General features: G+C 34.5%; 1 protein-coding gene, 2 long non-coding RNA genes and 4 pseudogenes across 4 annotated transcripts; 4 read left to right on the top strand and 3 right to left on the bottom strand.

Annotated features, from left to right (window-relative positions):
* Nucleotides 1–3,282: 3,282 nt before the first annotated feature.
* On the top strand, nucleotides 3,283–3,855 carry LOC146916741 (uncharacterized). Its single transcript, XM_085721722.1, has one exon. It carries the CDS (start codon nucleotides 3,283–3,285, stop codon nucleotides 3,853–3,855), a length of 573 nt encoding a protein of 190 aa, XP_085577848.1.
* Nucleotides 3,856–18,730: 14,875 nt separating this feature from the next.
* On the top strand, nucleotides 18,731–28,459 carry LOC146916742 (receptor-like protein kinase THESEUS 1 pseudogene; annotated as a pseudogene).
* LOC146916743 (uncharacterized) lies at nucleotides 22,625–24,196 on the top strand. The gene is made up of 3 exons (XR_015015258.1): nucleotides 22,625–22,812; nucleotides 22,909–22,975; nucleotides 23,935–24,196. It is a non-coding gene; the product is annotated as an uncharacterized LOC146916743 (long non-coding RNA).
* Nucleotides 28,460–37,768: 9,309 nt separating the features above from the next.
* On the bottom strand, nucleotides 37,769–40,556 carry LOC146916744 (uncharacterized; annotated as a pseudogene).
* An 894-nt stretch (nucleotides 40,557–41,450) lies between these two features.
* LOC146916745 (F-box/kelch-repeat protein At3g06240-like) lies at nucleotides 41,451–42,562 on the top strand (annotated as a pseudogene).
* Nucleotides 42,563–43,420: 858 nt separating this feature from the next.
* Nucleotides 43,421–45,061, bottom strand: LOC146916746 (glutathione transferase GST 23-like; annotated as a pseudogene). The gene is made up of 2 exons (XR_015015259.1): nucleotides 44,516–45,061; nucleotides 43,421–43,980 (listed from the first exon to the last, which is right to left on the bottom strand). The product of XR_015015259.1 is annotated as a glutathione transferase GST 23-like (transcript).
* Nucleotides 45,062–49,338: 4,277 nt separating this feature from the next.
* On the bottom strand, nucleotides 49,339–50,629 carry LOC146916747 (uncharacterized). The gene is made up of 3 exons (XR_015014021.1): nucleotides 50,007–50,629; nucleotides 49,784–49,864; nucleotides 49,339–49,642 (listed from the first exon to the last, which is right to left on the bottom strand). It is a non-coding gene; the product is annotated as an uncharacterized LOC146916747 (long non-coding RNA).
* Between the last annotated feature and the right edge of the window lie 21,460 nt (nucleotides 50,630–72,089).

Here is a 72,089-nt window from a genome sequence, read left to right on the forward strand (position 1 = left end):
TCCTTATCCCCCGCTTGATCAAATTTCACCATATATAAGCAATTATCGTTATTCATAATTTTGGATCCCCCTTGAAGTTTCTAGACTTTATGGAGACGTTCTTTCATAATGTTGTAACCAAGGTTTTTTCAAAATAGTTTCATAACTAGGGCATCTTTCCAAAGGGTACACTGTTCTTGGAAGACTTTCGACTCTAAGTATAACTTTGGTAGAAGGCGATTACCATATTTGAGTTCAATACGGACACGTTTCTTCTTAATCATATCTTCTTTTGCACGGAGAGAGTCTTCATGGGAGGAACCCAAGATTTTTTCACGGAAGGACAGTTTGGAGGTTGAAGGCTTGTGTGGATTGGGAGGCTTTTTGTGTGTTGCATGTTAGGGTCACCATAGGCGAAGAAGACAATCTGAGAGCTCATGTTATGAACGAATTGAGTACTCATTTTGTAGTTTATTAAGCTCTCTTAATTTTTTTTGAAAGATAATAAAGCTCTCTTAATGTAATATAATTTTTACATTAAGATTTCTGAAATAATAGCTAATATAATTTTTATCATAGCGAGTCCATATATTTATTCAAAATATAAATTTCTATTACTTGAGATTTCTGAAGGAAAAAAAACTTAATATTTCCATATCTAATTGTAAAATTAGATATAGTGCTTTTTCAACAATCATTGTCTCAAAACCATGTTTTTGAGTTAGTGTTTTTGAAAAGAAAACATTATCTAATTAGTTGAATTATTATAACCTAGATTAAGTGTAGTAGATATTGCATCATGGTGAAATATAATTAGACTATAAAGCTTTTTAAAATTGTTTGGTTATAAACCATGAATAAACTGTTTTGCTTTTACAATCTGTATTTATTTTGCTAAAATTTGATTCAATTAACAAACAATCACACGTGTGGATCTTAATAGGACTCTAAGATTTAAGAATATATATAAGAAAATGAAGTGCAAGAATAATTGTGGTTAATTTGACAAATATTGTAAGGTGAGACACAAAACTAGTTTTTTTAGCCCATGTATGTTAGCTTAGTTGCTAAGGTGTTGACTCACACTCCACAAAGACATGAGTTCAAAATCCCCATTGATGACGTAAAAACTCCGTTGATGGATAATCTGTATGTATCTATATCAGTGATTTTTAAGCGTTAAGGTTTGAATTGGTTGGAATTTGATTCGATCACACTATTTTGGTGAAATTTATATGAAATTTAATCAATATAAGGAAGATTAATGAAAATAGAGGGCATATTAGAGATTCTCCTTTTTTAGTAAATGCTAGAGATTCTCTTGTTAGTATTTATCCTCATCCAAATTCCCCAAAAGAAAAATAGATATCCTTTCTTGGCTATTGCATCCAATATGAGGGTTCCAAACTTGAGCCAAATAAAAGGGTTCTAAAATTTGATAGAGAAGAGGTGCGATAAACGATTCAAGCGAGCATAGAATAACCAAGAGAGTATACACCTTGAAAGAGAAATATAAATAAAGTATGATGTGATAAATGTGATAGGTTGAAGATGCGATAAGAAGAAATATATATATATATATATATATATATATATATATATATATATATATATATATATATATATTGTTTAGTATTGCTTTGGCTTCGCCGTCCGTATCTTGCTGGCGCGGAAGCTGCCGCAAATAAAAAAAAAATGAATGAAGAAGGCATTAGCATTAAAAAGACTACAAAGGCATTCCAGGCCGACTACAATACAAGTCATGAGCGATAGCGAAGCCAAGCCGGATAGGGTTTTTTCTTTATGTCGAAAGCCCCAAAACTAGCTATCTTATATATATATATATATATAGATAGATAGATAGATAGAGAGAGGAAGCATTAAATGGATAAATGAAATTTAGAGGTCAAATATTCAAATATTATTGGCTATAAAAAATACATAGGCTTTTCAGTGGTCCTCCAACCTACTATGAAGGTTGAAAAGGTCTTCATTTATGCAATTAATAGATAATTACTATTTGAAGATTCTAACTATAGTAGTGACTAAAACCAAATCTTATCCAACTTTTAGCTAATTCAATACAAAAATACGTGACATTAGGGAAATGATAGATAAAATGACAAACTGTATTAAGAAAATTTCAACACAGTGTATTTGCTAACACCTTTGAATTTTTTTTTATGCCCTAGTTGAAACCAAAAAATAAAAAAATGCCCTAGTTGAAACAAAAATACCAAAACTGCCCTACTTTTTCAGAGTTGACTGGTATGTCACAAGTTGGACTTGCGACCTACCTATGTCACAGTTACAACTTGCGACATACCCCTCTATGTCACAAGAGGCAATGGCGACATATGGGTCTCTCAAATTTTGGAATTTTTTGTCCTTATTGTATATCACAAGTCCCACTTGTGACGTATTTATTTATTTACTTTTTCGTTTTTTCTATTAATTTAATAGAATTAGTTTTAAAAAATTTTAAAAAAATAATTGAAATAAATATTTATGATTATTTTTTTAAGGAAAATATTTATTATTTATTAATATGACACATTTAAAAGTACAATACATTTTTGACCAAAAAAAATACAATACATTTAATTATTTCTTCTTCGGGCATTAGGTGGTCGTGGTCCCGTTCCACACCATGGTGCACCACCATTTCTTGCTGTATTATGTCGCGTTGGAGCGGGAGGAATAATTTGACGCTGAGATCTTTGACGATGAATTGGTTGATCGTCAGTTTCGTCGTTGTGCACTTGACTACTTTGACCAAGCGTCAACGAAACATCGTCTTCCCTGCTAGGCCATGTTGTATTGAGAAATTGATTCTCTTCAATGGAATTCAATGATAAACGGCTCAATGACGATTGACCAAACTCGGCGTCATTTGCAGGAGAAATTGAAAAATTAAATTCGGCACCCGGTGTGAATTGGGGATATAGGTCAATTGGTGTTGGTGGGTAGTTGTAGTGTGGGTTGTTGTACATTTGGTTGTTGTAGTTTTGGTTGTTGGCTTGGGGGTTATTTGTGTAGGATGTTCCAGGTTGGTTTAGATCATTGTAAGCATATGTTGACATGTAATCATTCATGTAAGATGACCCAATGCTTGGTGGATAATGATCTCTAGGTGTCGTGTATGGTGGTGGTGCGATAATTTGGTGCAGTGGGGTGTTGAGATCAAGAAAGGCGAAGTCGGAAGTTTATGGTGCTAGTGTTGTTGGGTCGGTGGTTGTTTGGTAGTTGGATGGATCGGTAAATCGTTGATCAAGTCCTGAGAAGAAGCTCGGTGACTGTGATATGTTGTTGCTGTTCTCTGATAGACATGTGTCGATAAAGAGCGCTTACGATGATCCACAAAATGGATGGCACAATACTCTGGCAAGGGTAAATTCCGGGGAACCATTCTCAGAAAACATCATGAATTTTCTGAAGGAAGAGGTCATCAAATCCAACAGTCACAGTGTCACTCAGTTCGACCGAGATAGGTATACCTTCTCCGTCCGTGAAACTATCGACCATAGAGAAGGATTGCCGATGGGAGAATACAAGGTCGACCTGCGAAGTAAATGGTGCGACTGTGGAAAATTCAGGGCGTTACACCTACCATGCTCACATGTCATTGTAGCATGTTTTAGTTTTAGCTACGACTATAAAACATTTGTTGATCATAAATTTATGAACGAATGTGTATACTCTGTATACAATATCCATTTCGATGTGGTTCACCACCAACAGTATTGGCCAACTTATGTAGGCTCAAAGGTGGTTCCCGATTCAGCGATGCGTAGAGCTAAGAAAGGTCGTCCCGCAATTACTCGTATTAGTACCGAGATGGACGTTGTGGAAAATGAGGGGAGAAGGCATTTGTAGGATGACCGGTCATTCCCAAAAAAATTGCATTAATACTGAACATCAGTAGCAATCTATGCATATTTTTTAATTGCATTTGGTTTGTATTTTATTAAATTAAATATTAAATATTTATTCTTCGTTTAAATGTATTGTACCTTTAAATGTGTCATCTTAAATCATAAATATTTATTTCAATTATTTTTTTAAAATTTTTTAAAACTAATTCTATTAAATTAATAGAAAAAACGAAAAAGTAAATAAATAAATATGTCACAAGTGGGACTTGTGACATACAATAAGGACAAAAAATTTCAAAATTTGGGAGGGTCGCCATTGCCTCTTGTGACATGGGGGGTATGTCGCAAGTTGGAACTGGTGTTGGAATAAAATGTGTTTAACAATGAACCTTAAAGAGTTTTGATGATAACAAGGTATTAAAAAGTTAATATTTGTAAATTGGACTAGCTAATATTTGTTCAAGTGTACAGGACCATAATTAAAAAGTTACATCATTTATTGGTTCTGAATGAGCAAATAAAGAGCAAAGGAAACGACAAAATTGAAGCTTGGACGCTCATGAAGGCAACATGCTACTGAAGAGAAAAAACGCTCCTGAAGTAAAGCGCTTCTGAAGAAAGAATAGTGCTCTTGAAGATTAGTGCTACTGAAGACAAGAGGTCCAGAAGCCACATCATCAGAAGCTGCATCATCAGAAGCTGCATTATCAGAAGCTGCCTCATCAGAAGCCATTTCACCAGAAGCTGAAGATCAACTGGATTTGCAAAGATTCAAGGATTGAAGAATCATCACTGCAAAAGCTGTCTATTGGATTCAAAAACACAACAAAAGATTAGTGGAATTTTGCAACGGTCATTTCAAAGGTGTTTGAAGGCATGTGCTTGCAATTTTGGATGAAAGCGTTGACATTGTACTTTGTACGAACTGTACAACCACCTTCTCCACTACTCTGTTTTGTGTCCACGCTACAAGACAAGAAAACAGCTCCAGAATACGGTTTCGCCTGCATATATGTTCCTTTGGATAAGGAATGTATTTCAAATTGGTTCTTCATAGGACAACAACCAAATCAGGCAAAAGTTCATTGGTGAAAGATCAAGCTTCAACAACGACTCTTTGATGTGCTGGCAATTTCACAACGTCTCTTTCACACCTCTATATAAAGGAGTGAAGTCTTAGAGAATTAGCAATGTTGAACAACAAACTCTCAACATTTTTACAAGTGCCAAACCTCTGTTGAATTCTGCATTCACTTAGAATTTCTGTGTCTCAAATTCATATCTTAGAAATTCTTAAGTCATTGAGTCTGTATCTGATTTGTATTGTGAGCACCTCTGATTGTATATCAAGTGTTCAACCTTAAACAATTTTCTGTGTAATTTTGTTTAGTTAGAAGTCTCTTGCAGTTGTGCTTGAGCAGGAAGTCTCTTGATTGTGTTCTTGAGCATAGGAAGTCTCTTGCTTGTGTTCTTGAGCAAAGGAAGTCTCTTGCTTGTGTGCTTGAGCAATTGTAATCAGATATTACTCTTAGTGAAATCTCCTTGGAAGTGCAAGGGGGACTGGACTACTTCCGGATTGTGGAAGGAACCTATATAATTGCTTTGTGTCGTTCTTCTTCTTTCTCTCTGTTTTATTCCGCTGCATTTAGATTCTGATTATCACTTCAGAAGCTGTATCACTTAGCTTCTGACCAGTGTGTTCAGTTTTTAGGAGAAACGAAGAATTTTCCAAAACACAATTCAACCCCCCTTCTTGTGTTTTTCTCACCTTCAATTGGTATCAGAGCCTTGGTCTGTTGTGTAACACTTAACCGTGCAACAGTCAAAGATCTGAGAAAAACATGTCTACTCCTCCTCCTACTGGATCCGATGAAACTAGCTATAATAATGTCTCACATAATTATAGTGATAGTAAAAGATCCAGTGTTGGAAAAGTTCCAAAGTTCAATGGAGATGCTGAAGAATTTTCTTGGTGGAAAACCAACTTCTATAGTTATATCATGAGCTTAGATGAAGAACTTTGGGATATACTAGAAGATGGTGTTGGTGACTTGGTTCTTGATGAAGAAGGAGCTGCTGTCGATAGAAAGAAACATACTCCTGAGCTGAAGAAACTCTACAAGAAGCATCATGTTATCAGAGGAGCTCTTGTCACTGCTATTCCTAAAACAGAGTACATGAAGATGAGTGACAAATCCACTGCTAAAGCTATGTTTGCTTCTCTCTGTTTAAACTACGAAGGCAGCAAGAAGGTCAAAGAAGCAAAGGCTCTTTTGCTTGTACATCAGTATGAGCTATTCAAGATGAAGGATGATGAAACCATTGAGGAGATGTACTCAAGGTTTCAAACCTTAGTCTCTGGGCTACAAATCCTGAAGAAGAGTTATGTTGCTTCTGACCTGTGAGCAAGATACTCAGAAGCTTGCCTGCCAGATGGAGACCAAAGGTGACTGCCATTGAGGAGGCTAAAGATTTAAACACTTTAAGTGTCGAAGATTTTGTTAGTTCTCTCAAAGTTCATGAGTTAAGTCTTAATGAACATGAGTCTACTAAGAAGAGTAAATCAATAGCTCTTCCATCCAAAGGCAAGTCGTCAAAAGCTCTCAAAGTGGTTGAATCTGAAGAAGAAGAACAATCAAGTTCAGATTCTGAACCAGATACTGCTGAGATGGCTATGCTCTCAAGCAGACTTCAGTATCTGGCCAAGAAGAACATAAAGTTTCAAGCCAGAAGGGGTAACTCCAGAAGGTCAAGAAAAGAAGATCAGAAGGGATGCTTCAACTGTAAGAAGCCTGGACACTTCATTGTTGAATGCCCTGATCTTCATAAGGAGAAATCAAAGGACAAGTCAAAGAAATAAACTTTCAAACCAAGCAAATATAAGAAGCAGATTAAGCAGAGTTTAATGGCAACCTGGGATGATTTGGAAAGTGAATCTGGATCTGATAAAGAGGAAGCTGATGAAGATGCAAAGGTAGCTGTTGGGTTGGTAGCAACAACAACTTCAGAAGCTGGATCAGATTCAGACTCAGAAGATGAAAACGAGGTATATTCCAAAATTCCCAGAAATGAACTTGTTGAGTCACTTAAAGAACTTCTTACACATTTTGAAGTAAGAACCAATGAGTTGAAGGATTTAAAAGAAAAATATGCTGATTTGGTACAACAGCAAAAATCAACTCTATTGGATCTGAAAGCTTCTGAACAAGGACTTAGGGGCTTTGACTTAATGTGTAAAACGTATGAAGATCAGCTCAGGTTCTTATGTCAGAAGCTACAAGAAAAGTGTAATGAAAAACCTTTAAGTAACCATGAAATTGCTCTTGAAGATTTTATTATATCTGGCATTGACAGAAGCAGAGTGGCTTCTATGATTTATAGCATTTACAAGAACAATGGCAGAGGAATTGGTTTTCCAGAAGTGAAACTTGAGAAAACCAATCTAAAATCTTGTTGTGAATGCATCAAGGAAGGTCTGAAAACCTTCTTTATACCAGAAGGTGCTGAGTTGGAAACTGTTGTTCAATCAGAACCTGAAGCTTCTAGTTCTAAGGCTAAGATTACTTCAAAGCCAAAGAACTCTAAGTTAAAGGCTATGATCAAATCTGATTCCAAGACTTCAAAGGTTAGGATCCTGAAAAGATCAAAACCTATTCCTCAGAGTCTGGTGAAACCAAAATCCGAGGTTCTGAAGTCTAAGTTTCAGAAGAAGACAATTACTGCTTCTGAAGTACCAAAACCTAAGGTGATGGTTAATCAGAAGCAACCCAACTCACAGCACAAGGTACAAGAAGTGAAGAGTAAAGCCTTAAGTACTAACCTTCCAGGACCCAGAGGACAATGGGTACCTAAATCTGAAAATGTCAATGATGTAGGTATGTCTAAGAGCAGTGCCAAAGCAAAGATCATGGTACCTAGACAGTGGTTGCTCAAGACACATGACAGGAGAGAAGTCCATGTTCCTCAGTCTAACAATGAAAGTGGGAGGAAATGTGAAGTTTGGAGGCAATCAGTCAGGCAAGATCATAGGTACAGGAACTATTGGTAATTCCTCTGCCTCAATTAATAATGTATGGTTGGTAGATGGTCTTGAACATAACCTTTTGAGCATTAGTCAATTTTGTGACAATGGTTATGATGTGCTTTTTGAGAAAACCAACTGTACAATAATCAACAAGGAAGACAAATCCATTGTGTTCAAGGGAAAGAGAGTTGACAATGTCTACAAAATCAATTTTTCTGAACTGGCTGATCAGAAGGTGATTTGCCTTCTATCAGTGAATGATAAGAAGTGGATGTGGCACAGAAGGTTGGGACATGCTAACTGGAGATTAATCTCTAAGCTTAGTAAGTTACAACTTGTCAAAGGGCTACTAGACATTGACTGTCATTCAGATGCACTCTGTGGTGCATGTCAGAGAGGGAAAATTATAAAATCATCTTTTAAAACCAAAGACATTGTTTCAACCTCCAGACCCTTAGAACTACTCCATATTGATTTGTTTGGACCAGTTAGTACTGCATCCTTATATGGAAGTAAATATGGATTAGTCATTGTTGATGATTACAGCAGATGGACTTGGGTGAAATTCATAAAGAGTAAAGATGTTGCTTGTGATGTATTCAGTAGTTTCTACACTCAAATTCAATCTGAAAAAGAATCAAAGATTTTGAAAGTGAGAAGTGATCATGGTGGAGAAATTGAAAATGAGCCATTTGAAGCCTTTTGTGAAAAACATGGAATTGTCCATGAATTCTCTTCTCCTAGAACTCCACAACAAAATGAGGTTGTAGAGAGAAAGAATAGAACTTTACAAGAAATGGCCAGAACCATGATTCATGAAAACAATTTACCAAAACATTTTTGGGCAGAGGCAGTGAATACAACATGTTATGTTCAAAACAGGATCTATATTAGACCTATTTTGGAGAAAACAGCATATGAACTCTTTAACTCTTACTTTCATCAATTTGGATGTACATGTTACATTCTGAATAACAAGCTCTACCTAAAGAAATTTGATGCCAAGGCCCAAAGAGGAATCTTTATAGGTTACTCTGAAAGGTCAAAGGCATACAGAGTGTATAATTCAGAGACACTCTGTGTTGAAGAATCTATGCACGTTAGATTTGATGACAAAGAGCTTGAAGATAAAACTTCAAAGCAAGATGAAAGTTTTGCAGAGATACAGGTTCCTGAAGCTACTCCAGAACCTGATCAGATAGCTGAATCTGAAGAAAGTCCAGAATCTGAACCCACATCAGAAGCGCAAGATGAAGCTGCTTCTGATGAAGCCCAAGATGGCTCACATCAGGCAGATCCTCCCAGAAACACATTCAAGCACAAGTCTTCACATCCTGAGGAGCTAATCATTGGAAACAAAGATAGTCCAAGAAGAACAAGATCTTACTTTAGATAAGAAGAATCAATGATTGGACTAATCTCAATGATTGAACCTACAACAGTTGATGAAGCACTTTCAGATGATGGATGGATCTTAGCTATGCAAGAAGAGTTGAATCAATTTCAAAGAAATGATGTGTGGGATCTGATACCCAAACCTCAGCACAAGAACATTATTGGAACAAAATGGGTATTCAGAAACAGGTTGAATGAGCAAGGAGAAGTAACGAGAAACAAAGCCAGACTTGTTGCACAAGGGTATAGTCAACAAGAAGGCATTGATTACACTGAAACATTTGCTCCAGTTGCAAGATTGGAAGCAATCAGGTTACTTCTGTCTTATGCAGTTAATCATGGCATAATATTATATCAGATGGATGTCAAGAGTGCTTTTCTTAATGGTGTCATTGAAGAAGAAGTGTATGCTAAGCAACCTCCTGGATTTGAGGATATTAAATATCCTGACCATGTTTTTAAACTGAAGAAATCACTATATTGCTTGAAACAAGCTCCCAGAGCTTGGTATGATAGACTAAGTAATTTCTTAATCAAAAATGATTTTAAAAGAGGACAGGTTGATACAACACTCTTCAGAAGGACCCTTGGGAAAGATATTCTTGTTGTGCAAATATATGTTGATGATATAATATTTGGTTCTACTAATGCATCTCTTTGCAAGGAATTTTCTAAGTTGATGCAGGATGAATTTGAAATGAGCATGATGGGAGAGCTGAAGTTCTTCCTTGGCATTCAAATCAACCAATGCAAAGATAAAGTCTATGTTCATCAATCAAAGTATACAAAGGAGCTTCTGAAGAAGTTCAAGCTTGAAGATTGTAAAGTGATGAACACTCCAATGCACCCTACGTGCACCTTAAGCAAAGAAGATGAAGGAGCTAAAGTTGATCAGAAGCTGTACAGAGGTATGATTGGTTCTTTGTTATACCTCACTGCATCTAGGCCAGATATTTTATTCAGTGTATGCTTGTGTGCAAGATTCCAATCAGATCCTAGAGAATCTCATATGACTGCTGTCAAGAGAATCTTCAGGTATTTGAAGGGAACAACTAATCTTGGACTCCTCTATTGGAAATCCTCAGATTATAAGCTAATTGGATTATGCGATGCTGATTATGCTGGTGATAGGATTGAAAGAAAGTCAACCAGTGGCAATTGTCAATTTCTGGGTGATAATCTTATATCCTGGGCTAGCAAAAGACAAACAACTATTGCTATGTCTACAGCAGAAGCAGAATACATTTCAGCTGCAAGTTGTTGTACACAACTGCTTTGGATGAAACATCAGTTGGAAGACTATCAGATAATTGCTAACAGTATTCCCATTTATTGTGATAATACTGCTGCTATTTGTTTGTCTAAAAATCCAATTTTGCATTCAAGAGCTAAGCACATTGAAATCAAACACCATTTTATCAGAGATTATGTTCAAAAAGGAATTTTAGATATACAATTCATTGATACTGAGAATCAATGGGCTGATATATTAACTAAGCCTTTAACTGTTGAAAGATTTGATTTTATAAAGAAAAATTTGAACATGCACTACGTGTCTGATTAGAGTTTGCTTGCTCCTGAATAGGATTTTAGGTTCTGAAGTCAGTTCAGAAGTTGTAGTCCATCAGAAGCTCTTTATTGAGGTTCTGAGGAAAACTCGCTTCTGATGATGACGTCAGCATCTGAAGTCCAGAAGCTGGATTTTATGCTTCTGAATAGTAGAGTTAGTGGAAACGGTGGGAGTTACTTTTTATGGTAACTTCTGGCCCACTAACTTGGTAGTTACTCTGAGAGTTTCTGACGTGGCCTATCTGTATTGGTGTATAACTTAAAAGGGCAATGATGATTCACTAGCTTTGAAAGTATTTTCACGCGCCCCCAATTAGTCATTAATGTTATGTTTGTTTGTCTCTTTTGAATTGCAATCGTTTTACTCTTAACACTTTGTCAATTCACACATTACTCACTCACAACAAACACATTTGCTCTCAAACCTGTTATTGCGAAGTAAGCGCATTCTCTCAACCCTAGAACCCTAAAATCATCATCTTCTTCAAATCTTCTTCAATCATCATCTATGGCATCATCAAGCTCAAAAGTGTCAGAATCTACATCAACCATGCAAGGCGCATTAGAATCTGGGTACGTTTACAAAGAGAAGACTATGGATATTCCATGGGAATCCTTAATCGTTCAAATAAAATCACCAGTGGATTTCGCTTCACTTAAGAAGTACAAAGTGAACATGGAAGGTTTGGTAAATACTCAGAAGCTATCTGAGTACTTCAAGATGCTGAATGGGCCAACTTATGTAAACTTGGTCAAAGACTTCTGGCTAAGGGCTGAGGTGTACAATGAAAAGCCTGCGAAGGTCGTAGGTAAACAAGCTGGGTCAAAGAAAGGGAAGACGCCGGTGGAAATGAATCCCACTTCTTTTGATAGCTTAGAAATAAGGTCTGAAGTGATGGGCATTCCTATAACCATCACTGAGGATGTTATAGCTAAAGCCTGCAGAGTGGATGCTGAAGGCAGGTTCCAAGAGATAGTAAAGACGGAAGATGTTTTGCTGAAAAGCTACTACAACTTGCTTCTGGATGGAGACTCAAAGGGCAAGCCTGCAGAAATGGAGATTCACAACAGGATGTTGGTGAAATTCTGCACTTACTGCTTCATTCTAAGAGTAGGAGGGTCTGATCAACCAAATCACCAACAGAAGCTGGCAATCTACTTCATGGCCATGCTTGAGAAGATCAATTTCCCAAGATATGTTATGGATTATCTCTGTTGGGCTATTAATGAAAGCACTATCAGAGGAAGGAAACAAGTGCCCTGTGGAAGATTGTTATATGAGATCTTTTATCAAGGAAGAGTGCTGGATTTCTTGAAAAAGACAAGGGATGCTTCTGATAAATGCTTCGAAGTTTCTACTGCTGAAAGGACTATCAGTAGCAGGAGTTTATTCTCGATGAAGTTTATCAAGGAAGACCCTCAAGATGAAAAGTGGTTGGAGATGACCACAGAGGAAACTGAGATTATCAGGAACTTTCCTTCCATCTTTAAGGAAAGCAATCCTGAAATCTTAGCCAAATCAGTAGCTGAGTACGTCCTGGAGAAAGATGCTAGCCCTCAGGAGGAAGCTGCTCCTGGTAAAGGAAAGAAAGTCAAGGGAACTACTGCATCAGTAACTGCTACTGATAAGGGCAAGCAACAGAAGGTTGCTAAAAGGAAGAGAGGGAAACATGAAACTGTTTTCCATAAAGAAAGGTTGGAAGAAGCTCTGGATGAGCTAGAGAAAGAAGAGGCTGAGCCCAAGCTGAAAAGGAAAAAGGCTCCTCTTGACAAAAAAAGTTCCATGGTTGAAGTGACTCCAGCCATGAAGAGGATGGCTAAGGAACGTTCTGATGATTATCTAGCAAATTGGCGAGAAGCAAAAGCTTTGAAAGAATTTGCTGGTGCTGATAACGTAGAGCAAGAACAGATGGATCAGAATGAGAATCTTAGAACTCCAGAAGCTGATGCCTCAGAGTCTGATGCTGCAAAGGATAAAGGAAAGAGGCAAAAAGTTGGTGTTGCTTCTATTCCTATAAAAAGAAGTAAAGGCAGATCAGAACCCATCATAACCAAGGAGCATCTGAATGAAGCTATTGATGGGATCAAGGCAAAAGAGCACGAGAAGAAAGCATCAGGGCCAATCTTCACTCCAATGATGGAAGTTACTTCTGACATGAAGAAGAAGGTTGATGAAGAAGCTGCTCAGATGCTAGCTGAACTGCAGAAAAGGGAAGCTCAGAAGAGAAGGGATAGAGATGAAAGGCTTAAAGCCTCACGCCTTGAACATTGTGATGAGTTCTTCAAGGATAAATCTGTAGAAGTCAAGGAAGTGGCAGTTCAAGCTTTGAAGAAAGTTGGAACTTCAGAAGATGTTCTAAAAGCACCAGATGCTACCACTTCAGTAGCTGGCTCTTCAGTCAAGGTAATTTAGATTCCAGTTACCTCTACCCCCATCTCATCCTCCTCACCACCAGCACCTGAACCAGCAGAAGACACTTTTGTCTTAGACAATCTTGCTCTCCACTACTCAGGTGAGTTACCCAAAGACAAACCCACCTCAGAAAAAGCCTATGAGACAACTCCAGAAGCAGCTGCTTCTGATAAAGTTGTTTCAGAAAACCCCCATCAACAATCACCTGAACCACACAAACCAACATCACCCCCACAATCACCAGTAGCTGCCATTGACCCCCAACTCAACACTCAAACATCAACTTCACCTCAACAACCACCAACTGAAACTGAAACTGACTTTCAACTTAACCAACAACCAGAACATTCACTAGAACCAACTCCCATGGATATTGACAATTCTCAAGTCAATGTCCAAGCCTCAACCTCAACCGCACACATTGCTTCTGACCAGCCATCATCCTCAACTCCATCTCAACACATCATCATTTTAGTTTCTAGCCCTGTTCAAGAACCTGTACTTAGTGATTCTGACCTAGAAACTCTTGAACAACCACCCCCTAACACCCTGGAATCTGGATATTTTGACGATGAGCTACTCAAGATCCTCTCTAAAATGCATAATCTGGTGGATCAAAGAAGGACAATTGATCTCACCAATGCATATGAAGATTCATGGGCATCACTTCAGAACAGAGCTACTGAGTTAATAGAAGATGTAAAGGCTAAGTGCATTAGAATCAAGCAAGCTTCAGTCAGAAGGCTTATGGAAAATCTGAAGCAAAGTCTCAGAGTTAGAAGTCCTAGACTGCTTCTGGCAAACAAGCCATTCTTCTCAGAGATGGACTACTTGACCAGAGAAGCAAGGATCTTCAAGCTTCTGAGGCAGCAGATGGCACAACAGCAGCAAGAAGCTAGAGCAAGGGAACAGGCTCTTCTCCAGAGGCAACAATATCTTGAAGAATTGTTGCAGAAGCAAGCTGAAGAAATGGAGAAGATGAAGAAACAACAACAAACCAACCCTTAGTTGCACACCTTAGTGTTATCTTTAGTTTGTTGTTTGTTTTAGCTCTTTAGTTCTTGCTTCTGAAACTGTCTTGCTTTACTTCTTAATGCTTCTGAATGCTTAATGGTTCTGATTGCTTAACTGATTCTGATTCATATATGTCTGGATATTCTTGTTCATATACATATACATTGCTTTGATTTATTTAGTCTATAGGCTCTGAGTTTACTTATTATACTCTCTTCTTGTTTGAGTTTTTCTCAAATCTTTTTGTCTTTTATGTTTATTTTTTTTGATAATGACAAAAGGGGGAGTATATGTGATAATATTTAAAGGCTCTGAGCCCCATTAATGATATTTGTAAATTATTTTGAAAAACTTCTATCATTTTTTTACCTTAAAGGTATAAGCTATGAACGAAAGAAGGAGTATTAAATTTCAAATAAAATTAATTGAACCATTCTTCTTATCTACAAGTTAATTCTTTCAATTCAGCTCTAATATTTTTGTTACGCGCTAAAATGAATTTAATTAACCTGGATAGAACTTAGGGGGAGCCTACAAACCTCACCTTAAAGACTATCAGACTCAGGGGGAGTTTGAGCTTACAAACCTCAGATTCTGAGCTTACAAACCTCAGAACCCCAAGGTCAACTTGTTAATTAGATTAACAACAATTAATCAATTTTAAATACTATTGTTTGTCATCATCAAAAAGGGGGAGATTGTTGGAAGAAAATGTGTTTAACAATGAACCTTAAAGAGTTTTGATGATAACAAGGTATTAAAAATTGTAAATTAGACTAGCTAATATTTGTTCAAGTGTACAGGACCATAATTAAAAAGTTACATCATTTATTGGTTCTGAATGAGCAAATAAAGAGCAAAGGAAACGACAAAATTGAAGCTTGGACGCTCCTGAAGGCAACGTGCTACTGAAAAGAAAAAGCGCTCCTGAAGTAAAGCGCTTCTGAAGAAAGAATAGTGCTCCTGAAGATTAGTGCTACTGAAGACAAGAGGTCCAGAAGCCACATCATCAGAAGCTGCATTATCAGAAGCTGCATTATCAGAAGCTGCCTCATCAGAAGCCATTTCACCAGAAGCTGAAGATCAACTGGATTTGCAAAGATTCAAGGATTGAAGAATCATCCATGCAAAAGCTGTCTATTGGATTCAAAAACACAACAAAAGATTAGTGGAATTTTGCAACGGTCATTTCAAAGGTGTTTGAAGGCATGTGCTTGCAATTTTGGATGAAAGCGTTGACATTGTACTTTGTACGAACTGTACAACCACCTTCTCCACTACTCTGTTTTGTGTCCACGCTACAAGACAAGAAAACAGCTCCAGAATACGGTTTCGCCTGCATATATGTTCCTTTGGATAAGGAATGGATTTCAAATTGGTTCTTCATAGGACAACAACCAAATCAGGCAAAAGTTCATTGGTGAAAGATCAAGCTTCAACAACGACTCTTTGATGTGCTGGCAATTTCACAACGTCTCTTTCACACCTCTATATAAAGGAGTGAAGTCTTAGAGAATTGGCAATGTTGAACAACAGATTCTCAACATTTTTACAAGTGCCAAACCTCTGCTGAAATTGTTCTGCATTCACTTAGAATTTCTGTGTCTCAAATTCATATCTTAGAAATTCTTAAGTCATTGAGTCTGTATCTGATTTGTATTGTGAGCACCTCTGATTGTATATCAAGTGTTCAACCTTAAACAATTTTCTGTGTAATTTTGTTTAGTTAGAAGTCTCTTGCAGTTGTGCTTGAGCAGGAAGTCTCTTGATTGTGTTCTTGAGCATAGGAAGTCTCTTGCTTGTGTGCTTGAGCAAAGGAAGTCTCTTGCTTGTGTGCTTGAGCAATTGTAATCAGATATTACTCTTAGTGAAATCTCCTTGGAAGTGCAAGGGGGACTGGACTACTTCCGGATTGTGGAAGGAACCAGTATAATTGCTTTGTGTCGTTCTTCTTCTTTCTCTCTGTTTTATTCCGCTGCATTTAGATTCTTATTATCACTTCAGAAGCTGTATCACTTAGCTTCTGACCGGTGTGTTCAGTTTTTAGGAGAAACGAAGAATTTTCCAAAACACAATTCAACCCCCCCTTCTTATGTTTTTCTCACCTTCAACTGGGACATAGGTAGGTCGCAAGTCCAACTTGTGACATACCAGTCAACTCTGAAAAAGTAGGGCAGTTTTGGTATTTTTGTTTCAACTAGGGCTTTTTTTTTTATTTTTTTGGTTTCAACTAGGGCATAAAAAAAAAAATTCAACATCTTTCCTTAATTACACACCATTACCTCCCTTGATTTTTCGAGCAAATAACAAATTTAATTGGCTGAAACCTTTTCTTGATCAATTCTTGATATAATCTCTCTACATAAATAGCAATGCTCGTGAAATTATTACATTAAGAAACACATTTGATAGTGAAAGATCTAAACCCTAAACCAGCCATGAAATGCATCAGACAATGCCTTTCTACGGGAGTGGAAGTAAACAAGCATCTTGTCTCTTGGGGGCAAGCTGTCATTGATCACAGGGTGGCTGAGAAAATTGGTCATCCATGCAGTGATGGCTGAATGTTTCAATGGGTCTATTATCTGCATAGACCCAACTTCTTCAAAAATAGGAAGCCAGTAAGAAAATATAAAGGATAAATATAATAGATTTTAAAGGACCAATTTGGGATTTATAAAATATAAAGTATCAATGTGATAGGGACGTAAAACTTAAAGAACCACATGATACATTTGACTTATAAAAAAACAAAAGATACATTTTGGAATTTCCCACCGGCAGGAAAAATTCCAGAAGCCTATTCCAGCTGTTGTTTGATTGTTTCTACGAAAATCTATACTAAAAATGTTTTGTTTATGATAAAGTCCGAGATGGAAAAATCAAAATACGACTTACTGCAATTAAATATAACTTGTAGACATATAATGTTTTGTCTGTTTGCAATTTTTTTCATCTTCCAAATACTTGAAAATTGTATATTATTGTATAAAGTATGGTTTTAAATTACAGTCTGTAGTCGCAATTGTGAATGCGATAGAATCACAACTGCAACCTGTAAGTTCAGATTGTAACCTAAGAGGGGGGGGGGGGGTGAATTAGGTTTCTAGCAATATTGGTCAATTTTTAAGAGTTTCGCGTTGTTGATTATTTTTTTTGGTAAATAATGATGAAGGTATGAATGCGGAAAAATAAAAGAGTAAGGGAAGAAGAAAAGACACAAGAGAATTATAGTGGTTCCCCTCTAAACCTTAGGGTCAGTCCACTCCCTTCACACCCCGCGAAGGAATTCTCTATGTAAAGAATCTTTGTTACAAAGCAACCTTAATCCCAAGGCCCCCTAACAATATTTCTCTACACACCAAGATAGCAACCCACTATCTTTTACAATGATTTCACCAACAATGGTGAGAAGCCTTTTACAAAGGCAATTGAAGAATAATGAATGTATGGCTGTTATGCTTTGATCAATATCACATTAACAGTAAGAACTTAGTGCTCAGAAAACTTCTTTATGAATGTTAAAAATGTGGACAAAGTTTTCAAAGCAAGATGGTGAAAGTTTGATAAATCAAGAGATATTGAATATGGCAATTGAGATTGAAAGTTGTAGTAATAATGTTAAGTGATTTGTTTTGATTCTCAATTGAATTTATAGAGGCTAAAAAGATGTTTATGAAGCAATGTTACTTTTCAAAAAGGGTTACCAAAACATATTTGAATTATAAAAAATTGAAATAAAATAAAAATAGTGGCCGTTGGAAAATAAACAAAATGATGGCCGTTAGTGAAAAGGTAGCCGTTGTTTGACTAAAACAAAATTAGCCATTTAGACAATTAAATCAAAACTAGTTTTTGGCTAATTTTCATATTTGATTATGTGAATCTCATAATCAATTATGTATTGAAATTTAGAACACATAAGGCAAATTTTAATGCAAAATATCAAAGTCATGGCCACAAAGAAATATGGTTATTTCATATAAAAATATTTTAACGCAAAATCACATTTAAATGAAAATTATCTTGAGTGTGTGTTGTTTTATTTTCATGAGAGCTTTAGCATTGCTTCATATGGAGACTTAGAAAAAATATTTGTAATTATTTTCTAAGCATTCTAAGTCTTGTTAAATGTTAAGAATGATAGTGTCAAAGATAAGAACCATACTTACAAAAATATAACTATGAAGCCTAAGTCCCATTATCTTCATTCTTCAACTTGAGCCTCCATATAGTTTTTCTTCTTTTGTGATGTGAGTTTGTTATCATCAAAACCCAGCCAAGTCTAAGAAGGAAATCTTCTTCACACAACCATATTAGTTGCATTTGTTTACATTATCTTACAATATCAAGATTTGCAGCGTAATCCAACCCAAACCACAACTATAACAAACTATGGTTCAAACAAAGTCTATATATAACATGTGATTTACTTCAATATATTCTATTACAGAAACAAAGATGGTAATACAAGAAGTTGCAAAGTGTACACTGCTTGCACTAATTCTTTTACTATACATGACTTGTCAAGAATCATTTACCTCATCATTCACTCCCGTTGATAATTATTTGGTCGCATGTGGTTCTTCGCACAATATCACATTTCAGGGTCGAACTTCCATGCCTGACATTGAATTTGAACATTCCAACCTTCAAATACGAGCTAACAAATCTTTGGTCGTTACCTCAAAATTCAACAGTTCCCTTTCACCATTATATAACTCGGCTCAACTCTTCTTTGAAAATGCATCATATACATTCAAAATTCAACGAAAAGGGAGACATTGGATCCGTCTCCATTTTCACCCTTTTGCTGATTCCAACCCCAACATGACCTTTGCCTCATTAACAGTAGTCACAAACAGTTTTGCACTTCTCACTAACTTCACTTTCATGAACTATAGTAGCTCTCATTTGATGAAGGAGTATACAATCAACATTACATCAGACAAGTTATCACTTACTTTCATCCCTCAAAACAATTCACTCGTCTTTGTTAATGCCATCGAAGTTATCTCTATACCAGATGACCTCTTCCCTGACCAAATAGTAGTCACTCTAAATCCATCAGACTTTTTTGAACAATTCTCAAAATCTGCCCTTGAAACTGTGTATAGAGTGAACACCGGGGGTTCAACTTTGAGGGACACTCTTGGAAGGACTTGGGAGAATGATGAATATTACTTCCAACAGCCCATAAACATCTCCACTAGTTTTGATCTTGTTGTTTATACTAACCCTGCTGCAATAAAGTACTCGGTTGGTTCTACGCTTATTACAGCTCCACCATCGGTTTATGCTACAGCCCGAATCTTGAAAATTGCATCAAAGACACGGGGATCTGATCTAAGTTGGGTCTTTCATGTAGATCCAAACTTGATGTATTTTGTTCGGGTTCATTTATGTGACATCATTAGCAATTCACTGGACAACGATATGGTTTTCAATTCACTACACCATTTGTTGTCTCTGGCAACACTTTTTTAGGCAACGCGTAAAAATTGTCCCCTAAAAGCCTCTAAGGCAACGATTTTTGGCTGTTACCAAAATTATTTTCGCAACTCCTGATAAACGTCCCCTAAAATACTTTTGGGGACGTTTTTGGAGCGTTACTCTATTATTTCGTTGGCAACGATCGTGAATTGTCCCCATAAATACTTTTGGGGACGTTTTTTAAATGTCACAATATTATTTCTGTAGCAATATTTGATAATTGTCCCCTTAAATACTTTTGGAGACAATTTTAGATTGTTACTTTAATTTTAACAAAAGGCTACATCACAACATCAACATTTTGGTGGCATTCTTCTCTCTAAACTTGTTTATCAAAAACCAAATCTTCTCTCCAAACATTATTAAAAAAATCAGCTAACATATACATACATATATATATATATGGATAATTAATAATGTATATATACATAATTGAAATTATAAAAAATTCAGCAAAAAATCTATATCCCTTTCATCTGTATATATACTATATATAAAGAAAATAGTCCCTTTTGACAGAATTTTAGGTTGAGTTTTTTGTTATTCCAATTATACCCTTACACAAATTTTCTTATAATTTTACACAATTTTTTTAAGGACTTTGTTATATTATTGTGGTCATTGAAAAAATAAATATTGTTTGATGAGTTTGTTACATTTGAAAGTAAAAAATATATATTTTGTCAAATACACACACACACACAACAACAACAACAACAACAACAACAACAACAACAACAACCACCACCACCACCACCACCAAGCCTTATCCCACTAATTGGGGTCGGCTGCATGGATCAAATGACGCCATAGTTTTCTGTCATAAACCATATTTGGATCCAACTCATTGACCTCTAAATCCTTTCTAATGGTTCTCTAATATTTTTCCTAGATCTTCCTCTACCTCTTTTAACTTGACTCTCCTCCATTTGATCTACTCTTCTTACAACGGCATCTACGAGTCTCCTATCTACATGTCCAAACCATCTAAGCCTATTTTCTATCAACTTTTCTACTATAGGTGCTACCTCCGCTCTCTCTCTAATAGTGTCATTCTTAATCATATCCTGTCTAGTCTTACCACTCATCCAGCGCAACATCCTCATCTCCGCTACACTTACTTGACTCTCGTGTTGACTCTTAACTGCCCAACACTCCGTACCATACAACATTGCCGGTTTGACTGTTGTCCGATAGAACTTTCCTTTCCTTTCAACTTAAGTTGTACTTTCTTATCGCACAAAACCCCTGAGGCTATTCTCCATTTCAACCACCCAGCTTTATAAACCCCTGAGGCTCTTCTTCATTTCTCCATTTAACCTCCAAGGTAGACCTACTTCTCCTTTTGCTGAAGTTATGTAACATCCCAGACTGCTTTCAGGATTGCCGACTGACCCCACAAACCAACAAGAGTCTTTTCAGCGTGTTTTGTCCTCACTCGCACGCTTACCGGGAAACTTCCCGGTAGGTCACCCATCCCAAAATTGCTCCAAGTCAAGCACACTTAACTGTGGAGTTCTTATGGAATGAGCTACCGAAAAGAAGATGCATCTTGTTGATATAGGTAGTACCAAACCATTCTTATAAGCCTTCCCAAAAATAAAATTCACCAGGGACCGGTACAAAACATATATCTTAATGAAAGGAACTTTTTGTTACAAAGTCATCTCAATTTTTTTATAGTTATTTTCTCTCCCCTCTAGATATGATTATTTGTTAAAAAAGAAAAAAAGGTAAAAATTTGTTGAGGTGTCAATTGATTAGGATGAGAGAAAATTGTGTTTTTTCTAGTCATTTAAATATATCTTTGTAAAAAAAAAACTTCATAAATATATGGACTATTGATTAATATTGTTATTTTTAGAGATATTGATTAATATTGTTGATGATTAGAATGATTAATATTGTTGATGGTTAGAAAATTTTAAAATATAATGAGTAGTTTTTTTTTTTTTGGTGGTGGTCGGGGTTCGAACCCCGGACCTTGCATATTTTATGCAACTGAGCTAAACTCATGAGGACAAATATAATGACTAGTTTGTTGAGATATTTATGCTACATAAATTTTAAAAATAAATTAAAGACTTAAATAAAATATTTAGTTGATAAGATCAACGAAATATATGAAGTTTGTTGAAATATTTATGTCAAATAAAATATAAGTTAAAAAATAATAAAAATATTGACAATAAATGTGGAACCGACATGTGGCATGCAAAACCTTCTCTAATATATATATATATATATATATAAATATATATATATATATATATATATAATATCGTTTGTAATTTACACGCTAATTTTTATAAAATATCGTTGATAATCTACACGCGTAAGCGCAATAAAATAAGAGGAAAAGACGGGCACGAGAGTCCCATCTTTTCACTAGTATATAATACTGAAAATATTGTTCCTATTGTTGTGAGATATTTTCTATTTAATGAGATTTAATTTTTTAATTAATATTTAAAATAATATTATAAAAGGATTAAATAGTAAATAAAATTATGTAAATGAAGAGTATATTAGTTAGTGAAAAAAAAAGTCAGCACAAACTCATATATTATTTTCCTTCAAAAAAAACTCATATATTTTAAGTCTAATTTTTTTTTTTTTAAGGATGGTCTAGTTTTTTTTTTTTTTTGAGATTATGAGAACGGTAAATTATATATAGTAAATTAGGTAATAATATATTTTGTTAGTATATTATTATATTATTATTATTATTATTAATTTTGTGTGAAATAATTATTATTTTTATTAGTATTAATATTATTATTATATTATTATTAGAGTTAAATAGATTGGAAAACTCATTGTTATTATTTTCCCCTTCTGTCTCTCTCTCTTACGCACGTTTTTCCTCCTTCTTCCTTCAACAAACCACCACCATACCCCAACTTTCCGGCGTCGATCCGGCCGCCGTGCTTATGAATCGGAAGAAATAACACTGTTTTCTTTATCTCTTCGACGAGAGCTTTTCATTAATCCAATTAATTTTGCACATGGAGCATCTTTTCCGTTGACCCATTTTTTCCTCTGCTGCGGTAATGGCTTTTCCAGCCACCATACCTTTATCTACTTCTTTTTCTTTTATGTTTCATTCATCTTTTTAACTATATCCTTCGTTTTCATGGCAACAGAATCAGTTTGTGCAGAACCACAGTGTTAAGGTTCATGGGGGCAACCATTAACTTCATTTTTTTCAAGGTGAGTGTTGAATTTAAGCTTTGAAAACTTAAAAGATCAATTTTTTTTTAAACCCTAATATTCTTTTTCCTCAAATTCGAATTTGGCACATGTTTGGGCAAAATTTGGTTACTAGAATTTTAACTTGATTTTTGATCTTATTTTAAACTCTAATTTTCTTCTTTCTCTTAATTCTGAAATTGGATTTTTTTTTTCAAAGTATTGTTTAGACTAAATGATTTTTATTTTGTGTTTAAGTTCCTAAACTTGGGTACTTTTGAGTTGTTGATGGTTGAGAAAAAGTTTTAGAGCATTAGCAAAGTTATTAGAGCTTTTAGTTGATATCAAATTATTTGATAACTTGTAAATTTTCTTGTAATAAATATTGGTGACTACTCTAAGTGAGGATAAGAATAATTTGAGTATTTGATGGATTAGTTGTTGAGTAAAGTTGGTGCTATCTTCTTTTGAGTTTAATTTTCAAGTTATTGTGGATGAAGGTTATTATGTGAGGATAAGAATAATTTGAGTATTTGATGGATTAGTTGTTGAGTAACATTGTTGTTATCTTCTTTTGAGCTTAACTTGTAATTGATTGAGGATAAAGGTTGATGATGTTATACTTGGCATCAATTATGTTCAATTAGGATTGGGAGAAATGTTTTGTTTATACATATTGTCTTGGCATTGTTTGTAGTTACTAAAAGTTTGTAGAATATTAGCAAATTTATTAGAGAATTTATTTAGAGGTTGTGGAATTATTCTAGTGTTGTTGTGATGGCTATTTTATGACTTTGATGTTGTAGGAAATTACTCTTATTAAAGAGGTTTTCTTGTTCACGGTGAATACTTTGGGTGCGTTTTATTAATTGTCTTGGTTATTATTTGTGCTATATATAACTTTTGTGGCTTTCTAATTGTCCATCGAATCGATACTATCTATGGTTAATGTAATTTTGTTTTACTATTTTTGCATCAAGGTATCAATGAAGATGGCGAAAAAGGAGTCATAGATGATGAGTTTCAAAAATATGATGTAGATGATGAATTTCAAGAGGACAACATACATGATGGTGAATTTTAAAACAATGTTGAATGAGTTCGATGATTTTTTATTTAGACTTGCACTTAAAAGCATTAAAATTGTTGAACCGTGTATTTTGCTAGGCTTGTACTTGGTATCAAGTAATGTTATTATTATTATTATTATTATTATTATTATTATTATTATTATTATTATTATTATTATTATTATTATTATTATTATCTCAAATTTGTTGTAACAAAACTTTTGTGGATATGTAGTTCAATTCAATTATGTATGAGCTATAGACAATTATATTTACATAATTACTGTAAAAAAAAATTCCGAGTACTTTCAAAAAACGTCTCCTATAAGCTAATTTTGCAATTTTTCTTTTTTTTTTTTACTATTTCACTATAAGGCAACGATTAATAAGCGTAGCCTCCTTTGGCAACAGTTAAAACTCGTTGCTACAAATCACATATAAAAGCGTCCCCTTTTCCAGCGGTTTAGGCGACGATTTCCAAAAGTGTGCCTAAAAGGCGTGAAAAAACGTCCCCTTAAACAATAGGCTACGCTCGAACATGAGACGCCTGAAAAACGTCCTCTATTCTTTTAGGCAACGATTTTTACAGCAATGGCTACATTTTTTAACTGTTGCAAGAGAGGATAAATGGTGTATTTATTTATAAATGGAGCATTTGCTGTTAGAAATCTCGATCTCTCATCCAAAACCAGGGGACTTGTTGTCCCATATTACTACGACTTCACTTCCTACTCCTCGGGAAACACTTTGAAAGTGAGAGTGAGTGTTAATCCTGATACAACAAGAGAAAAATTAATTGCAGTCATGAATGGTATCGAGATAATGAAGATTAGCAACAATGTAGATAGCTTGTATAAGTTTTCTTCTTTCCAGAGTTTTTCTTCTAGTGTTTTGCATTCACCAAAAAAAAGTTTGCAAAGAAGTAGAAAACTAGGGATTTGGTGGACTATCATTTTAACTGGTTGCGGTGTGTGTATTTTGGCATTTCTATCATTTTGCTACTTGAAAAGTCACAGGAGGAAGAAGAGTTCAGTATCTAGTTTTAAGTTTCTGAGACATTTTACTTTGCATGAGATGTAACAAGCAACGCATAATTTTGATGTTGAGCAGCTTATTGGAGCAGGAGGATTTGGAAAGGTGTATAAAGGAAAACTAGAAAATGGGAAAATAGTAGCCATCAAAGTAGCAAATCCTGAATCTAGACAAGGTCTCACTGAATTCCATAACGAGATTGAGTTGTTGTCTGGTCTTCGTCATTCAAACCTTGTCGCTCTTGTAGGTTGTTGCAATGAAGACTCAGAACTGATTCTAGTGTACAATTACATGGCCAATGGATCTCTCAGCAGTCATCTCTATGGAAGAGACTTTGTTCCTTTGTCTTGGAAGCAACGCCTTGTGATATGCTTAGGGGCTGCGAAGGGACTTCTTTATCTTCACACTGGAGCTAAACAAAGCATAATTCACCGTGATGTGAAGACAACAAACATTCTGTTGGATGACAACCTTGTGCCAAAAGTAGCTGATTTTGGCATATCAAAAAAGGGTCCTCTTCTTGATAAGAGCCACGTTACAACCAATGTAAAGGGTAGCTTCGGTTATCTTGATCAAGAATATTTTAGGACTAAGTTTCTTACTAAGAAATCAGATGTTTACTCGTTCGGAGTGGTGTTGCTTGAAGTTATATGTGGGAAGCCTGCTCTCGATGATTCCCTTCCAACGCAACAGATGAATTTGGCATTATGGGCATTAAGCTGCCATAAAAAGGGTACTTTCAATGAAATGATGGACCCATATTTGACTGGCATAGTGAACATGGATTCTCTAAACAAGGTCTTAGATTTGGCTTGGAAGTGCTTGGAGGAGCGCCGAGCGAACAGACCACCAATGGGGTACATATTATGTCAACTAGAAGAGGCTCTCCATCTTGAGTTGGCATCAGATGTTTTGAATAACCATAAAAATGGGGACTCTTCTAGTTATGCCAGTGTAGGAAATGGTTTTATAGGTGACACATAAGATGTTGTATGAAACCATAGTCTCCTAACTAATCTGTTAAAGTTGGTATTTCTGTTAAAGTTGGTATTTTAAATGTATAATAAATGCATTTGTTGAACAAGCTTAATGCATTTCATTTAAGATAATAGTTTGTGTGAAAACTGAATATTATATTTCGGAAGTAAATTGATAGAGCCGAGCCAATAACACAGAAGAAATCAATAGAAACTAGAGAATAGTGGTGAATATTATTAAGTAGATGGAATAAAGAAAGGAGTTACAAGTTTCAGAGCAAAGCTCCTCAGCAAAGTCTCTTGCTGCCAGCCCTAAAAGGGTACTAACAAATAATCTGATTGCTTTCCTAGAACTCCCTCTACATATTTACTTATATAGAATACTACCAAGGATATATTATCAAATAATATCTTTACTAAGATTTATTTGAATAATATCTTTATTATATATTTCTTATATAATATCTTTACTAAGATTTATTTAGAGAATATCTTCTTACTCTCTCCCTTCCTCTTTCTCTCATACACCCTCCAAATCTTGGACCTCTCATTATTTTAGGTCACTAAGACCTCCTCTTCATTATGATTCGGTCCACCTACTGCCCTATCATAAATAATGTACAACCACTAATGTGTTTATATAAGCAATTCTAACCTAATGGGTCTGACTAATGACTAATGGGCCAAAATTATTTAAGATTAGGTATTGCACATCTAGACTTGTGAAGGTCCCAATGGTTGCTGGAGCTGCACCCTTCATCCTTATTCTCAAACTGCTATAATTAGAGTTGCATAGAAAATATAATGTGATGACTACATTGATAGCTTTATGTACAAAGGTAGGAGACAGTAAACACATCAAATCTAAAAGCATGCTGCTACATCTGTTATGATTGTAACAAATAGGTCTTGACACAAATTATATGACCGAACTTTAATTTTCTTGCGTTTAATTGTTTCTATTCCGATTTTGATATTTTTTGGCAATTGAGTTAGGTGATACATTTGTACAGCAAAACAATAATTTGGATGTTTCATCCCAGAGTTATTAGAATTGTGACTTATAAAGTTGTTTCAAATAAAGTTGTTTTAAAAGATTTTTGATTGTGCTCTTGTGAATCATGAAATATATTTTACTTTGAAAAATGCAGCTGGAATAAAACCAATTGAGACAAGTCTATATCATGAATGTGGTTCTATACTTCTATCACATTTTATAAAGCAACTCAAGAATGTACAATAAATCAGAGAACTAACATAATTAGAAATAACTAAATGTTCCACCATACAATCATGCAAGAAGAATGTGCAAGATACTAATCTTCAGTGTTTCTAAAAATACAACTAAACAAATTTTCATGGAGTTTTTATAAAAGACTTTCCACCAAACAATTTTAGCATGATCTTAGAAATACAAAAATTTTAGCATGATGATATAATGAAAAATGGCTTACACCAAAGAATGTGCAATGGAATTTTTTGAGCACTTTCAGAACTTTGGCAAATATGTTCAATTTGTTTTTTGTTTTTATCACTTTTCGATTCTGTGAGAGATTTCCAATTGAAACTAAATTGAATCTTTCCGTCAGGATCAGATTATCCTCATACTTCTTCATCCACACCTTAAACACATAGTAGCATAATTTAGTTCATGATTCCTAAATGGTAAAGATTAACTTCTGAAACATTAAACTGATAGATCTTAGCACATTTTTATCTAACCTTGATATATAGAGATAATGAACCTGTACGATAATTACATACAATTCTTAAAAATTAAAATATAACATGAACTTTACGAACCAGTAACTTAGCAAAAGAAAAGAAGTTTAAAAACATGACAGAAATTAAGGAAATAATACAGGAAAGAAGTCATTTAAGCATTATAAATTACTTCTTAAGGAGGCTATCACTAGATTCGGAAAAATGGAAAAAAAATGTTAAGAGTGTTGTTGTTGCCGTCATCTCCGGACTCCGGTTTCCTCTCTTGAATTCCAAATTTCCAAAGTGTAGAGGGAAACCCAAGTCATGAAGGAAACTTGCTATTGAAATGCCATCTTCTTTGTATTGTATAGAGGGAACCCAAGTCTACATGGATGAAGTGTGTCATTGGTTGTGTGAAGAGAAGCACTGCTGGACTATGTTTAGTATCATTTTACTTAAGCAATGAGGTGTTCTGTATAGCACCCATACCCTCAGATGAAGATGATAGCTTTAATCTTGAAGCTTCATCGATAAATTTGGTTGTGCTAAATGGGTCCATTTCCTTGATCGCGTTTCATGAGGAGACTACTACTTTTCACATAGCAATTTTTCGTGAACTCGGCATTAAGGAATCTTGGACCAAACTCTTCATTGTTGGACCGTTGTCTTGTGTTGAGCATCCAATCGGAGTGGGGACGAAAGGGGAAATTTTCTTTCAATGAAAAGATAAAGAATTAGCTTGGTTTGATCAAGTACACAAGTGATTGAAGAGCTTGGTTAGAAAGCAGAGGGTCTTTATACTCGAATATCACTTTACAAGGAAAACATTCTTGCAATTGAAGGAATAAGTAATTAATTTTTTTTCTTGTTTTCACCAAAAGGTATGTGCTTGTGGTTATTGCGAATATTACCTTGTGTTAAAAATGGCTAGACAGTTGTGCATATCACAATTATTGTCAAGTAAATTATGAAATCAATTGATATTGTTGTATCAACTTTCTTTTGAATGTTTAAACTCTTTCCATTTGCAAACTGATATGATATCCAAATCATTGACAAGAATGAATGTTGGATATTACATAAAACACATAGTAGCATAATTTAGTTCATTGATTCTGATGTGAAAGTGCCTCAAAATTGAAGAAATTGGAATTCTGGAAGCTGAAAATCGGTGGCCGATTTTCAGGGCACGGTGGCCGATTTTCAGGGCACGGTGGCCGATTTGGTGAGCACGGTGGCCGATTTTGACAGCAGAAAATAAAACAGAAATGTATTTTCGGGTCCAGATTTGTTCCAGTTTCATTAAGGATTCCTTTACTATAAATATAGACTTTGTATCAGAGTAAACCTTGAGATAAAGGGGGTTGAAACAAAGGTTTAGAAAGGCAACAACAAAACTAGGATTTGTATAGAGTTTGTCTCTTGGCAACAAACACTAGGGTTTGAGGGTTGAATCGCCTTGGGAAACACTATTAGGATTGAGTCTCTTGGTCATGGGAAGAGATTGGGGCTTTGCGTATAATTAGGCGGGAGACTTATTCTTGTAACCCATTGATATCTCTTTTGTAAAGTTACTCATCATTATAGTGAAACGGTGGGCTGCTCTCTCCCTAGACTAGGTCAATTTGGACTGAACTGGGTCAACAAATTCTTTTGTGTTCTCTCTTTCTTTCTCTCGCAGTTTTCTACTTTTGTATGTGATTATAACTGTTAACCACTTGTATTGGTTGCTTGATTATCCCTTGCTCCACACATCAAGTTGTTACTGGTGTGATTTTTCATCAAATTCACAACAATTGGCACCCACCGTGGGGCAAGGGTCAAAGGATAACCAAGTACCATGGGTTCGAAGTGGGATATTGAGAAGTTTACCGGAGATAACCATTTTGGGTTATGGAAGGTAAAGATGGAAGCGGTGTTAATACAGCAAAAGTGTGAGAAAGCTTTGAAGGGTGAAGGTTCGTTACCGGTCACCATGTCACGAGCGGAGAAGACCGAGATGGTGGACAAGGCCAGGAGTGCCATTGTCTAGTGCCTCGGGGATAAAGTTTTGAGAGAAGTAGCAAAAGAACCAACCGCGGCATCGATGTGGGCAAAGTTGGAATCTTTGTATATGACAAAGTCTTTGGCTCATCGATAATTTCTAAAGCAACAACTTTACCCATTCAAGATGGTGGAGTCAAAGGCCATCATGGAGCAACTTACGGAGTTCAACAAAATCCTTGATGACTTGGAGAATATTGAGGTACAATTTGAGGATGAAGATAAAGCTATACTCTTGTTGTGTGCTCTACCGAAATCTTTTGAATCGTTCAAAGATACCATGCTCTATGGCAAAGAAGGCACTATTACCTTGGAAGAAGTTCAAGCGGCTTTGAGAACCAAGGAGTTGACCAAGTCCAAGGACTTGAGAATTCAAGAAACCGGTGAAGGCCTGAGTGTCTCAAGAGGGAATGGTGGAGGTAGAGGTAACTAGAGAAAGAGTGGTAACAAGTCAAAGTTTGAATGCTTTAACTGTCACAAGATGGGTCACTTCATGAAGGATTGTCCGGAGATTAATGGTAACTCCGCACAAATTGTCTCTGAGGGTTATGAGGATGCAGGTGCTCTGATGGTGTGGTGTTGTTTGGAGGATGAAGAAGGTGATGTTTCTCACCTTGAGAATGATGCCTAGTTGAGAGGTGGTCCTCTGAAGTGATAATATACACTCAACATCAACTTGGAGAGGCAGTGGTAAGAATACTCATGATCAGTCTGGAGAGGCGAAGGAAACAATACTCATGATCTACCTGTTGAGGTCGAGTTTCAAGGTTGAAGACATAGTGGGATGCACACATTTGCTAGTTGAGGTAGAGGCGAAGGCAACAATACTCATGATCTACCTGTTATGGTGAATGCTTGTGGAACTACCAAAAACTCCTAGTGTAGTTGGACTGCAAGGACTCTTCGAGAAGACGGAAGACGTTCCGATGGCTGAAGAGCTTTAGGTGAGTGCTTGTGGAACTACCTAAAATTCCTAGTGTAGTTGGACTACAAGGACCTTCGAGAAGGCGGAAGGCATTCTGATGGTTAAAGAGGTTAGGGTGCAAACTTGTGGAGCTACTTGGTGTAGTGGGAAGCAAGGGAAAGAGCAGCATAGTGGTTGATGGTTTGGCATCATCACTAATTTAGAGTCAAGGTGGAGACTGTTGTGAAAGTGCCTCAAAATTGAAGAAATTGGAATTCTGGAAGCTGAAAATCAGTGGCCGATTTTCAAGGCACGGTGGCCGATTTTGACCTGTTTTATTTGAGCTTCAGGTTCGACATTTATCGGTGGCCGATTTGGTGAGCACGGTGGCCGATTTTGACGGCAGAAAATAAAACAGAAACGTATTTTCGGGTCTAGATTTGTTCCAGTTTTATTGAGGATTCTTTTACTATAAATATAGAATTTGTATCAGAGTAAACCATGAGACAGAGGAGGCTGAAACAAGGGTTTAGAAAGGCAACAATAAAACTAGGGTTTGTATAGAGTTTGTCTCTTGGTAACAAACACTAAGGTTTGAGGGTTGATTCACCTTGGGAAACACTGTTAGGATTTAGTCTCTTGGTCACGGGAAGTGATTAGGGCTTTGGGTAGAATTAGTCGGGAGACTTATTCTTGTAACCCATTGATATCTCTTTTGTAAAATTACTCATCATTATAGTGAAACGGTGGGCTGCTCTCTGCCTAGACTAGGTCAATTTGGACTGAACTGGGTCAACAAATTCTTTTGTGTTCTCTTTCTTTCTCTCGCAGTTTTCTACTTTTGTATGTGATTATAACTGTTAACCACTTGTATTGGTTGCTTGATTATCCCTTGCTCCACACATCAAGTTGTTACTGGTGTGATTTTTCATCAAATTCACAACAATTGGCACCCACCGTGGGGCAAGGGTCAAAGGATAACCAAGTACCATGGGTTCGAAGTGGGATATTGAGAAGTTTACCGGAGATAACCATTTTGGGTTATGGAAGGTAAAGATGGAAGCGGTGTTAATACAGCAAAAGTGTGAGAAAGCTTTGAAGGGTGAAGGTTCGTTACCGGTCACCATGTCACGAGCGGAGAAGACCGAGATGGTGGACAAGGCCAGGAGTGCCATTGTCTAGTGCCTCGGGGATAAAGTTTTGAGAGAAGTAGCAAAAGAACCAACCGCGGCATCGATGTGGGCAAAGTTGGAATCTTTGTATATGACAAAGTCTTTGGCTCATCGACAATTTCTAAAGCAACAACTTTACCCATTCAAGATGGTGGAGTCAAAGGCCATCATGGAGCAACTTACGGAGTTCAACAAAATCCTTGATGACTTGGAGAATATTGAGGTACAATTTGAGGATGAAGATAAAGCTATACTCTTGTTGTGTGCTCTACCGAAATCTTTTGAATCGTTCAAAGATACCATGCTCTATGGCAAAGAAGGCACTGTTACCTTGGAAGAAGTTCAAGCGGCTTTGAGAACCAAGGAGTTGACCAAGTCCAAGGACTTGAGAATTCAAGAAACCGGTGAAGGCCTGAGTGTCTCAAGAGGGAATGGTGGAGGTAGAGGTAACTAGAGAAAGAGTGGTAACAAGTCAAAGTTTGAATGCTTTAACTGTCACAAGATGGGTCACTTCATGAAGGATTGTCCGGAGATTAATGGTAACTCCGCACAAATTGTCTCTGAGGGTTATGAGGATGCAGGTGCTCTGATGGTGTGGTGTTGTTTGGAGGATGAAGAAGGTGATGTTTCTCACCTTGAGAATGATGCCTAGTTGAGAGGTGGTCCTCTGAAGTGATAATATACACTCAACATCAACTTGGAGAGGCAGTGGTAAGAATACTCATGATCAGTCTGGAGAGGCGAAGGAAACAATACTCATGATCTACCTGTTGAGGTCGAGTTTCAAGGTTGAAGACATAGTGGGATGCACACATTTGCTAGTTGAGGTAGAGGCGAAGGCAACAATACTCATGATCTACCTGTTATGGTGAATGCTTGTGGAACTACCAAAAACTCCTAGTGTAGTTGGACTGCAAGGACTCTTCGAGAAGACGGAAGACGTTCCGATGGCTGAAGAGCTTTAGGTGAGTGCTTGTGGAACTACCTAAAATTCCTAGTGTAGTTGGACTACAAGGACCTTCGAGAAGGCGGAAGGCATTCTGATGGTTAAAGAGGTTAGGGTGCAAACTTGTGGAGCTACTTGGTGTAGTGGGAAGCAAGGGAAAGAGCAGCATAGTGGTTGATGGTTTGGCATCATCACTAATTTAGAGTCAAGGTGGAGACTGTTGTGAAAGTGCCTCAAAATTGAAGAAATTGGAATTCTGGAAGCTGAAAATCAGTGGCCGATTTTCAAGGCACGGTGGCCGATTTTGACCTGTTTTATTTGAGCTTCAGGTTCGACATTTATCGGTGGCCGATTTGGTGAGCACGGTGGCCGATTTTGACGGCAGAAAATAAAACAGAAACGTATTTTCGGGTCTAGATTTGTTCCAGTTTTATTGAGGATTCTTTTACTATAAATATAGAATTTGTATCAGAGTAAACCATGAGACAGAGGAGGCTGAAACAAGGGTTTAGAAAGGCAACAATAAAACTAGGGTTTGTATAGAGTTTGTCTCTTGGTAACAAACACTAAGGTTTGAGGGTTGATTCACCTTGGGAAACACTGTTAGGATTTAGTCTCTTGGTCACGGGAAGTGATTAGGGCTTTGGGTAGAATTAGTCGGGAGACTTATTCTTGTAACCCATTGATATCTCTTTTGTAAAATTACTCATCATTATAGTGAAACGGTGGGCTGCTCTCTGCCTAGACTAGGTCAATTTGGACTGAACTGGGTCAACAAATTCTTTTGTGTTCTCTTTCTTTCTCTCGCAGTTTTCTACTTTTGTATGTGATTATAACTGTTAACCACTTGTATTGGTTGCTTGATTATCCCTTGCTCCACACATCAAGTTGTTACTGGTGTGATTTTTCATCAAATTCACAACAATTGGCACCCACCGTGGGGCAAGGGTCAAAGGATAACCAAGTACCATGGGTTCGAAGTGGGATATTGAGAAGTTTACCGGAGATAACCATTTTGGGTTATGGAAGGTAAAGATGGAAGCGGTGTTAATACAGCAAAAGTGTGAGAAAGCTTTGAAGGGTGAAGGTTCGTTACCGGTCACCATGTCACGAGCGGAGAAGACCGAGATGGTGGACAAGGCCAGGAGTGCCATTGTCTAGTGCCTCGGGGATAAAGTTTTGAGAGAAGTAGCAAAAGAACCAACCGCGGCATCGATGTGGGCAAAGTTGGAATCTTTGTATATGACAAAGTCTTTGGCTCATCGACAATTTCTAAAGCAACAACTTTACCCATTCAAGATGGTGGAGTCAAAGGCCATCATGGAGCAACTTACGGAGTTCAACAAAATCCTTGATGACTTGGAGAATATTGAGGTACAATTTGAGGATGAAGATAAAGCTATACTCTTGTTGTGTGCTCTACCGAAATCTTTTGAATCGTTCAAAGATACCATGCTCTATGGCAAAGAAGGCACTGTTACCTTGGAAGAAGTTCAAGCGGCTTTGAGAACCAAGGAGTTGACCAAGTCCAAGGACTTGAGAATTCAAGAAACCGGTGAAGGCCTGAGTGTCTCAAGAGGGAATGGTGGAGGTAGAGGTAACTAGAGAAAGAGTGGTAACAAGTCAAAGTTTGAATGCTTTAACTGTCACAAGATGGGTCACTTCATGAAGGATTGTCCGGAGATTAATGGTAACTCCGCACAAATTGTCTCTGAGGGTTATGAGGATGCAGGTGCTCTGATGGTGTGGTGTTGTTTGGAGGATGAAGAAGGTGATGTTTCTCACCTTGAGAATGATGCCTAGTTGAGAGGTGGTCCTCTGAAGTGATAATATACACTCAACATCAACTTGGAGAGGCAGTGGTAAGAATACTCATGATCAGTCTGGAGAGGCGAAGGAAACAATACTCATGATCTACCTGTTGAGGTCGAGTTTCAAGGTTGAAGACATAGTGGGATGCACACATTTCCTAGTTGAGGTAGAGGCGAAGGCAACAATACTCATGATCTACCTGTTATGGTGAATGCTTGTGGAACTACCAAAAACTCCTAGTGTAGTTGGACTGCAAGGACTCTTCGAGAAGACGGAAGACGTTCCGATGGCTGAAGAGCTTTAGGTGAGTGCTTGTGGAACTACCTAAAATTCCTAGTGTAGTTGGACTACAAGGACCTTCGAGAAGGCGGAAGGCATTCTGATGGTTAAAGAGGTTAGGGTGCAAACTTGTGGAGCTACTTGGTGTAGTGGGAAGCAAGGGAAAGAGCAGCATAGTGGTTGATGGTTTGGCATCATCACTAATTTAGAGTCAAGGTGGAGACTGTTGTGAAAGTGCCTCAAAATTGAAGAAATTGGAATTCTGGAAGCTGAAAATCAGTGGCCGATTTTCAAGGCACGGTGGCCGATTTTGACCTGTTTTATTTGAGCTTCAGGTTCGACATTTATCGGTGGCCGATTTGGTGAGCACGGTGGCCGATTTTGACGGCAGAAAATAAAACAGAAACGTATTTTCGGGTCTAGATTTGTTCCAGTTTTATTGAGGATTCTTTTACTATAAATATAGAATTTGTATCAGAGTAAACCTTGAGACAGAGGAGGCTGAAACAAGGGTTTAGAAAGGCAATAATAAAACTAGGGTTTGTATAGAGTTTGTCTCTTGGCAACAAACACTAAGGTTTGAGGGTTGATTCACCTTGGGAAACACTATTAGGATTTAGTCTCTTGGTCACGGGAAGTGATTAGGGCTTTGGGTAGAATTAGTCGGGAGACTTATTCTTGTAACCCATTGATATCTCTTTTGTAAAATTACTCATCATTATAGTGAAACGGAGGGCTACTCTCTCCCCCAGACTAGGTCAATTTGGACCGAACTGGGTCAACAAATTCTTTTGTGTTCTCTCTTTCTTTCTCTCGCTGTTTTCTACTTTTGTTTGTGATTATAACTGTTAACCACTTGTATTGGTTGCTTGATTACCCCTTGCTCCACACATCAAGTTGTTATTGGTGTGATTTTTCATCGAATTCACAACAGATTCCTAAATGGTAAATATTAACTTCTGAAACATTAAACTGATAGATCTTAGCACATTGTTATCTATCCTTGATATATAGAGATAATGAACCTGTACGATAATTACATACAATTCTTAAAATTAAAATATAACATGAACTTAACGAACCAGTAACTTAGCAAAAGAAAAGAAGTTTAAAATCCCTAAAATAATAAGGACTATTCTTCAAAGTCACGCAAAATGTAGGGATAAAAATATATTTAACCTTAAAATAATTGGGACCCACTAACTGCCACATCAGCATTCCGTTAGAGAATTAACCCCAGAGACTAATTTTGATGACGGAGATAAAATGTGAATATTTTAAAAACATTTAATGAAATGTAAGAACTATTCTTCAAAGAGGCACAAAATGTAAGGAGTAAAAACATATTTAACCCTTTTTATAATATTGAAATTACCCTTTTGATTTTTATTCTACTTAGAACATTTTTAAACTATTTTTTATAACACAAAGATATTAGTTATTTTTCCCATCTGTAATTGGTTGAATCCTTTGAATGTTTACAACATACACAAGTTTACGGATTTGTTATAGTAATATATACTCCCTCCATTTAAAATGTGGGTAGCTTTAGTCAATTGCATACATATTAAGGAATGAAATAAAGTAGTCAAATGTCATAGCAATTTTACCAAATTATCCTAATCAACTATTGATTTGTTTTTTATTAAAGAAAAAATAATACTTTGGAAGTAGTGTAACATAGTATTAATTGAAGGGTACAATTGAAAAGAAAAAGTTATTATTGCATTGGAAACTGAAAGTGACATTCATTTTGAAACATTTTTTTTTTTGCTAAAACGACATTCATTTTGAAACGGAAGGAGTAGTATTTTTTTTATTTTATTTTTAATGAAAGAAGAAATTACATTAATTTTTTTGTCTAATTTCAAAACTACCTTTTATATTTAAATTCTTAGTTAAGGGAACTAAATTTTTTTTTAATTCAAGAAAAAAAATATTTAGTTCTCTTAACTATGAATTTAGGTGGATTCTAGGGTGAGGGGTCAATTAAGTCCCTCACCGGTGGACCATGAATATAAAACCGTTAGATTTAATTAATGATCTAGATCAATTGAAAATAAAAGTGAGAGCATTTATAATTGTCACACTGTATCGTGACCCCATGTCTTCCTCTCCCTACCAGGTACTACACGTCGTGATTCAATGGATTAGTTTTAATTAAACTTTCCAGATTTTTTGCAAGTTGGAAGGTGCTTCAATAATGCAATTCTTGAGGACTCTTGTAAATTGACGAGAAAGAGTTTAATTGGTGAAGATATTAGGAGTTTTTTTTTTTTTTTTTGACAGATGAAGATATTAGGAGTTATGTTGGCAGTATTTGCAGTTGCCCTAAGAGCATTTAATATGTATTATTATTATGTTGGTGAAGATATGAAGATTTATGTTGGTAGTAGTTTAACTTTGACCCTCCCACTCAACATTCGTTCGATGATAGCCATTTCCATTGGAGATTTTAGAATTGGAAATTTTAAATTTTCTCCATTGAATTGAATCACCATTGGAGGGAGAGGTAGAGGTCAAGAAAGTAGGCGTATGATACAGTGTGAAAATTATAGATGCTCTCATTTTTATTTTCAATTGATCTAGATCATTAATTAAATCTAACGGTTTTATTTTCATGGTCCACCGGTGAGGGACTTAATTGATCCCTCACCCTAGAATCTACCATATATTTAACAAATTGTTGAATATTTAATTGCTCTCATTTATTTCTTCCCTTTTCTCTAAAAAAGGTTCATGAATTTCCCACCATTTCAGTGTGCACATTAATTGATGACTTTAATGAAATGTCAAGAAAAAATATGTATATTTAAAAACACGATCATGAGTTGGGATCAAACTGTATCGAAACTGTATAGAGTTGTTATCAGTGGCGAAGCCAGGATTTTTATAGAGCCTGGGCAAAAACTTTATCGCAACTTCATGTGACATAATCTATATAAATAGTCATAAATCGAAATAAAAGAGGTTCGTCATTTTTTTAACAAAAGTACAATTTAAAATAAGAAAGATGAAATATAACCTGTCAATAGCGTGCTAAATAAAATTATGAGGTAAATGCCCTTTCCGCGACCTCTTTCGAGTGAATGTTCGAATAATATCAACATCATCAAGTGACTTGAATATCTCCCGCTCGGTTTAACATATCATCAAGTCATTCAACCACGCATCGTTCATCTTGTTGCGCAATTTAGTCTTGATAATCTTCATTGCTGAAAAAGCTCTTTCAACGGAAGCTGTCGACACCGGCAATATCAAAGCTAACTCAATGAGTTTGTAGACCAATGGAAATACCAAATGTTTCTCAGTTTGAACCATCTTCATAGCCAAACTTTGAACATCTTCACAAGAAGAAAAGGAAGCATGCCTTTTCACTTGAAGTACATAAGTGTCAAGTTGCTCCCTTATTGTTCCACGGTCATCATCAGAAAAGTCTGCATGATAAATATCAGCAAGACGAGCAAGCTTATCAACATCAAACTTGGATAAAGAGTTCTTGGGATCAAGACATGAGAAGCAATCAAGTACAATGTTACTTCCTTCACTAAAGCGATGATCCATCTCCACACATATTTTGTCAATAGCAACATAAAAAATCTCGGCACAGTAATGGTGAAGATTAGTGACAGTCCTCCCTTCTAGTCTTGAACGACCCCGAACCGGTATTTCTTCATCCATATTTGGCACCGGAATACCTTTAGCAACACAAAATTCTTGTACATCAACAAATAAATTATCCCAACCACTATCTCTCAATGTGGCCAACCGATCTTTGGCAACATTAATTAAATCCATGGCAAGCACAATATTAAGATCTTTTCTTTGCAAGATTTTTGAAAGCTCGTTTGTGATACCAAACAACTTTAACATTAACTTCAAAATGAAAGCAAATTTAAAGCTCTCCATTTTTTCTATCAAACCCGCTGCTTGAGATGGTCCACGTCCATCTTCATGAACCATACTAAGCAGCACTAACACGGAGGACCACATCTGATCCAAACGGAGCAACGTAGTATGATGTGAACCCCATCTAGTATCTCCGGGTCTAGCAAGAGTATATGATTGGTTCAATCCCCTTCCTGTAGATATCTCACCACTCTGAAGTTTCTTCAAAATATCTTCGTGTTGTGTCTCTATCAAAGCATCCCTTCTCTTGCAAGATGCACTTGATGTTGTTACAATCAAGGAGATGTACTCAAAGAAATCATTAATAGATGAGCAACTACTAGCAACAGACACAATCACCAATTGCAAGCGGTGAGCATAACAATGGACATAGAAAGCATAAGGGTTTTCATCTAGAATCTTTCTTTGCAAACCATTAAATTCACCTCTCATATTTGAAGCTCCATCATATCCTTGCCCTCGTATCCTTGAAATAGATAACTTGTAACGATCAAGAATACAATAAAGAGCATTCTTTAGTGCCTCAGAAGTAGTATCTTTTACATGATATAGAGCAATAAATCGTTCCACAACTTCCCCTTTGTCATTTAAAAACCTAGAAATATAATATGCCAAAGCAGGGAAATCACAAAATTAACACATTAAATTAAAAAGGTGAATAAGGATGCAATTGTGTTTTTGTGCTAATGAAACAGGGAATGAGGCATTTTTAACGTGAATAAAGTTCAACATGGTTTTATGATTTAATAAGGATGCAAGAGTCTTTTTCTTGTTAATGAAACAGTGAATGGTGTGTCAATAAGCCATGGAAAATAATAGATAATATAAATTGGAAAATACAAGTACTAACCTCAACATCACCGCCATTTGCTCTTTGACGGATATATCACGTGACTCATCAATAAGCACAGAGAATTGTTTATCACCAAGCTCTTTCATAATCACATTCATAACTTCATGTGCACAACACTCTGCAAGTTCCTTTTGAATGTCACTGGAAGTCATTTTGCAATTCTTTCCACCACGGTCAAAAGCATCTCTCACTTGTTCATTATTAGATTTTACCCAATCTACCATCTCTCTAAAATTACCCTTGTTTAGAGAAGTAGTTTTTTCATCATGGCCACGGAAAGCAATGCCTTGTGCTATGAGATATCTAGTACAATCTACAGAACAAGTCAAACGGATCTTATACAATTCTTCGGATTCCTTAGTTGCTCTAGCAAAATTACTTTCTATGCTTTGTCTTTGATTATTATAATCATCATAATGCTTGATACATGAGTTGTGCATACTATCATGCTTACCAATATGATCTTGCAAGCTTTTAGATGCATGCTTCCAATCTTTAAATCCGTCTTTGGTGAAGACATCGAAACCAAAGTACTCGGCCCTCGCGGGTTTCTTAAAGAGAAAGCAATAGAAACAATAAGCTGCATCCTTGAACTCACTGTATTCAATCCATGCATACTTCTCATACCATGATCTACAAAATGCTCTTGTTTGACTCCCAAATGGAGTACGAGGAAAACTTGACAAATTTGGTTGCATTGGACCCTTCAAGATATATGCCCTCCTCACTTGGTCTTGAATATCAGGAGCATATGTATGAATTTGTTTCCTACGACCTGGATCACGCACAATCTCATTTGGATTAAATTCATTGGCCACATTAGGCGGTGGTTCTTCTACTTCGACTTCCGGTTGCACAACATTCACATTACTTGTTCTATTAACCAAAAATCTCCTCATATCTGAAAGTTTATTTCAAGCATTATCACATCACATATAACAATTAACAAGCAATTAATAATTGAAATCAAGTTGAAATTAAAAAAAAAAACAGCGTTTGGCATTAATAGAATGTTGACACTTAATTTATTCAAAAACTGAAACAAAAAGGACAGAAAAATTAACGCATAACCTTGCTACTCTAGGAAACTACTAATTTAACAAACTTGTATCATTTTGCTGGAATTTAAATTTTGAAAATGAGAACTCAACTTCAGCAAAAGAATCCGACACTTTTGCACTTGAGTGTACTGTCTCAACTGTTCTGTTATCTCTCAACCTAAGTTATAAACATCACAAATCACAATTCTAATTTTCATAATTTCATATAATTTTCTACTTATCACACAAAATACACAATCCTAAATTAGGGTTTCGAAAATCAAAATTGGGGATGGATAATCAACAATTCTAAATTGTAGTTTTGAATTTGAATAATCAATTGATTCACCCACCCATTAACAAATGACAAGAGGCAATAAAATAGAACAAATAAAGAAAATTATAAAGAAAAACAAACCTCATGGAGGAGAGTGGAGAGGAGAGGAGAAGGAATGAAAATGAAATAGAGACCAAGAGTTGAGAGAGGGAGAGGTGCTTCTAGTTTGAGAGATGGAGAGGAAAGTGAAACAGAGACAAAGAGCAGAGAGGGAGAGTAGTCGCGCGCGGGAAGGATAGAAGGAGAAGAGTGAAACGTTTTTACTGCTACTGAAAAAATTAACACATTCTGCCCAATTTTTTTTTTTTTTTTAAGTAGGAATGGGCTAGTGGGTTGGGCTTTAGCAAGCAAAGTAGAAGCAGAGCCTGGGCACTAGCCCAGGCTAGCTGGGGGGGTGTAGGCGCCACTGATTGTTATCATGGAGAAGAATCCAAAGTACATGTCTCATGACTTGATCATCCTAATTTTGCTGAGGTTACTGGTCATGTGTCTTTTACGTTTCAAGTGTGTTTGTAAGTTATGGTTTGCTCTTATCTCTCAAACCCACTTTGCAATTTCACATTTTGAATTTATTACCGCACACAGTCGTAGAATTTTGTTCATATCAAATCAAGACCTTGAAACTCGATTTATCTATTTTGAAGCATCACTTAGCAATTATTATACTTCTACTTCATTGAACATTAATTTTACGCGTCCGCGTCTTGATCCTCGTCGTCGTCCCCTATATTGTGATTTTATTGAAACTAAATGTTCATGTAGAGGGTTTATATTTTTGCACCGTGCTTCAAAATTCTACCTATGGAATCCATCCACTAGAGTTCACAAACAAATACCTTTGTCTCCTTAAGGTTCCTATTTAGGTTTGAAATTATGTTATCTATATGGTTTTGGGTATGACCCATCAACAAATGATTATTTGGTGGTTGTAATGTCATTTAACAAAAACATCCATAATTTTTCATCACATTTAGAGTTTTTCTCGTTGAGAGATAATAGGTGGAAAGAAATTGAGGGTATTAGCTTCTCTTATAGGAACTCCTCTCATGATTCCATGGTAGGGTCGCTTTTTAATGGGATTATTCATTGGTTGACTTTTCGTCATGATTTATCGATGAATATTATCATTGCCTTTGATTTGATAGAAAGAAAACTTTTAGACATGTCTTTGCCAGATGATTTTGAAACCTATAACTTGTGATTTGTGGGTATTTGATGACTTTCTGAGTGTATGGACTATGAACAATGATATAATTGAAATATGGGTGATGAAAGAATACAAAGTGCATTCGTCTTGGACTAAGACTTTTGTTTTTTCTATTGATGTCATTCCCAGACTTTATTTCTCTCCAATATGTTGTACAAAAAGTGGTGATATTATTGGAACAGATGGTATAACTGGATTGGTAAGGTATGATGAAAATGGAATTTTTAGAGCATTCATCCTATTGTAGTGAGGATTGTGGATCCCGAGTGGCTGTGTATTCAGAGTCCTTGCTTTCATTCCTTGGTGACAACGACCAAGATTAAGAAGATGACACAAACAAAAAGAACGAAGTTATGAAATATTATCTTTCACATTCTCTTTATATTTATAATTATAATTAATTGTATTATGTACTCTTGGATGACTGCATTATGAGATGATGTATTATGTCATGAGATGTTAATTCGTCTACTATTTGTAGTACGTTTGTTTAAAATGTTGTCAACTTTAATTGTTTGTGCGATTCAATGTTATTTATACATGTCTAATTGGATTTAGTTCATATGTTATGGCCACTGCCTACAATTGTTTTATATTTTAATTTATTTGATGATTTTATGTGTGTTACTAAAGATCAAAATGTTTGTTCAAAATAAATTTGTAAGGAAAATTTGTTCAAAGCACTTCGTTAGAAAATTTGTTCAAAGCACATATATTTTAAGAAAATAAAAAGTTTTGTTCTCTAATTTGATTGGACGCTAATAACACTACGACCCTTGCCATTTCTCTATTTCAAATGAAAAAATATTTTTCAAGTAATTACCAAATTAAAGTATTCACACTTAATTCGGAATAAAATTGATTTAGTGAGGGATAAAAATAATTATCTACATGAACAAAGTAAACATGCATCTATGGTGATGAGTCACTGCTAACTAAAAACACAAGAAGGGGAGTTGAATTGTGTTAGCTTTTTATTTGTTTTAAACTAAGTCCAGATACCAGAGTCTAATAGAGTTCAAAGTTTAACTCAGTTGATAGGGATATTGCATATTATATGTATGGGCCGGGGTTCGAACCCCGGACACTCCACTTCTCCACAATTTAATTGTGTGAGCTCTAGCCACTAGACTACTTCAGCAAAAAAAAAAAAAAAAATTGGCTATAAAAAATACATAGGCTTTTCCGTGGTCCTCCAACCTACTAAGAAGGTTGAAAAGGTCTTCATTTATGCAATTAATAGATCATTACTATTTGAAGATTCTAACTATAGTAGTGACTAAAACCAAATCTTATCCAACTTAGCTAATCCAATACAAATATATGTGAAATTATCACATTAAGAAACACATTTGATAGTGAAAAAGATCTAAACCCTAAACCAGCCATGAAATGCATCAGACAATGCCTTTCTACGAGAGTGAAAGTAAACAAGCATCTTGTCTCTTGGGGGCAAGCTGTCATTGATCACAGGGTGGTTGAGAAAATTGGTCATCCATGCAGTGATGGCTGAATGTTTCAATGGGTCTATTATCTGCATAGACCCAACTTCCTCAAAAATAGGAAGCCAATAAGAAATCCATCCAAGTGCAATGTCAAGGTACCCTATATTGTCCCCCCCAAAGAATTTCTTCCCCTTAATCTCCTCTTCTATCTTCTCTATTGCTTCTCTTGCTAGCTTCAGAGCCTTTTCTTGTTCTTCCCCACTACTACACATTGCCACCCATGCTGCATCCAAAAGCTATGACATATGCACAACATAGGCATTAAAATTCTTTTTTAAGTTCTTTTTTATTTTTTTATGGAAGCTCATTTTAGTATCTAAATGCTCAGAAAAATCAACTCAAAAGAGACATTGAGAGGAGGGTCGGTCCTAAGACTTTTGGTGCCTTGGCCGAATCAATAAAATTGTGTCCTTTCAAAAAAAAAAATTCTTAGAGTTTGTCTTGCTAAAGATTCATTCATAAATAAGGTACTTAAAAAATTATTTCCGATAAAAAATAAGGTACTTAAAAAATTATTTCCAATAAAAAGGATTTTTTTAAAGGATATATTTATGTATTACTAACTACTAAATAAAAATAATAATTTTAGTGCCCTAAAAAAATGGTATTTTGGGCGGCCCACCTCTCCCACCCATACTCATGGCCACCCCTGATTGAGAGTGCGATACTATCATACTATGGTAAAATAATAGTTTACTAAGCCAATCCCACTTAATTTTTTTAAACCAAACGGATAAAGAAAAGGATTTGGTATATATAAACAACAAATACCTTTTGTTCAGCAAAATTAGCCCAAAAGCGAGCAAGAGCTCTTTGATGAGGATGGTGAGGCAAAAGTGGAAACTGCTTCCATGTTTCATCAATGTATTCAAGGATAATGAATGACTCTGCAATTGATTTCTGACCATGAACAAGAACTGGAACTTTTTTATGAACCGGGTTCAACTCCAAAAGGAGATTGCTTTTGTTGAAGATACATATCTTCTTCCACATACTCATAATCAACACCTTTGAGTTTTATGGCCCACTCAACCCTAATAGCATTTGGACTCGCCCAAAAGCTCACCAACTTCACATCTTGGCTTCCCATGATCTTGTTTTAGAACATTGTTTCCTTCTTTGTTCTCTCTCTTATATATATATATATATAGGCGTGTATAATGATAAAGGTTTTTTTTTGTTTCAATGACAAATATTAATAGTTGGATTAATATTTCCTCATTCGTAAGATTTTAAATCAAGACCTCCAACTCATTTACTCTAAACTCAAACTAATTGAGCTATCCAACCCCTTCTATTATTACAATTCTATTGATTATCTCCACGTAGACAACTATCCATGTTACTTTTTAAATTCCATGTGTACATTTTCTTGTCAAAGTAATCTTTTATATTCTAGAGACGACAAATTTGACTGAAAAACATTTCATGACACCCATCATTCTATTGGCCCCTTAACCTAAAATAGGAAAAATAGAGAGGTGATGTGATATATTGACGACATGATCAAAAAAGAGATATAGAAAAAAATGATATATTGAATAATTTTATGAAAATAATTTAAGTTTGAATATCCTTGTTGAATTTAACAAACAATAGAACTTAAAATGGTTAATAAACTCAATAAAAAGACATATTGTTTAGGAGAATACGAGTTTGTTTTTTGGACGGAATCATTTTTAATCAAGTTAGGCTGAAGTGCAAATTATCAAGGCCTCTCCCAGGATTAATAAAATAAAATATCATTGTTGAATTTGACTACATTTTATTCGATAATGATGACGTAACCACTTAGCACAATTTGATTGGGATTGCGGTAGACAACTTGTTTTAAATAGATTATCACATAAGAGTTTATAAATCATTAAAGAAGACATTCACGGTAACCATAGTCATTCAAAAGTAATTAAATTATTATATGAAGAAATTATTGCCAGTTTTTGAGAGTTCACTTGGTTGGATGTTCAATCTTTAACTTTGTGAAACTCAGTTAGGTTATGTTTGGAAGTTTTAAAGGGAGGGGAAGGAAGAGTTTGTAAAAAAAGGAAGGAAAAAGTGGAAAGAATGGAGAACTATGGAGTGGAAGACTTTAGGGGGTTTAGCTTTTCTCATAATACAAAATCTCTATAATTTGGGAGAATTAAAAAATTGTAAACACAAGTTTGGACGGTTTTGGGGGTTTAAGTAAGTTTTTTAAATAAAATCTATGTTGTTATAATACTTTGAAAATTAAAAATACATAATTTTTTTTTATTATAACACTAAAATAAAAAAGGTAGGAGATGTCTAAACCAATAAATTAGAGTCGCATAGTGGAGAACTTGAGAAAAGAAAATCGAGATCTAACCCTAGAAATGAAAGGTCCCAAGGAAAGAGGTGGCTTAGTCCACCATTGTACAGAAAAGCTAGGCAGATTATGACCATTCTTGGCCATAACAACTGCTAAAAGACTACCCTTTCTATGAAAGTTTGTACAAAAGTATTGACATTCCTAGCTATTCTTTTGCAATTGAACCAACTATTCCGTAACTGCCAAGACAACTTTGGAGGTACCTTTTTGGGCACGGATCCTCATTTCGGCAGAGTTAAAACTAGCAGGCTTCACTTTGTTCACATGCTTCTTCTTCTTTTTCTCTGCCTTAGTGCACTCAGATAGGGTTAGGTAGATCTGCTCAAAGTCTGATATGAATGCTTCAACATTGTCCTCTTCCACATCAGGTCTCTTGTTATGGCTGAAAGTTTCCTCGATCACTGTGACCGGCATAGCCATAGGAGTGAGCACCGGAGTGATAGCCCACTTTTGATTAATAATAAATATTAATTTATCATTATCTAACAAACCACTCTCTCAAAAATTTAAAAGATTTCTCTATTTTTCCTCTAATCTCATCTCTCCAAAACCATCCACTCTCTTCCCCTCCAAACTTCCAAACGGAACCTTAAAGACTTCGCATCAGAAACTAGAAGATATGGAGAAATTATCATTTCTTTACACTACTATATATACAAGTTTTTTTTTTTTTTTTTAAATAAGTATATACAAGGAGGTTATACACTGCAATATATGAATAGTGTTGAACACTAGAAAAAACTAATTATTTGAATTATTTAAATTATTAATTAAAAAACTAATTAAATTCCACTTAAATAGGAACAATCCACTGCAATATATGAATAGTGTTGAACACTAGAAAAAGAATTTACTATTATCTTATTTTGTAAAAAGTATTATATACCAGTGGAAAGATAAGCACCAACGCGTTCATCTATCTGTTTTTTTTTTTGAAGGAATCTATCAGTTTTTCTATTGTTCTTAATTGTATATATTATGATCAAATATTTTTAGCAAATAAGAATAAAATAAGCACTTTTAATAGTGTGTTTCTATTACAGTAGTATAGTTCTCATTTTAAAGAATAAAATAAGCACTTTTAATAGTGTGTTTCTATTACAGTAGTATAGTTCTCATTTTAATGGAGTTTGACTAATTTTTTAATTAATAATTTAAATTTTATGGTAAACGTGTTGTTTCTATTTTAAAGGGACATAACCTTTTTTTATTAATAAAGGTTTTTCATTATTATCTCTATTCATCTTTCAGCCAACTATGGTGACTTGAACCCGTTAGTCTTACAAGTTTCATCCCCTCCATCAAGCATCAAAAATTTGCACTCTACTATTGTTAAATATTTTCATGCTGCTGCCATGAAACTATATCTTCGAGCATGCATCCTTATTTTTGCAGCAGAGCATTCATTAAGGTATGTCTCCCATTTCCTTTAATTTCAAGTTGTGCATTCATATGTGAAACTCTTGCTAGGTTTTCCTTCTCTTCTAAACATTGTGCATTTATGCTTTAAACGTGTTAGACTCCTCTCTGAGTTAAAAAGAATTCCTAAAATTGGACAAAATTGTGTATACAATAGAATGATTCTAACTAGAATAAAGATTGATCAACTTAATGGAATAATAGGAATGAATTATGAATCCCAAAGGAGCACTAACCCTAGATAATTCTCTACTCACAACCTACCAAGTAGACGGTCTTATCATTTTGCTCTAACTCCATTGTTGTGTTATTTGCCCCACAAATTTGGCCTTCAGGCAAGTACAACATAGAAAAGTAGGAGATGGAAAGAGAAGAAACAAACAACATGTTGAAGGAAAATAGTGGTATCAAGTCCCATGTGACATGCCTTGAAACTACAAGTCACCCTATATAGCTCCAAAGAACACAAGGAGAAATAGGCTAAATAGAAGAGGAATCGACCATAATCTACTATGATAGCAAATCAACAATTGTTATCACCGATATCTAGTGTATGATACTAGAACAAAACAAAATAACAAGCAAATATCACTTTATTTGAGAAGTAGAGGTGACCAATAGATTGAGCTCGACATTACATAAGATCAAATTTCGCACATATTCACGAATGCATTTCCAAGAGCAAGATTTGAGCTACTGTGAATTATGCATCAAGGAGAAGTGTTAAAATATGATACGAGGTTCTAGACCTTTCTAGCATAAATATGATACGAGGTTCTAGACCTTTCTAGCATACATTATAGCATCAAGGAAATGTGATGAAGGAACTAGAATCAAGTATCTAGAATATTTATTTCACATCTATAAATAGGAAAGATGGCTCATTTGTAACCATCCAATTATAGAGCAATACAATATATTCTTGCTCTAAACCCTACAACATTACATGCTAAAATTATCTTTCAATTATCAAGTAAATTCTTCAACGTTGTCCAACAACATTCTAAACTAACACTACTACCCAAATGGTAACAAATTAATCTATTAAAGCCTACATCTAGTAGGCATTACTAGAATGACATAAATACAGAAGTCTAGTGAATTATCCCTAAAACAGTGGGAATTAAAGAAGTACCACATAGGAGGGAACAAGGAAATCTTTAGTGTTTATAAGTGATAGAGAATTTATGTCAATTGGTTCGAATCGCCACACTATGAACACAAACTAACCCACACTATATATCTACACTGCAATTGGGTAGTATGCGCCATAATGCAACTGATATTCGAGTCAAGTCCACTATATAAAAAAAAACTAATGAACTAGGTCTTGAGACTCAACATCCACGAAGTAAAATATAAGGGCTATGCTATATACAGCTAAATAATCCACATGAATTTATCACGATTAAGGTTCAGCAGTTAAAAGGCACGCACTTACAATACATGGGTACGTTGTGTGGAATAAAAGTTCCCTTGATTTAATCTCTCGTGAACGGTTCGCGATACATTTGTCGCGATAACTATCATTTCCCAAAATATAAAGGGCACCGGTAACTAAACAACCCGCCCCATTGAGGAAAATACCAGATAAAAAATAAAATAAGGAAGAGAGTCATGTGAACTTTAGGGGGAGTGTTGGAAATTAAAGAAATCTCACATAGGATGGAAAGTTTGAGTTCATTGGTTCAAACTTTTAGACCTTGGGCCTCCACACTATAGCATACTAACTCATTATATTTCTACACTCCAATTGAGTTTGTGCCATAATCCAAGAGTTAAGCACACGAAAATTAAGAGAAGCATAAAAATAACCGAAGGACCCGAGAACGGGTACAATAGTCGATAGGATATCCGCAATAGAGTACCGAAATTGTAAAACAGAAATTTGTTTAAAAACATGTCTGATTTTGGAAGAAAGCAATAATTCTGAAACCCTAATATGAAAGAAATAATTCTGAAACCCTTAGAAAACCTCTTGGAGCAATATCCACTAGCAGATGAACATTTCCAACAAAAAAGAAGCTTTTATTCCAAGTCTTGAGCTCATGTTTCAGCATATAAGATAATACCAACATAGGGCAATCAACAATAGGCACATTGCAAACAGCACACAAGCTTCCAGCAATCTGCAAGATCGAACAACAACGCGATTTTTTTTTTTAGATTGAATATATGTGTAAATTTGTTGGTGTGTCATTAGGATTACATGCATTCTTATATGCCTTATTTTGATTTTAATATGCAAAGAGTTTCATATAGGTACGTACGGAGAACGACGTCGACGTTGAACGCAAATATGTACCAGACTCCAATTCCTACCACACCTGTAGCAGAAGTCACAACCACACCTGAATGGAAACATCCAAAAGCTAGTGAGTCATTATAAATAATTATTCATCAACATAATACAGGATTAATTAAACTTAAAACTATTCAAATTTATGATTAAGGAGAAGCTAGAGAGGGTAAGATATAATTATAAAATACAACCTGCATCTCATATGTAAACATCCATAAGTTTTCTCAACATGCATAGAGCATTTTGGACATCTCTGCCACTTTTCTCTTTTAGCCAACACCAAAAAATTCCTATCCCACTGCTTTTCACCACCTATTTTCGACTTCTGAAACTGCCGACAATTCATATCCGCGTGCCATGGAACTTTACATTTTGCACAGAATAATCTATGACAAGAAGGGCATTCACAACTTGTAACAGAATCTGCCTCATCATTCACCAACAAAAGAGAACAATTCTTATAAGGGCAGTAAAGTTTTTCCTTCGAATCAATAGAAGACGCACAGTTTGCAGATTCCCATTCAACAATGAACTTTTTAGGGAACATGGATTGCAAGTTTTCAGGTTTCAGTTCAACGGAACAACCTGGATCTGGACAATTCAGCTTCACCACTTTTTCTTTTCGTTGAATTGTCACATACTTGGATATGCACTTTTTGCAAAAGGAATGGTTGCATTCACTTTTGAAAATCCTAGATTCTTTAACAGAATCTATGCATATACCACATAAGAGTTTTGGAGCTTGAGAACTAGTGAATATATCATAGTCTAAGTCTAGTACATAATCAAGCCATGTACGGTAGAAGGTTTTCATTGAGGACTGATTAGGTTTTGATTTGTGAGGAGGCGTACTAGGTATTGTTGTTTTTGTTTTTTGCGATACTAAGGAAATTTTGTTGGTTTTGTGAGCGTTTTTTGGAAAATAATGCTGCAAAATAGGATAATAGGAAAATAGTTAGGGCGTTGTTTGCCCTGGTACATGTTTTTTAATTTTAGGCTCAATACCACTTTTGGTCTTGATCTATCCAAGGATGAATGTAAATTTTGGTCTCCATACCATTTGTAATTTTTTTTTGGGTGGTGTCTAGGGATCGAACCCTAGACCTTGCATATTTTATTCATTGTCCATACCAACTGAGCTAATCTAACAAGGACCAGACACATTACCAATTGTATGAATGTTCATTAAACAGGCTATATATCTATATCTATATATATATATATATATATATAGGAGTGTAGCCTTAAAATGGAACTAAGCAATTTTTGAAGACTCCACATCATTTTGAGTAATTAGATTTTAAAAGACTTCAATATTCAGAGTTTATTGTGCTTGAATAGTGTGTGCACGCGTGTACGTATGCTTGAAGAAATATTAGAGCCTCCATTGAAGCAAGTGAAAAATTGAACATGTCCAACTCATACTTATTTTCGAACTCAATTGTATAGATTAAAGAGTGTGTTTCAAGTTTCTACGACGATTGTATCTCAGGCATGAATTTTAGATTTGTATTTTCCACTTGAAAATGATAATAAAGGAACCAACTTCCTCCAATTTTGAGTTATGGTCAATATTATTGCAAAGAAATTGTTGGAACACTAGTTAATTATAGTGAAGAAAATTGAAAAGAAAAACACTATGAAAGAACTAGTGTGTGGGTGTGACTTAAAAATGTCCCACATTGAAGGGTCACCCCAACTAGTAAGTGTTTATATATGGGTCGTGGGTTAAAAAAAAAAGATATATATATATATATATATATATATATATATATATATATATATATTATTTTGTTACTTGAAAATGTTAAATTAATTAATTAATTAATTTAATCATTATCCGTAAGCGCTACGCGTAACAAATAAATTTGTTACGATCCGACCCAATCCAAAACGCGATCCAGAAACTTCCGGATATATCCAATTAAGAAACAAAACGCGTTTGCTTAAGGATTAAGCAGACTTAATCCCCAAGTCATTCGTTTTTTGTTACAAACTCTCCCTATAAAAGGAGAAGTTCCCCCCACTCATTCTACACACCGAAAAGAATTTCATTGAGTTGTCGGGAATTCTTTTCTTCTGTTCTCCCTCCGACTTGTTTTAACAAGTTTCTTCTGCTTCTACTCCTTTCTGTCCCTTTCGGTTTCAAATAGAGCGGTTACGTACCGTATCGAGTGGCTTCGATCAATCAATTGAACCATATTTTAAGAGTGTTCTTAAGACCATAGTCCCTTCTTCGGTTTAATGTCCCTTCGGAATTAAGAGTGGTCTTAAGTTCATAGTCCCTTCGGAATATAGAGTACTATTAAGATCATAGTCCCTTTTCGTAATACTAATGTCCCGTCGGAATTAAGAATGATCTTAACAGTATATAAATTATTTCAATAATTTTCTATTTGATGAGAAATGGTGGTATCACCATATTTGAGTGGTCGTAGTGCCACATTGATGTTTTGGAGAAGTTAAAATTAGAATGGTGGTAACACCATATTTGAGTGGTCTCAGTACCATAATAGAATGGTAATAATACCATATTAATTTGAGTGGTTTCAATATTAAAGAGTGGTCTTAATACCATATTTGAAGGTGTAAATCTCGAACGATTTTCTACAGTGTAGTAGTTAATCGAACAATTGTAGCTGGACTTGTTTTATCCTGGAGGCGGCGTGGTTGATAGTCTACCTTGCACAACTTTGGGTAGTGCCACGAAACGTCTTAAAGAGAGCGACCTGGTCGTGACTCAACCTAGTAACAACTTCGGTAGATAACAGAATTTGGAAATCCAAATTTAACAGTTTGGAAATCCAAAAACAATAATTTTAAGACGTTTCGATCTGCTATGTCTACTGAAGAAGTTACTTATTGAGGTTATGTTGTCCCTAAATACATTAAGGATAAATCAAGCTATAGATTTACATCTTTTGACTGAAACGATGAAGTGATTGTTGTTTCAATCAACAACACTAAAAATTTATTTGATGAAAACAATAATTTGTTACAAAACAAATTATTAGTTACAGAACCAAACATGTTTTGATTGTTACAAAACAAGAGAAAAACGTTTGGAGCTCATAATGGGAGCGTCGCGTATTTTTTGTTACAAAATAGTAACAAGATAAAATAATTTAGTTCCATTTATTACAAAATAGTAACAAAGAATGGAAAATGATAAAGTTTTATTTTATATAAAACTTAATGTCCCTTACATGTTATTTTAAAACAATAACAAGAATTACCATAAACTTAAATGGTATACTGGATGTATAGACATGTTGGATGCTCTAAATATTAGAAAGAATCTGAATTTCAGATTTTATTGAATAAGACTGAGTTGACTCAGACTTAAAGAGAGACTTGTGTATCATGTATTCTTGCGGGAAAAGGTTGTGCCTTTGATGACATGTTCAAAATTAATTTCCCTCTCTATATAAGTTTGGTAATTTTAATATCAAAATTGATCATGAACAAGAGTTTAATTTTTGAGTAACTTGGACTTAATTCCAACGTTATATAATTAGACAATTTTATTTGTTGCAGTCAAGATATATGAACCAAAAAGTTCTTATAAATCAGAATTTAGAGAATTTGAATCTCTAAACATAATAAATTATGATATGTGTTAAATTGATGACACATAAATTAGAAATGATAAAAATGATATTTTTATCATATTTATTGATGGCTGTGAACTTTGGAAAAATAAAATTGATATGCTTGAATGTTCAATTTTTTATAACGAAAATTGAAATTTATAGAGTACCCAAGTCTAAGAACAAAAATTCTAATTAAGAAAATTTTGAAGAAAAGACAATCCAACTTGTCTTATTTTTGAACTTGGGATTGTTGGACTATATTTAGATCCCGGACCCCAAGAGAGTTGAACTCACTAGTAGAGCCTATGAATATGTATTCATCGGGTATGCGATAAATAACGAAACATATAGGTTTTATGACCTAAATGTTAAAGTGATCATAGAATTTAAAAGATGTCGAATTCTATGTAAATATTTACCCCTTTAACTAAAGAATAGTGGGGGCACTAGTGGGGGCTCTAATGGGAGCACGACATTAGTGGGGGAAAAATAAAATCCCTTCTAAAAATTAAGAACTAGTGGGGGCACTATATCTAATCACATTCATGTAATTAGAAATAGTTATGAAAACATCATACGAGATGTTATAGAACCTCAAGGAGGTAAGAAAGCTAAAATTGCTAAAGAGTATGAACTTGGTTTATACATTGGAAGAAGATTCATTAAGCCTTAAAGAAGTTATATCCTCATTGGATGCTGAATTATGGCAAAAAGCAATAAACGATGAAATGAATTTTCTAGAGTCTAACAAAACATGACACTTGGTTGACTTGTCTCATAGTTGCAAAACCAATCGGTTGTATTTGGATTTTGGAAAAAGGAACTAAAACCTGATGGTACAGTTGATAAATACAAGGCTCTCCTTGTAGTCAAAGGTTTTAGACAAAGAGAAAAATATAGACTTCTTCGACATTCATTCACCAGTCACGAAAATCATATCCATAAGAGTAATAGTCCCTTTAGCCGCCGTTCATAACTTGATAGTACTTCAAATGGATGTGAAAGTTGCCTTTTTTATGGTGAACTAGAAGAAGAAATCTATATGGAACAACTTGAAAGTTTTGCGATTCATGGACAAGAAAAACAAGACATGTAAGTTAGATAATTCTTTGTGAGGTCTAAAATAAACTCTTAAGGATTGACATGAAAAATTTGACATTCTAATGTTATCGAATGAGTATAAAGTGAATGAAAGTGACAAATAATATTTGCACGATCATATGTCTCTATGAAGACAACTTGCTCATATTTGGTTTAAAGATTCATGTTATGAATTATGTGAAATCATTGTTTATCAACAACATTGATAAGAAAGACCTAGACAAAAATTGAAGTAATTCTTGGTTTCAAGATTATTAGATCAGAAAAGATAATTTTTTTTGATAAATCTCACAAAGTTGAGAAGATCTTAAGGAAATGTAATTATTTCACCGTAAACTTGCAATCATATATTATGATCCAAGTGTAAGAACACTTGAGATGAAGCTAGAAAAAAGAATATACGAGCATCATTGGCAGCACTTAGGTATGCCACTGAATGTATTAGATCCGACATTGTCGATGTCGTGAAACTCTTGTGCAAGTTTACTAGTAGACGAATGAGAAGCATTGCCATGCTATAGAAAGAGTCATGAGGTGCCTTAAGAAGACTATGACTCTAAGATTACTTCACTTGGAGTAACATATTGTACTTAAATGGTACAAGATATAAAATAGAACATCTTTCAGATGAATATTTAGCGACTAGTGTTTGCACATTGAGCATCACTAGAGGAGTTGTTTGTTAAAACAAATGATATTGACTCAGTCCACTATGGAATGAATCTGAGATGAGAACACTAGAGAAAACTAGTGAAGAAGCAAGTTGGCTAAGATCCTTGCTAGCTGAGATCCCTCTATGGGAAAAAACGTTACCTGCTGTGTTAATTCATTGTGATAGTACCGCGGCTATTGCAAAGATTAAGAATCGTTATTACAATGGTAAGAGACGACAGATAAGGCGAAAACATAGCACGATTAGAGAGTGTATCTCTAAATGGAGCGGTTAGAGTTGATGTTGTACGTACAAATGAAAACTTAGCTGATCTTTTGACGAAAGGACTTAATAGAAAGAAAGTCCGAGAAACATCCAGTAGGATGGGACTAATGCCTATAGCCCACAAGTGATGGTAACCCAACCTACATGACTAAAGATCCCAAGAAATAGGTTCAATGGGTAAAAACAAGTCATGAAGTGGTAGAACATGCTATGAGAGAAAGAATATAGAAAGCATGATCCTGCAGCGAAAGAAGGATGAGGTAATAGTAACTCTTAATGAGATATATACTCTATGTTGAGTGGGGTACACAGCTACAGGAGTACCCTTGATAGACTCACCTATACGAATGTGGAACTTAGGCCGATCCTATGGAATTTCGAGGCAGAATTCATAGAGCATTCGTTAAAACTGGGATACACGTGCATGGCCTTAAAACGCACGGGCTTTTAGAATACACCTATGAAAAGGTTTGTGTGTGGATTTGAAGGAAAATCGAATAGAAGAATGGAGTAAAAGCAGCGGAAAATTTTCGATTTTCATTTCTTGGATCATTACGAAATTCAAACATGAATCAGTGATTCGATTGTTACCTTGAACTGTGGAATCTGAAAGCTGGAACTGGAAACTGGAATCTCGATCACAGCCAAGCAAGCAGCAAGCAGCAAAGCCTCTAGCAAGTCCACACGAACAGTGCTCCTCCAAAACTCGGTGCTAGCCAATGAATTGGAAGTGCAGAGAAGAAAGGGGTTGCTTCAAAACGTGTAACCAAAAACTTCAGCACCAGAGTTCTATTTATAGAACTTCTAGTGTGCTCTGCAAGTCATAAGTCACTATTGGGCTTCAGTAAGCCCAACAACGAGTTTAGTAATTTTGCTAACTAGTTAGCGTTATTTACTAAACGCACCCCTTATATAAGTCATACTTATATATTTCTCTTTTGACTGTTCTTTGTGTGTGACCCTATAGGTTCTAGTCACGTTGGCAATAATATTAAATCTAATATTTAATATTATAAACAATGAGCGGTATCTAGCAACACATCATTGCTACCCAAGTGACAAGAATGTCAAGTGATCTGACGAAACCTTTCCATGATAATACTCATGTGTACACTTACTCCTTTGTCTCGATATCTTTATTGATCCCAAGGCATAGATATTGTCACCCTTGTATAGATCAAAGTTTATATTCCTTGATTCCGAAATATACTGAATAACGAATAAGTCCAATATCTTATATTGACTTAGTTCGGCATGGCCATGCAATTTTACAGTCATATTTCATCAAGAGGCCTAAAGATATATCTCCTGTTTATGAGGAGGGACAAATCCCATCTAGGACACTCATGTCCCTCAGCATGATTCATCAAGTACCCATCAACCAACGTTATGGTTATCCTTTTACAGACAACGTTAGAATGGCAACAAAGCACTTGAGTCCACATCTAGGGATCATAGTGGTTTCAGGTCTAAGTGCGATATACATTATTATCATTGTGAGAATATCTTATGACATTTTCATAACATACTATGTAGTATTCTCACGGTGGGTCAATCCAGTATAAATATTACTCCTAATATTTATACCTATGTATAGACTTAATATCTCAATATCAATGACTCATGAGATGCGGTCATCAGTCTACATACATAATAGTCTTTATGCTTTATTATTATCCCAATTCATATTAAAGCTTGACTATGGATATGTTTAAGAATAACGTTCTTTACGTAATGTAATCTCATGATTAAGTCACACTTAATATTCCATTACATGAACTATCTATTCTAGGGACTTTATTATTTTGAAACATAACAAAATCAATAAAGAAATGCCTTATTATTATATATATTCACAATATATATTTATATCAATATCATGATACAAAGCCAAACCAAATCAATTTTGATTGGATATTAGGGCTTACTCCAACAATCTCCCACTAGCACTAAAAGCCAATCAAATATTAACTCAATATATATTGATCAAGTGTTAGCATCAAGCACACCCTGGGCATGATACTATTCTAGTAGATAAGGAACTCTTTCCTATGTTGGTAGGTTACACTTCTTTCAATTTCCACTTTCGATCTTCCATCGAAAAGAAATTGAAGTGTCAAAGTATACATTTGGATTATTGGTGAGATCAAGTATTCATTGCTCGCAAGATTAAACCAATTTCACCTCAGACGGGATCAATGGAATCCGCAACGCAAGAGACACATGGTTTCGCTCAGTTATGAGCTAAACAATCCAAATCATATATATTTGACATCTGTAATAGAAACAACAACTATTTGAAGCTTGTACTTTTACAAATTTCATAGTTGATATCCAAGCATAGCATTTATTCCAAATTGTGATTTGGATATACTGTACACCGATATTAAAGTCAGCATCATTGTAACTTCTTTACAATGTTCCTTTAATCCGTGTTCAAGAAACAATCCTTAGTCCTTTAAGACATCCATGGATATTCTTGAAAGTATTCTAGTGTCGAACACTACAATCAATTTTGGTACATATTGAAAATAATTTTCTAACCATGTCTCATATGTGTAGATAAATTGTTTTGGTGACTAGTATGTCATCCACATACTCCACCAAACTAATATCAATGCTCCCACTATTCTCCTTGTGTGCACAAGATTTTTATTAATCAAAGTTTTTCATAAAACTTCACTAATAAAACAAATAATTCAACTTCAAGAAGCTTGCTCCAATTCATACATGAATTTTGTAATATATATACCTTTCTAGCATCCTTTGGATTAACGAAACCCTACATATATGTCAAATACATATACAAGGTCATTCTAATTAAAGAATGCAACATCGTTGTCCATCTCCTAGAATTTGCATTATACAATAATGACAAGTGGGATCGTTAGATTTAAGCATTATGATGATGTAATAGTTTCGTCATGATTTGCATCACGAGTTGCATGAAACCTTCTACAATCAATCACATCTTAAATGTATTCATAATACCATCCATGTCAGCTTTCTACAAGAAAACTCACATTCATCTCATGAGTCATACTCATTTGGATGATTTAACCAATATCCATATATGGTTTGTGTACATGGATTCTTTATAAGATCCCATGACATTTAGCCATTTCTCAAAGTTCAGGCCATTTACGACCTTCTAGTAAGTTTGGGGCTCATCTACCATGAAAATCATAACACCTTGTTGAGCCATGACAAAATCATGTTACTCATTGTAGTGATATGACATATCAAACTCATCTAGATCTTGCGCTACTCGAACTGGTGATTTAACAACAACCCCTTGTTGAATTAGTTCATGTTCCATTCTTAAAGATACATGTATTTTGTGGTACTTGACTTAATTCAAGTTCTACAACACTCCCACTGGCTCCTGCAGAGACATACTCCTTTAATAGGAATACTCCAGATCTAGAGACAAATGACTATTGTCATGAAAGGTGATGTATAATCAGTATCCCTTAGTTTCCTTAGGGTACCTCCACAAATGTACATTCATTTAATTTGTAGTTTAGTTTATCTAATAAACCATATAACCTCAAATTATCATAAAGTCAAAAACTAGGTACTCTTACCTCCATATCTAATATGGTGTCTTTATGATTACTCTATTGGAACTTGTAGTGGGTGAAGAATAACTGTAATTTAATTTAACATCAAGAGTCAATGAGTTATAACCAAACTATTTTAGATCGATTCATGTCAAACATGAAGCGATATAAATAATAATTATACTCATTAATCAAGCATTTACCATCACGACTTACTCATATGGTCTTTATACTTTTCAAACCTATTTCTTTTACTTCATTGTTAAACTCTTCGAACAATTTCAAAGATTTCTTGAATTGTGTCAAATACACTTTTCTCATATACTATTAATTAGTAATGTTAGATGAAGTAAGAGAAATAAAATATCCAGCAAATATGTTTAGTGCTCCATATACATCTCATATGTATATCAACTCAAATAGATTATGTGTCCTTTTCACCTTTACCGGTATACTAATCTATTTTGAAAGGTGGAACTCACATCCTTCAAATGATATAAAACCAAATGAGTCTAATAGTCCATATCCATGGATTTTGGAAATGTGAATCACACTTGTTTGTACTAAACAGTGATGCCAATGATATACAAAAGGTTCAAATCTCATTTGATCCTTTTCTCATATGTTATAGACTAGCTTATCAAGATCATGGAACTCAAATCCATTACTTGATCAGCACATTGTATAGAAAACATTATTAGGACAATAGGACAATATTTGTCTATCATTCAACTACATAATCCTTCTCTTGTCAATACAAGATTTATGATTTAATGTTTCTATTTTATATGGAATTTAATAACAATTATTTGGTTCCATATCACGTTAAGTTTAAGTCCAAGCATAAGCTCTTATAGTCAATGAAACAATTTGTTCCATTCCAGACGTAGGTGAACTTCACTTATAGTTAATGTTCTGCTTCTTTAAAACTCTCTATATTTCAGCAAATATGAGATTAATCATCAAGTATCATATACTTATGATGAAGAAGTAGAAATTTAACTTTCTATAACTATATGGGTAAATAAGAAGTCTTACTTCTTTCTTATATTTTGACCCTTTCAAAACTACGAGCAATTTTTGTTTTTCAACTTTTGAAATAATTGCTTCCCCTTTTTGCAACCGTGTTTAACCTTTCAAAGGTAGAAAAACAGAATTTGAATTTTATTCTTATCCATGTACATCTACTTGATAGGCTTAAACTATTCATCTTATAACATTGAGGTTGAATGATCATATCATTCTCCATCGTCGTTACCACTATGAGATATCCTATATCTACTCATTTGACCCAATGCTTCTAATAAGCATTGTTTTTCAAATATAGACATAGAAAGTTGCTAGGAAATAACTGCTCGAGAATATACAGTTTTTCTCATTCTTAAGAACAATTCTTAAATTTTGTACCAATTCAGAAACTCTTTTCTGAAAATTTTGTTCTTCATAAGAACTTTTAACAGTATAATAAAATTTATATGCTAAAGAAATTCTAAATACAGAAAATAAATAAAATAAATGTATCATGATTTAAAACATATTTAAATAGGTCTTTAATTAAATACGCTCCCACTATTTTACTCAAATCAAATGACCTTCAAAACACTTGATTCGGAAAATCCCGTTGGAAGATTTTCTAGTGGGTTGAAATCCATATTTCACCTTGCTTTAAGTCAACGGGGGCTGTACTCAAAACTCAGTTATTTAGGTAGGAACTCCTTCCAATTGTATCTCATACAACTTTCAAATCATTTGAGTGAATAACTCCTTACTCTAATCTATCATATAGATGTTCCCAAACATTGCTTCTAAATTTATTTTAATCTTATTAAAATTAATTTAGTTAAGTTAAACCCAAAAGAATAACACTTGGGTAAATTGGATTACCGCACCGCAACTTACTAGTATAGAAAGTGCACCTCGCGGAGGCGAAACCTACACATTTCGATATTAGTCTTGAAGGGTGTTAAACTTTTGGAAAGCATTAAACTTAATATTTTGAATTGAAGGATTTTTATTAAGTTTGATCTCACCTCACCACGGCTTATATATCATATATATTCGCACTCCAATCATAACATGCATAACGATTATACAATAATAAAAGTGACATGATTATGGCCATCCTAACGCTATGACTCTCTCAAGCCAATGAGAGAATCTAAACTAATCCTAGAAACGACCTTGCTTCTCCAAGCTTGACCTCCAGGACTATCCTAACGTCACGAGCCCTATTACTTCTTTGCATTCTATTTACATTACATATGAAAGAAACTCGTTTTACATACGAGGGAGTGGATGAGAAGAGAATGTACAATAGAGATATAAGAGAGAGGCACGACACGCAAGCCGTATTTTAATATCCAAAAGAAATAAAATAAAAGGACTAGGGCCATAATCATTCACATGATAATAATAACAAACACACTTTTATTATTATTAATTATACCTTATAATTAAATAAATTAAATTAAAATTTGACATATGATCACACTACGCAGATTAGCTGGGGGTTTAATTGAGTACCAAAATATATTATATTGAGTACAAAAATATATTATATTAAGTACAAAAATATCTCATATTATGTACCAAAATATATTTTATTGAGTACCAAAATATATTATATTATGTACCAAAATATATTTCAGATCAAGTACTAAAATATATTAGATTGCATACCAAAATATCTCAGATTGTGTTCCAAAATATTCTAGATTGCGTATTTCGCATCAACACTTGACACGTTTATGAACACCCAAATCGTTTCGGCAAATATTATGATCAAATTCAAAAGATCATATATGATATTGAAACTCTTTCAAATCATGATTCTTTTAAATTATAAACAAATCAAGTTAAAGTCATGCAAATCGATTAAATAATTTCAAAAGATCATATATGACATTGAAACTATTTCAAATCATGATCTTTTAAATTAACTATCAATTTAGGATCGTTTATTACCTTTCGAACAACTTTTGAAAAACAATCCAAAAGGTAAAATTTTTTATTTACTTAATTATAGTAATATTGACACTCAATAATTATTATAATTAAATCTGCTTTATTTAGGCAATCAATTTGTTTCCAAAACAAATTACAGGGCTAAAATTAAGCAAATATTTTATTACCAAATTAAAAAATCATATCTGATATTGAAACTCTTTCAAAATCATGATCTTTTAAATTTACTACCTTTCTCCAATTAAATAAATTAATTAAACATAAATATTTTCAAGGATTGTTTGTTTATCATGAACAACCGGATCTATGATGCTTCACCAGATTCGGATATTGAAGCTCACTCTCACGAATTGTTCAAATTCACAACAATCTCTTTGAAAACAATTGATCGAATGATACAACCATAATAATACAACGCTTGTATAGTTAGGTATCCTAATACAACAATCAAACATCAATAGTTTTAACAATTGTTTGTTCAGTATGGACAACCGGATCTTTGATGCTTCACCAGAATCGGTATTCGAAGCTCAATCTCACGAGTTGACTACAAATTCACAATCAATTATATAAAACCTATTGAACGAATGATATCATCAATATATCACATATAATGATGTTGTATTAAAATCATATATCACATATATGATATTGATCAATCAATTTTAATTAATATTTAAATTTAAATAATAAAATATTAACACTTAATATTCTATTTTATTAACGGATTTGCATTCCAAATTAATTCTTTATAGAATATCAAAATATTAGCAAATCAAATATTTGCGAAAATATTATTATCTCTTAAAACAATTTTAAAAGATAATCTAATTTGATTTGTTTCCAATCATGTTCCCGTCGATATGTATAATCGATATGTCGATACTTCACCAGAAACGGTTTCTGAAACATCAAACAAATCGAAAAGCCATGCACAGAAAACATGATATGATGCCAATTTTAATTCTCTTTATTATTTAATTCTGATTCAAAATGTTTAATCATATTAAAACATAAAGCAGTAACAAAGCAATCCGATTCATGGTTTCGTAATTGGCTCTGATACCACTAAAGGAAAATCGAATAGAAGAATGGAGTAGAAGCAGCGGAAAATTTTCGATTTTCATTCCTTGGATCATTACGAAATTCAAACATGAATCAGTGATTCGATTGTTACCTTGAACTGTGGAATCTGAAAGCTGGAACTGGAAACTGGAATCTCGATCACAGCCAAGCAAGCAGCAAGCAGCAAAGCCTCTAGCAAGTCCACACGAACAGTGCTCCTCCAAAACTCGGTGCTAGCCAATGAATTGGAAGTGCAGAGAAGAAAGGGGTTGCTTCAAAACGTGTAACCAAAAACTTCAGCACCAGAGTTCTATTTATAGAACTTCTAGTGTGCTCTGCAAGTCATAAGTCACTATTGGGCTTCAGTAAGCCCAACAACGAGTTTAGTAATTTTGCTAACTAGTTAGCGTTATTTACTAAACGCACCCCTTATATAAGTCATACTTATATATTTCTCTTTTGACTGTTCTTTGTGTGTGACCCTATAGGTTCTAGTCACGTTGGCAATAATATTAAATCTAATATTTAATATTATAAACAATGAGCGGTATCTAGCAACACATCATTGCTACCCAAGTGACAAGAATGTCAAGTGATCTGACGAAACCTTTCCATGATAATACTCATGTGTACACTTACTCCTTTGTCTCGATATCTTTATTGATCCCAAGGCATAGATATTGTCACCCTTGTATAGATCAAAGTTTATATTCCTTGATTCCGAAATATACTGAATAACGAATAAGTCCAATATCTTATATTGACTTAGTTCGGCATGGCCATGCAATTTTACAGTCATATTTCATCAAGAGGCCTAAAGATATATCTCCTGTTTATGAGGAGGGACAAATCCCATCTAGGACACTCATGTCCCTCAGCATGATTCATCAAGTACCCATCAACCAACGTTATGGTTATCCTTTTACAGACAACGTTAGAATGGCAACAAAGCACTTGAGTCCACATCTAGGGATCATAGTGGTTTCAGGTCTAAGTGCGATATACATTATTATCATTGTGAGAATATCTTATGACATTTTCATAACATACTATGTAGTATTCTCACGGTGGGTCAATCCAGTATAAATATTACTCCTAATATTTATACCTATGTATAGACTTAATATCTCAATATCAATGACTCATGAGATGCGGTCATCAGTCTACATACATAATAGTCTTTATGCTTTATTATTATCCCAATTCATATTAAAGCTTGACTATGGATATGTTTAAGAATAACGTTCTTTACGTAATGTAATCTCATGATTAAGTCACACTTAATATTCCATTACATGAACTATCTATTCTAGGGACTTTATTATTTTGAAACATAACAAAATCAATAAAGAAATGCCTTATTATTATATATATTCACAATATATATTTATATCAATATCATGATACAAAGCCAAACCAAATCAATTTTGATTGGATATTAGGGCTTACTCCAACAATCTCCCACTAGCACTAAAAGCCAATCAAATATTAACTCAATATATATTGATCAAGTGTTAGCATCAAGCACACCCTGGGCATGATACTATTCTAGTAGATAAGGAACTCTTTCCTATGTTGGTAGGTTACACTTCTTTCAATTTCCACTTTCGATCTTCCATCGAAAAGAAATTGAAGTGTCAAAGTATACATTTGGATTATTGGTGAGATCAAGTATTCATTGCTCGCAAGATTAAACCAATTTCACCTCAGACGGGATCAATGGAATCCGCAACGCAAGAGACACATGGTTTCGCTCAGTTATGAGCTAAACAATCCAAATCATATATATTTGACATCTGTAATAGAAACAACAACTATTTGAAGCTTGTACTTTTACAAATTTCATAGTTGATATCCAAGCATAGCATTTATTCCAAATTGTGATTTGGATATACTGTACACCGATATTAAAGTCAGCATCATTGTAACTTCTTTACAATGTTCCTTTAATCCGTGTTCAAGAAACAATCCTTAGTCCTTTAAGACATCCATGGATATTCTTGAAAGTATTCTAGTGTCGAACACTACAATCAATTTTGGTACATATTGAAAATAATTTTCTAACCATGTCTCATATGTGTAGATAAATTGTTTTGGTGACTAGTATGTCATCCACATACTCCACCAAACTAATATCAATGCTCCCACTATTCTCCTTGTGTGCACAAGATTTTTATTAATCAAAGTTTTTCATAAAACTTCACTAATAAAACAAATAATTCAACTTCAAGAAGCTTGCTCCAATTCATACATGAATTTTGTAATATATATACCTTTCTAGCATCCTTTGGATTAACGAAACCCTACATATATGTCAAATACATATACAAGGTCATTCTAATTAAAGAATGCAACATCGTTGTCCATCTCCTAGAATTTGCATTATACAATAATGACAAGTGGGATCGTTAGATTTAAGCATTATGATGATGTAATAGTTTCGTCATGATTTGCATCACGAGTTGCATGAAACCTTCTACAATCAATCACATCTTAAATGTATTCATAATACCATCCATGTCAGCTTTCTACAAGAAAACTCACATTCATCTCATGAGTCATACTCATTTGGATGATTTAACCAATATCCATATATGGTTTGTGTACATGGATTCTTTATAAGATCCCATGACATTTAGCCATTTCTCAAAGTTCAGGCCATTTACGACCTTCTAGTAAGTTTGGGGCTCATCTACCATGAAAATCATAACACCTTGTTGAGCCATGACAAAATCATGTTACTCATTGTAGTGATATGACATATCAAACTCATCTAGATCTTGCGCTACTCGAACTGGTGATTTAACAACAACCCCTTGTTGAATTAGTTCATGTTCCATTCTTAAAGATACATGTATTTTGTGGTACTTGACTTAATTCAAGTTCTACAACACTCCCACTGGCTCCTGCAGAGACATACTCCTTTAATAGGAATACTCCAGATCTAGAGACAAATGACTATTGTCATGAAAGGTGATGTATAATCAGTATCCCTTAGTTTCCTTAGGGTACCTCCACAAATGTACATTCATTTAATTTGTAGTTTAGTTTATCTAATAAACCATATAACCTCAAATTATCATAAAGTCAAAAACTAGGTACTCTTACCTCCATATCTAATATGGTGTCTTTATGATTACTCTATTGGAACTTGTAGTGGGTGAAGAATAACTGTAATTTAATTTAACATCAAGAGTCAATGAGTTATAACCAAACTATTTTAGATCGATTCATGTCAAACATGAAGCGATATAAATAATAATTATACTCATTAATCAAGCATTTACCATCACGACTTACTCATATGGTCTTTATACTTTTCAAACCTATTTCTTTTACTTCATTGTTAAACTCTTCGAACAATTTCAAAGATTTCTTGAATTGTGTCAAATACACTTTTCTCATATACTATTAATTAGTAATGTTAGATGAAGTAAGAGAAATAAAATATCCAGCAAATATGTTTAGTGCTCCATATACATCTCATATGTATATCAACTCAAATAGATTATGTGTCCTTTTCACCTTTACCGGTATACTAATCTATTTTGAAAGGTGGAACTCACATCCTTCAAATGATATAAAACCAAATGAGTCTAATAGTCCATATCCATGGATTTTGGAAATGTGAATCACACTTGTTTGTACTAAACAGTGATGCCAATGATATACAAAAGGTTCAAATCTCATTTGATCCTTTTCTCATATGTTATAGACTAGCTTATCAAGATCATGGAACTCAAATCCATTACTTGATCAGCACATTGTATAGAAAACATTATTAGGACAATAGGACAATATTTGTCTATCATTCAACTACATAATCCTTCTCTTGTCAATACAAGATTTATGATTTAATGTTTCTATTTTATATGGAATTTAATAACAATTATTTGGTTCCATATCACGTTAAGTTTAAGTCCAAGCATAAGCTCTTATAGTCAATGAAACAATTTGTTCCATTCCAGACGTAGGTGAACTTCACTTATAGTTAATGTTCTGCTTCTTTAAAACTCTCTATATTTCAGCAAATATGAGATTAATCATCAAGTATCATATACTTATGATGAAGAAGTAGAAATTTAACTTTCTATAACTATATGGGTAAATAAGAAGTCTTACTTCTTTCTTATATTTTGACCCTTTCAAAACTACGAGCAATTTTTGTTTTTCAACTTTTGAAATAATTGCTTCCCCTTTTTGCAACCGTGTTTAACCTTTCAAAGGTAGAAAAACAGAATTTGAATTTTATTCTTATCCATGTACATCTACTTGATAGGCTTAAACTATTCATCTTATAACATTGAGGTTGAATGATCATATCATTCTCCATCGTCGTTACCACTATGAGATATCCTATATCTACTCATTTGACCCAATGCTTCTAATAAGCATTGTTTTTCAAATATAGACATAGAAAGTTGCTAGGAAATAACTGCTCGAGAATATACAGTTTTTCTCATTCTTAAGAACAATTCTTAAATTTTGTACCAATTCAGAAACTCTTTTCTGAAAATTTTGTTCTTCATAAGAACTTTTAACAGTATAATAAAATTTATATGCTAAAGAAATTCTAAATACAGAAAATAAATAAAATAAATGTATCATGATTTAAAACATATTTAAATAGGTCTTTAATTAAATACGCTCCCACTATTTTACTCAAATCAAATGACCTTCAAAACACTTGATTCGGAAAATCCCGTTGGAAGATTTTCTAGTGGGTTGAAATCCATATTTCACCTTGCTTTAAGTCAACGGGGGCTGTACTCAAAACTCAGTTATTTAGGTAGGAACTCCTTCCAATTGTATCTCATACAACTTTCAAATCATTTGAGTGAATAACTCCTTACTCTAATCTATCATATAGATGTTCCCAAACATTGCTTCTAAATTTATTTTAATCTTATTAAAATTAATTTAGTTAAGTTAAACCCAAAAGAATAACACTTGGGTAAATTGGATTACCGCACCGCAACTTACTAGTATAGAAAGTGCACCTCGCGGAGGCGAAACCTACACATTTCGATATTAGTCTTGAAGGGTGTTAAACTTTTGGAAAGCATTAAACTTAATATTTTGAATTGAAGGATTTTTATTAAGTTTGATCTCACCTCACCACGGCTTATATATCATATATATTCGCACTCCAATCATAACATGCATAACGATTATACAATAATAAAAGTGACATGATTATGGCCATCCTAACGCTATGACTCTCTCAAGCCAATGAGAGAATCTAAACTAATCCTAGAAACGACCTTGCTTCTCCAAGCTTGACCTCCAGGACTATCCTAACGTCACGAGCCCTATTACTTCTTTGCATTCTATTTACATTACATATGAAAGAAACTCGTTTTACATACGAGGGAGTGGATGAGAAGAGAATGTACAATAGAGATATAAGAGAGAGGCACGACACGCAAGCCGTATTTTAATATCCAAAAGAAATAAAATAAAAGGACTAGGGCCATAATCATTCACATGATAATAATAACAAACACACTTTTATTATTATTAATTATACCTTATAATTAAATAAATTAAATTAAAATTTGACATATGATCACACTACGCAGATTAGCTGGGGGTTTAATTGAGTACCAAAATATATTATATTGAGTACAAAAATATATTATATTAAGTACAAAAATATCTCATATTATGTACCAAAATATATTTTATTGAGTACCAAAATATATTATATTATGTACCAAAATATATTTCAGATCAAGTACTAAAATATATTAGATTGCATACCAAAATATCTCAGATTGTGTTCCAAAATATTCTAGATTGCGTATTTCGCATCAACACTTGACACGTTTATGAACACCCAAATCGTTTCGGCAAATATTATGATCAAATTCAAAAGATCATATATGATATTGAAACTCTTTCAAATCATGATTCTTTTAAATTATAAACAAATCAAGTTAAAGTCATGCAAATCGATTAAATAATTTCAAAAGATCATATATGACATTGAAACTATTTCAAATCATGATCTTTTAAATTAACTATCAATTTAGGATCGTTTATTACCTTTCGAACAACTTTTGAAAAACAATCCAAAAGGTAAAATTTTTTATTTACTTAATTATAGTAATATTGACACTCAATAATTATTATAATTAAATCTGCTTTATTTAGGCAATCAATTTGTTTCCAAAACAAATTACAGGGCTAAAATTAAGCAAATATTTTATTACCAAATTAAAAAATCATATCTGATATTGAAACTCTTTCAAAATCATGATCTTTTAAATTTACTACCTTTCTCCAATTAAATAAATTAATTAAACATAAATAATTTCAAGGATTGTTTGTTTATCATGAACAACCGGATCTATGATGCTTCACCAGATTCGGATATTGAAGCTCACTCTCACGAATTGTTCAAATTCACAACAATCTCTTTGAAAACAATTGATCGAATGATACAACCATAATAATACAACGCTTGTATAGTTAGGTATCCTAATACAACAATCAAACATCAATAGTTTTAACAATTGTTTGTTCAGTATGGACAACCGGATCTTTGATGCTTCACCAGAATCGGTATTCGAAGCTCAATCTCACGAGTTGACTACAAATTCACAATCAATTATATAAAACCTATTGAACGAATGATATCATCAATATATCACATATAATGATGTTGTATTAAAATCATATATCACATATATGATATTGATCAATCAATTTTAATTAATATTTAAATTTAAATAATAAAATATTAACACTTAATATTCTATTTTATTAACGGATTTGCATTCCAAATTAATTCTTTATAGAATATCAAAATATTAGCAAATCAAATATTTGCGAAAATATTATTATCTCTTAAAACAATTTTAAAAGATAATCTAATTTGATTTGTTTCCAATCATGTTCCCGTCGATATGTATAATCGATATGTCGATACTTCACCAGAAACGGTTTCTGAAACATCAAACAAATCGAAAAGCCATGCACAGAAAACATGATACGATGCCAATTTTAATTCTCTTTATTATTTAATTCTGATTCAAAATGTTTAATCATATTAAAACATAAAGCAGTAACAAAGCAATCCGATTCATGGTTTCGTAATTGGCTCTGATACCACTAAAGGAAAATCGAATAGAAGAATGGAGTAGAAGCAGCGGAAAATTTTCGATTTTCATTCCTTGGATCATTACGAAATTCAAACATGAATCAGTGATTCGATTGTTACCTTGAACTGTGGAATCTGAAAGCTGGAACTGGAAACTGGAATCTCGATCACAGCCAAGCAAGCAGCAAGCAGCAAAGCCTCTAGCAAGTCCACACGAACAGTGCTCCTCCAAAACTCGGTGCTAGCCAATGAATTGGAAGTGCAGAGAAGAAAGGGGTTGCTTCAAAACGTGTAACCAAAAACTTCAGCACCAGAGTTCTATTTATAGAACTTCTAGTGTGCTCTGCAAGTCATAAGTCACTATTGGGCTTCAGTAAGCCCAACAACGAGTTTAGTAATTTTGCTAACTAGTTAGCGTTATTTACTAAACGCACCCCTTATATAAGTCATACTTATATATTTCTCTTTTGACTGTTCTTTGTGTGTGACCCTATAGGTTCTAGTCACGTTGGCAATAATATTAAATCTAATATTTAATATTATAAACAATGAGCGGTATCTAGCAACACATCATTGCTACCCAAGTGACAAGAATGTCAAGTGATCTGACGAAACCTTTCCATGATAATACTCATGTGTACACTTACTCCTTTGTCTCGATATCTTTATTGATCCCAAGGCATAGATATTGTCACCCTTGTATAGATCAAAGTTTATATTCCTTGATTCCGAAATATACTGAATAACGAATAAGTCCAATATCTTATATTGACTTAGTTCGGCATGGCCATGCAATTTTACAGTCATATTTCATCAAGAGGCCTAAAGATATATCTCCTGTTTATGAGGAGGGACAAATCCCATCTAGGACACTCATGTCCCTCATCATGATTCATCAAGTACCCATCAACCAACGTTATGGTTATCCTTTTACAGACAACGTTAGAATGGCAACAAAGCACTTGAGTCCACATCTAGGGATCATAGTGGTTTCAGGTCTAAGAGCGATATACATTATTATCATTGTGAGAATATCTTATGACATTTTCATAACATACTATGTAGTATTCTCACGGTGGGTCAATCCAGTATAAATATTACTCCTAATATTTATACCTATGTATAGACTTAATATCTCAATATCAATGACTCATGAGATGCGGTCATCAGTCTACATACATAATAGTCTTTATGCTTTATTATTATCCCAATTCATATTAAAGCTTGACTATGGATATGTTTAAGAATAACGTTCTTTACGTAATGTAATCTCATGATTAAGTCACACTTAATATTCCATTACATGAACTATCTATTCTAGGGACTTTATTATTTTGAAACATAACAAAATCAATAAAGAAATGCCTTATTATTATATATATTCACAATATATATTTATATCAATATCATGATACAAAGCCAAACCAAATCAATTTTGATTGGATATTAGGGCTTACTCCAACATAGCATGATTAGAGAGTGTATCTCTAAATGGAGCGGTTAGAGTTGATGTTGTACGTACAAATGAAAACTTAGCTGATCTTTTGACGAAAGGACTTAATAGAAAGAAAGTCCGAGAAACATCCAGTAGGATGGGACTAATGCCTATAGCCCACAAGTGATGGTAACCCAACCTACATGATTGAAGATCCCAAGAAATAGGTTCAATGGGTAAAAACAAGTCATGAAGTGGTAGAACATGCTATGAGAGAAAGAATATAGAAAGCATGATCCTGCAGCGAAAGAAGGATGAGGTAATAGTAACTCTTAATGAGATATATACTCTATGTTGAGTGGGGTACACAGCTACAGGAGTACCCTTGATAGACTCACCTATACGAATGTGGAACTTAGGCCGATCCTATGGAATTTCGAGGCAGAATTCATAGAGCATTCGTTAAAACTGGGATACACGTGCATGGCCTTAAAACGCACGGGCTTTTAGA

The sequence above is a fragment of the Medicago sativa genome, chromosome 6 (genome assembly GCF_051527215.1).
Source record: "Medicago sativa cultivar Bolivia chromosome 6, Bolivia_mono, whole genome shotgun sequence".
In the NCBI taxonomy this organism is placed as follows: domain Eukaryota; kingdom Viridiplantae; phylum Streptophyta; class Magnoliopsida; order Fabales; family Fabaceae; genus Medicago; species Medicago sativa.

What these genes read in the sequence shown, in the direction of transcription:
- LOC146916741 (XM_085721722.1), top strand. Translation starts at nt 3,283, where the DNA reads ATGTTGTTGCTGTTCTCTGATAGACATGTGTCGATAAAGAGCGCTTAC.